The sequence below is a fragment of the Lathyrus oleraceus genome, chromosome 2 (assembly GCF_024323335.1).
Source record: "Lathyrus oleraceus cultivar Zhongwan6 chromosome 2, CAAS_Psat_ZW6_1.0, whole genome shotgun sequence".
In the NCBI taxonomy this organism is placed as follows: Eukaryota; Viridiplantae; Streptophyta; class Magnoliopsida; order Fabales; family Fabaceae; genus Lathyrus; species Lathyrus oleraceus.
In genome coordinates this window covers 358,746,549-358,818,637 of record NC_066580.1, presented here as the reverse complement: position 1 = coordinate 358,818,637, position 72,089 = coordinate 358,746,549, and the positions used below count along the sequence as shown (strand labels likewise).

The 72,089-nt window shown below is 37.7% G+C and overlaps 1 protein-coding gene, 1 long non-coding RNA gene, 1 other non-coding gene and 1 pseudogene across 3 annotated transcripts; 3 read left to right on the top strand and 1 right to left on the bottom strand.

The window, feature by feature from the left end:
• Nucleotides 1-6,586: 6,586 nt before the first annotated feature.
• LOC127124429 (uncharacterized) lies at nt 6,587-6,686 on the top strand (annotated as a pseudogene).
• Nucleotides 6,687-13,938: 7,252 nt separating this feature from the next.
• Nucleotides 13,939-16,112, top strand: LOC127119524 (uncharacterized). Its single transcript, XR_007802866.1, has 2 exons — nt 13,939-14,421; nt 15,793-16,112. It is a non-coding gene; the product is annotated as an uncharacterized LOC127119524 (long non-coding RNA).
• A 28,181-nt stretch (nt 16,113-44,293) lies between these two features.
• Nucleotides 44,294-48,209, bottom strand: LOC127119523 (probable methyltransferase PMT2). Its single transcript, XM_051049763.1, has 7 exons — nt 47,947-48,209; nt 46,891-47,542; nt 46,397-46,607; nt 45,959-46,253; nt 45,417-45,785; nt 45,160-45,237; nt 44,294-44,978 (listed from the first exon to the last, which is right to left on the bottom strand). The coding sequence occupies exons 2-7, from the start codon at nt 47,533-47,535 to the stop codon at nt 44,747-44,749; spliced, it is 1,830 nt and encodes a 609-aa protein (XP_050905720.1). The 5' UTR covers nt 47,536-47,542; nt 47,947-48,209; the 3' UTR covers nt 44,294-44,746.
• Nucleotides 48,210-68,802: 20,593 nt separating this feature from the next.
• LOC127124025 (small nucleolar RNA R71) lies at nt 68,803-68,909 on the top strand. Its single transcript, XR_007803669.1, has one exon. It is a non-coding gene; the product is annotated as a small nucleolar RNA R71 (small nucleolar RNA).
• Nucleotides 68,910-72,089: the final 3,180 nt, after the last annotated feature.

Here is a 72,089-nt window from a genome sequence, read left to right as displayed (position 1 = left end):
TGTTGGAAACGTTCGAATTGCTCTTGCTGATAGTTGTCATCTCCGGATCGGAAGATGATATTTCCGAAATTTTGATTTCCCGCCATTGTGATGAATTTTTTGAAGGGGTGATTTGGAAAGAAATGTATTTGATATGAGAGAATTGTTTTGTGGTGAATGAAGGAAGTTTTGGTAGGTATTTATAGGAGAAGGATTGGAAGATAAAAAGAAAAAGTGGTTGAAGAGTAATTAAGTGTGGTAAATGAAAAATGAATGGGGAATGTAAAAAAATTAAAGTGTAACGTTCGTCTCCAACGGCTCCCTAACGTTCACATGTCTGAGGGGCGTTACGCTCGTCACAAGGCTGTGACGCTCGTAACAGGCAATAGGCGTGCCGTCCGTTATGGGTAGTGTGACGCTCGTCACACATTTCTTTTTGGAAAGGCTTTCAACAGCGCCTCACAGAATTACTTTGGTAGGTATTTTAATGTTTCATTTTGCTTATGATCATTTTTAGTCTGCAGTTTTAATGTATTGTGCACGCTTACTTGCTTTGTATAATAATAATAATAGGTAACAACAGTAGAGCATAATAGCCATTGCATAATAAAATTAACTAAACAGCTTCAATAAGAATGATCATAATGTATTACAGGGAAGGAAAATAATGAAATGAAATGGAAATAAACATGAATTCAAACAACATTAATGAAAAATCTAGCTTAAAACTAAATAACTTAGAAAGAAAAATAACTAAATTCCATCTATCTTCGGATCTCTGGCCGGAGGGGCAAAAGAGTTAACATGATGCCGTAACATACGTAACTGACTTGCCATGCTGCTCATGTATTCTAGGATTTCAAGTCTCAAGTTATGGAAATCTTCCCTGAGGGCGTCTTGTTCTGACATCAAGGCTTCAATGACGGTTTTAATATCTGTTCCTGGCATATGATGTCGGAGATCAGGCATGACTGATTCTTCGGTCAGGGCAGGCTGAGGGGGAGGATCAATATCATAGTAGCCTGAAGGTGTCTGAGGGTCAGATTCAGCAAGAGAGATATGGTCAACATAGTGCTCATAGTCATCACAAATCTCATAATCCTGGATGGATTCAGTGGATCCAGCAGGAGTTGGGGTTTCATTCAGGTTATAGAGCCAGTTCCTTTGATTATGAACACTAGTTCTAGGATCGGGCATGGTGAATAGGCAGAGAACCTGGTTATCAATAATAAGCTCGAACTCATCAGACCCTATGTTTGCTATAAACATAGTGTTGAAGAGGAAGGGTATACTCATAGTGGTAATGCCACAAAAAGGGCTAAGGTCAAGCATAGGCTGACGTAATCCAATAGCATTACCTATCATAGTGATCAAACCGCCTATTCTAATGGGTGCTCGCTCATCCTGGATAAGGTGGTCCAAATTAGCTAACATAAAAGTAGCACCGTTTACTAGACGGTTCTGGGAAGCACAAAATATGATGAAGAGTTCATCACGTGAAACTGAAGTACTATTTGGCTTCTTCCCAAATAAAGTGTGGGTCAGGATCTTATGGAAATAGCGAAAAGCCGGGTTATGTATGTTTCCAGAGAGAAATCATGTTCTTCGGGCTCATCATTTCCAGTCAGCTTGCCCCAAAAGTGTTCAAGCTCTCTATATTCAAAAAGTTCTTCCTGGCTTACAGTGAATGTATCAAAGGAGGTAGGAAAACCCAAAAGGTTGGTGAAGTCTCTAATATTAAATTGGTACTCCATATTGAACATTCTGAACTGGATAAAACCTCTGCTAATTCCTTTTCCATGGTTGGGTAGATAGATTAATGAACTAAGGAATTCTAGTGTGAGTCTCCGGTAGGTGGTGAAATGTCTCAGGATAGGGGAGGTCTCCCATCCTATCTGATTCAGCAAAAACAGGACACTCTGTCTCAATCCAAGGGCAGTCATAGCCCAATCATCAGCATATAAACTAGGTAGCATCTCTCTAGCGGCTAGTTCTTCAAACTTTCGTTTCTGAGCCATTCCTCTGAACTTGATACCCATACGATCAGAATGTCCCATCTGGTTAGTGTTAGCTAGAGAAAAGAAACATGAGTTTAAGTCAGGATTTGGCCAAATGCCGAAAGAAGAAAAGAATTATTATTATTATATATATATATATATATATTTTTATTTTTTTTTATAAATCAATAATGAATACTAAATAGAAATTAAAAGAATAATTAAAGAGAAAAATAGGGAAATGATAATAATAATAGAATAATAAAATAACAAATTAATTTTGTGGGTTGTCTCCCACTAAGCGCTTTGTTTAAATGTCGCAAGCTCGACAAAGAAACTGTTAAATATAGTCTATGAGTCCTGAGGGCGTTTCGTCTAAGTGTAGAATTTGCGAATCCTCGTTGGTTTCCGCATAGTGATAATGTTTCAGACGTTGCCCGTTTACGGTGAACAGTTCTGTAGATTGTCCTTTTATTTCTACCGCTCCACTGGTTTGAGGGTGGTAAGGTGTTGCTATCCTATGTCTCACTCCATATTTAAGTAGTAGTTTTTCGAGTACCTTGGATATAAAGTGTGATCCACCATCACTGACTACTATTCTTGGGATGCCAAATCTCGGAAATATTATATTTTTAAAGAGTCTAGTTACTACTCGGGTGTCATTTGTTGGAGAAGCTATAGCTTCGATCCACTTTGATACGTAGTCAACTGCCACGAGTATGTATTTGTTACCGAAAGAGGATGGGAAAGGTCCCATGAAGTCTATCCCCCACACGTCAAAAATCTCTACTTCCAAAATACCTTTTTGTGGCATCTCGTCACGTCTAGATATGTTTCCCGTGCGTTGACATCTGTCACACTCCTTAATAGCCGCATGTACGTCCTTCCATATAGTCGGCCAATAAAAGCCGGCTTGTAGGATTTTTGAGCAGGTTTTGGATGTACTTGTGTGTCCGCCATAAGGCGCAGAGTGACAGTGTTGGATTATATTTTCTATCTCTTCTTCGGGTATACATCGACGGAAGATACCATCGGGGCCTCTTTTGAAAAGTAAGGGATCATCCCAGTAATAGTGTTTTATGTCGTGGAAGAATCGTTTCTTCTGCTGGTAAGATAAAGTAGGTGGAACTATTCCGGTAGCTAAATAATTGACTAGATCAGCGTACCATGGTGTGACAGATATAGCTAAGGTGGTTTCTACTTGCATGTCGGAGTTGTTCTCTTCCAAAGTAGCTATGAGTTTATCATACGAGAAATCATCATTAATGGATGTTCTTTCCGGTTCAAGGTTCTCAAGTCTAGAGAGATGGTCTGCTACTACGTTTTCAGTTCCTTTCTTGTCCTTGATTTCTAAGTCGAATTCTTGTAGTAACAAGATCCATCTTAGGAGTCTAGGTTTAGCATCTTTTTTTGTTAAAAGGTACCTGATAGCAGCGTGATCAGTGTAAACTATTATTTTGGCTCCTACCAGGTAAGAACGAAATTTATCTAGCGCAAATACCACTGCTAGGAGTTCTTTCTCGGTTGTGGCATAATTCATCTGTGCTTCATCCAGGGTTCTGCTAGCGTAATATATAACGTGAAGCTTTTTATCCTTTCTTTGTCCTAAAACAGCACCTACAGCATAATCACTGGCATCGCACATTATTTCGAATGGTTCATTCCAGTCTGGTGTCTGCATAATGGGTGCGGAGATCAATGCTTATTTAAGAGTTTGAAATGCTTTTAAACAGTTATCATCGAATATGAATTCAGCATCTTTCATCAACAGTCCAGTTAAGGGTTTAGTTATCTTAGAGAAGTCTTTGATGAATCGTCGGTAAAAACCGGCGTGTCCTAAAAAGCTTCGTACTTCTCTCACAGTTCTTGGGGGTTGAAGATTTTCGATTACCTCTATTTTGGCTTTGTCTACTTCAATTTCTCTGTTCGAGATGATGTGTCCTAAAACAATTCCTTCTTGTACCATAAAGTGGCACTTTTCCCAATTAAGTACTAAGTTTACTTTTACACATCGCTCAAGAACTCTTTCTAGGTTTTCAAGGCATTCTTCGAAACTTTGTCCGTATACAGAAAAGTCATCCATAAATACTTCCATGATGTTTTCGAGAAAGTCGGCGAAAATCGCCATCATGCATCTTTGAAAAGTTGCAGGGGCATTACACAGACCAAACGGCATTCGCCTATAAGCGAAGGTACCAAAAGGGCATGTGAATGTCGTCTTTTCTTGGTCATCAGGGTGAATTGGTATTTGAAAGAAGCCTGAATAACCGTCTAAATAACAGAAATGTGAATGTTTAGCTAATCGTTCTAACATCTGGTCAATGAATGGTAAAGGGAAATGATCTTTTCGGGTTGCTTTGTTTAGTTTCCTATAATCAATGCACATTCTCCATCCCGATTCGATTTGTTTAGTTATAGTTTCTCCTTTTTCGTTTTCAATAACGGTTATGCCTCCTTTCTTTGGTACAACGTGTACAGGACTAACCCATTTGCTATCAGATATAGGATATATAATACCTGCTTCTAATAACTTGGTTATTTCTTTCTTTACTACCTCACTTAGGATCGGATTCAGTCTTCTCTGGTGTTCCCTAGAGGTTTTACAGTCTTCTTCTAACATGATGCGGTGCATACAAATAGAAGGGTTTATTCCTTTGAGATCGGTGATGTGGTATCCTAGTGCGGTTGGATATTTTCTTAAGATATGTAGGAGTTTTTCTGTTTCGAGTCTTCCTAGATCTGCATTAACTATCACAGGTCGTTCAAGTTCTAAGTCTAGGAATTCATATCTCAGATTTTTGGGAAGTGTTTTCAAATCAGGGGTTGGTTTGTTAAGACACTGTGTAGGATCCGGTGTTATTGCTAAGCATTGTTTAGATTTGTCCTCTAAAAGATAGTCTGATGATTTGTCTTCTCCTGACTCTGCTTCTTTTATGCATTCATCGATGATATCCATGAAATAACATGTATCTTATATTGCAGGTGCTTTCAAGAATTGGGAAAGAATGAATTCAATTTTCTCTTCACCTACTTCGAAGGTGAGTCGTCCTCGTTTTACGTCTATGATTGCACCGGCAGTTGCTAAGAATGGTCTTCCTAGTATAATAGGTGTCGTATCATCTTCTCTAATGTCCATAATTGTGAAGTCAGTGGGAATGTAAAACTGACCTATGCGTACGGGAACGTTTTCAAGGATTCCTACAGGATATTTGATAGAACGATCTGCTAATTGCACAGACATTTTGGTCGGTCTTAATTCTCCCATTTCCAGTTTCTTACATATGGATAAAGGCATAACGCTAATTCCGGCTCCTAAATCGCATAAGGCTTTGTCGATGACAAATTTTCCTATGTGACAGGGTATAGAGAAACGACCCGGATCCTTGAGTTTAGGGGGCATGTTTTGGATTATAGCGCTACATTCGGCAGGGAGTGTAACGGTTTCGCTATCCTCAAGTTTCCTCTTATTAGAAAGAATTTCTTTTAAGAATTTAGCATATGAGGGCATCTGCGTAATAGCTTCGGTAAACGGAATTGTAACGTTTAATTGTTTAAGGAGATCAACAAATTTTCTAAATTGGCCTACATCTTTGGTTTTAACAAGCCTTTGAGGGTAAGGTATAGGTGGTTTGTAAGGTGGTGGAGGTACATAAGGTTCCTTCTTTTCTAGGGTTTCCTTATTACTCTCTTCCTTTTCCTTAGGTTCACTTTCCTCAGTAGATTTCTTAGGGTTTTGGTTTTCTATCCTTGGGTCAGACGGTCCTTCCACTTCCGTTCCACTTCTCAATATAATTGCATGAGCTTGGCTTCTCGGATTGGGTTGGGGCTGTCCAGGGAATGTACCAGTTGGTGCAGCAGTAGGTGCTTGTTGTTGAGCTACCTGAGATATTTGCGTTTCCAGCATTTTGTTATGGGTAGCCAGGGCATCTACTTTGCTTGCTAGTTGTTTAAGTTGTTCGCCAGTGTGTATGTTCTGGTTTAAGAAATCTTTATTGGTTTGTTGTTGGGAAGCTATAAAGTTTTCCATCATGATTTCCAAGTTGGATTTTCTAGGGGTATTATTGTTAGGATTCGGTTTCTGATATCCCGGAGGTATAGATGGGGCTTGATTTGGAGACTGTCCAGGTGCGTATAAAGCATTATTACTCTTATATGAGAAGTTTGGATGGTTCTTCCAATTTGGGTTATAGGTATTCGAATAGGGGCTTCCTTGAGCATAGTTTACTTGCTCTGCTTGGATTCCAGTCAAGAGTTGACATTCCGCAGGAGTGTGGCCTTGGATTCCACAGACCTCGCAATTCTGAGTTATAGCAACCACGGCTGCTGAAGGCGATACGTTTAAACTTTCAATCTTCTGGACCAAAGCATCCACTTTTGCATTAACGTGATCAAGGTTACTTATCTCGTACATGCCAGTTTTCGGTTGAGGTTTTTCCACATTCGTTCGTTCGGTTCCCCACTGATAGTGGTTTTGGGCCATGCTCTCGATAAGCTGGTAAGCATCAGCATAAGGTTTATTCATTAGTGCACCACCTGCAGCGGCGTCTATTGTTAACCTTGTGTTGTATAAGAGACCATTATAAAATGTGTGAATTACTAACCAGTCTTCCAAACCATGGTGTGGGCAAAGTCTCATCATGTCTTTGTATCTTTCCCATGCTTCGAAAAGAGACTCGTTGTCTTTCTGTTTAAATTCGTTTATCTGGGCTCTTAACATAGCTGTTTTGCTTGGCGGAAAATATCGGGCAAGAAAAACTTTCTTCAACTCGTTCCATGTGGTGACTGAGTTGGAAGGAAGAGATTGAAGCCATCTTCTAGCGCTATCTCTTAATGAGAAAGGAAAAAGACGAAGTCGAATTGCCTCTGAAGTGACACCATTAGCTTTAACAGTATCAGCGTATTGGACAAATACGGATAAATGAAGGTTTGGATCTTCGGTAAGATTTCCAGAGAATTGGTTCTGTTGCACAGCCTGCAACAACGAAGGTTTAAGTTCAAAGTTGTTTGCTTCGATTGCGGGCGGAGCAATACTTGAATGCGGTTCATCTTGCGATGGAGCGGCGTAATCTCTAAGAGCACGAGCTGGTTCTGCCATCTCGGTTAAAGAAGGAAAAATGTTTTTGAAATCAGGAAGGTTTATAGGAGGGAGATTGTTTTCAGCACGATATTCCCGAATTCGTCGTAAGACTCGGAGATATAGTTCGATATCGTTGATTCGTAAATAGAGTGGTTCGCCTTGAGAGCGAGTGCGTGGCATACAAATCAACGAAAGAAAGAAAATAGAAGAAAAAGAAACCTTAGTCTCTACAGCGTAACGGAAGAGTTACGATATCGATTGAATAAAAGTCCCCGGCAACGGCGCCAAAAACTTGATCGCTCGACTGGGTGAGTCGAGAATGGGATACAAACTGCAAGTGCACAGTTCTATCGCGTAGTTTTAAAAGATATCGATCCCACAGGGACTTATGAATCGATATACCGTTATCTAAGGTTACTACGTAAATCTAAGGTGAAAATGTTTGATTGTTTGGGAAAAACTAAGAGCTAAACTAATATCTAGATTAAATATTAATAAGACGGATATCGGTATGTAGTTCGTCAAAACTAGGGAATCAAGTCTTTGTCGGTTTCTTGGTTTTAAAATGAATCGTTTCGGTTAACTTTATTGGTTAAAGGTTCTATCTCAAACTCTCGCTCTGTTGAATAAACCATGATTTTATATTAATGTTGCTGTCACTTATAATTAAGTCAAAAACCATATTTTGAAAGCAATAAAGTTGCAGAAACTCTTTTTAAGAAAATACTGACCGTTTTAAACACCCTTATCTCAAACTCTCGCTCTGTTGACTTAGGTTATATAATTAAATCCAAATGCTTAACTCTCGTCCTCACATTCAATCTTTAAAAATACTTTTTGGAAAAGGTCAGAATTTAATTAACTCTAAAACTTGCTCTCGCCCTGATCTAGAATTAATGCCTAACTTACACTGTCCAGTTAAAATCTCAAACTCTCGCTCTATTGATTTTAACTTCTTTATGTCTTTTACTTTTGTAAAAAATCTTGTTATTAAACCTGTAAGTTGAGACCGTAAAAAGATTGATTTTGATTTTAAGTTTAGATAGACCGACTCAGTCTTGATCCCTTATTCTGCTTACTTTACATACCGATACCTAGGCAAATTAGCCAGACATGCTAAATAAATAAGAACTTATATCATGCATAAACAGACTCATTCCAGGCAGATAATATAGATAAATAATAAAACAAAATATTAAATAACGATTAAAGAACCTGAATGCGTAATACAATGGTCTTGAACACTCCACCACAAGCCGGTAGGATTTGTTCTTGGATTCTTCAATTAAACAGTAAATTAAATCAAGGAAATAAAACTGGAATATAACGTAAGGTTAAATCCAATATAAAGTTGCACAATAGTTTCCGGTGTAGAAACTATTATGCGAAAAATATCTAAAAGTTAAAATTGGAAAGGTAAATTTGCAAGGGAAAAAGAATGTAAAGCTTGCAAAAGAAATAAATAAAATAAACAATGCTAAGTGCTGGAAAGGAAAAAATAAGCAAAAGGCGTGAAAAGAAAATTTGGCAGAGCTTCGGCAATGTGAGCGTGGAAAAACCGGTCCTTTGAAACTTCCCAATTAGCTGCTATTTATACAGCTGCTGGTGTAACTACTTTTCAAGGGTTTCCGTGTGCGTGGTCTCGTTCCGAGGGTTAAGCGTGCGTGGAAGTAGGCTTCAACGTGGTCAGTTGAGTTCCTTGCGCCAAAAATATAGAGGACTGGTGTGACGTTCGTCACACCTTGTGTGACGCTCGTCACAGGAGTGCTTTTAGTGTGACGCTCGTCACAACCCTTGTGACGCCCGTCACAGTCATAACGTGCACTTTCTTTGGGCTGGGCTTGGTCTTTGTTATTTGTTTCCTTTTTATTCCTTTTTACACCTCCTTTTCTTCCCTTTTTCACTTTTGCTTCACAATGGATACCTGACATAAATAGCAAGGAAATACTGCATAATATCTGATAAAATGAGATAAACTAAAGTAAATGATAATATAATCTAATTGAATTAAGTCTTAAAATGTGATATAATTTCGTGTTATCAGTGTGAAGAATTTTTATGAATGATGCAAGAAGAAATTGAAATATCCATGATGGGTAAACATAATTATTTCCTTGGATTGCAAATCGAACAAGCAAAGAATGATATATTCATAAATAAATCCAAGTATTGCAAAGAACTTTTTAATAAGTTTGACATGGATAAATGCAAAGAAATTTCCACTCTAATGAGTTCAAGTACATATGTTAATCAAGATGAATCCTAAATTCCAATTGATATAACAAGGTATATAGGTATGATTGGTTCGTAACTTTATCTTACTGTTAGTAAACATGTCATAATGTTTAATGTTTATTTATGTGTCCATTATCAAGCTTGTTCAAAAGAATCGCATCTCTCTTATGTTAAAAGGATCATGAAACATCTTAAAGAAACCACAAATGTAGGTTTATGGTGTCCAAAAGGTAGTCTATGTTATTTGGTAGGATATTCATATTCTTATTATGTTGGATGAAAAATTGATAGAAACACACAAGTGGGACATGTCACATATTAGTTAATGCACTAGTTTCTTATTCATGTAAGAAGCAAGCATGTGTTGCCCTGTGTACCGCAGAAGTAGAGTATATTGTTGTTGAAAGTCGTTGTGCACAAGTACTTTAATTAAAACAACAATTATATGATTATGGTTTAAACCTATGATGAATTCCTCTAAGGTGTGACAACACGAGTGCCATAAATTTAATTAAAACCCAATAATGCATTTAAGAACAAAGCACATAGACATCAGACATCATTTTCTTAGAGATCATATTCTAAAATAAGATGTGGAAATCCTATTTGTGGATACTCATGATCAAGAAATGAAGATCATGTAGTATCATGCACAACATAAATCAAAATGATCAAGATTGAATGAACATTGGATCCAAGTGATGTTTAAGACAAGAAAGCATAAACTAAGGTACATGTTGCAATCCATTATATAACAAGTTTAATTGCTCGGAAAACTCATCTCTCACTTCATATAAACCTTTTTTGCATAATAATTCATGACCATACTTGAAGTTATACATTTAAAATGCAAATTTAAGCAAAATGGAAAAGTGGTAGTCGACTACCAAGAAGTGGTATTCGACTACCAGGTCAAAAAATGGAATATTTTCACTTCTGGAAGAGGTGGTAGTCGACTACCACATATTGGTAATAGACTACCCGTGTTTGAAATTTGGAATTTTGAACTTTGGACAAGTGGTAGTCAACTACCACATATTGGTATTCAACTGCCAAGTTGAAACAATGTCTTTTTCCATGTTAAAAATGATGTCACTTATTGCAATGTTTCATGGTTTGATTTTAAACTTATTTACCATTACAAAGGGGTGTCTTATGATGTATATAAGTGTCTATGCATCAAAAACACCAACTACCTCTTTCCAAAAATTTAATTTCATAACAATTCAAACTTTTCTAAGTGTTCATTATTTTTAATGTAGAAATTTTTGCATCAATTTCAAATTATTCATAGGTTTCTTCATACTTTCTAAGAACTAGAAATACATTAAGTTTGCATTGTAACATTATGAAAGATAATATCATGGGATTAAACTTGGATTCAAGCCAAGACCAAAATATTCAAAGTTATTCAAAGTGTTTGTTGTATCTTAATCACTAGGTTTATGGTGATAAATATTGTAAAGAAAGTATGGTTCTTTCTTATATTTGTGATTAGAAGATTGTAAGAAGATCTTGTTGAAGACTTGTACAAAGATCCAACCATAGTGGAAAATCCTTCAAGGAGTGGAAAGACTATATATACCATTGGTTTATAAGGGGAACTAGTATAAATCTAGTGTGTCTTTTACATTCTTGCTTTTAATTTGATGTCCTTTACATTCAAGTTCATGATAAACACTATCACACAATTCCAGAAAAATTAAAAGAGAAGAAACTTTGCATAAAAAATAGAAAATCAAACAAATCTAATTCAACCCCCCCCCCCCCCTCCTAGATTTCTTATCATACTTACATACCACCATGAGCATTTGATGCCAAATAATGTACATAGTGTTCCATCTCCTCGTACACGGAGTGTGAAATATAGTTACATCTAATGGTTTTATAGAGTGTCTCATCCTTACATAACACAAGATCCAAAAGAAGATCCTCCTAGGACAACTCATATGGAGTTACTATAAGAGGATAGGACAAGGGTGAACCATTTCGTGAATGTATTTCCTATATTTCCCCGTATTATTACTATTAGGAGAGAGGCCATATCTAGAGAAGAGTTTCAAGAAGGCACTCCTGAGAGGGTCACTTTACAAACAATCTTAGCAGAGACATTGTATACGTTGCAGTATATGAGATAGAGGAGGAACAGGGCGTTCGATATACATAGTAGTTGTATTATTATTTGTATTTTGTCAACATTTTAAAATTTTGTATAGTTAGACGTATTTTATGAATGACTGTTGTATGGTTTACGGGTGACTTGTAAAAATTTGATCTTAGTTATGACTGGCTGATGTGTATGATTTATTGTGTGAATAATGTATGGTTTTTAAATGATATAAAAATTTCTTCCTAGTTACAGTCAAGGGGTTCATAATATTGATCAGGGGTTTTTTTGGATTTTGAAATTCGAATCCACCCCATTATCCTAAAGTAAAGACTCAGACAATGTGTAAAATATTGTCTAGGGGGTGTGTTCGAATTTTGAACTTGAGATTCACCCCTTTGTTTAACACACACAAACAAAACCTATAGACAATATTATTCTAGGGAATAGTCCGAAAATTGAAATTCAAATATATTTTTACTTGAGTGGGGGTGAATTTATGATGAAGAGATTTAATGCATAATTGGTGTGTCCTAATATCAATCTCTAGAGTGTGCGAAAGATAATTTTTTCAATTTTCAAAAGGTTAGTGAATACTTTCATTGGGTATGGGATGTAGTGAACACCACCTATACGTTATAGCTTAATAGTGGCGCAAAAGTGGTGTACCAACCCTTATAATCATAACTAAAAATGATATTAGCTTAAAACCAGAGTATTAATAAAAACTGGTATTTATATTAGATTAAGAAGATCACACCAAATTTCACTTCAAATGTGATGTTAACTATAAAAAATATAAATTCTTGATTTTAACTAAACTAAAATTACATTAGGTTAAACAAATTATTATGTAAGCTTTCTTTCAAATGATTAAACACATCCAAACATATCATAGAGAATAGGATATAGTATTTGGCTTTGTCTCCTTGCGTGTTTCCCTAGCTTTAACTGCTAAAGGACCTCACATATGTGTCGCGCAGCGAAAAATACCCGAACGCATCGCACGCTCTAAATACAACAAAGTCGTCACTGAATTTTATTTATTTTGAGATAAAGGGACATATAAATAAAACCCAAAGGGAAGATAAAAAGGGTTAGAAAGTCAGTTATGCAAAGGGGTCGTTTCTTTGCGCTGATGGGTGTTATTATCTAAAGGTTACTTGCGATTAATTTTAATTAAAGGGAAAAATAAGTTTTTAATTAATGTGCTCGTCAAGGATTGAAACCCCCGTGCCTACGTATTCTCATAGTACAATGATAAAATCATAGCTCTGTAGTTCGTGGGGTCTTCCTAAGCATGAGTCTCACAAGGCAGACATGCATGAGAATATGGGGTTTTCCTAAGCCTGGGCCTCACAAGACAAACATGCATGAAAAGGGTTTTAACCATGAAGAGGTGATTAACCCAAAGAGAGGTGTATGATTCAGAGATGGGTGTTTAACCTAGAGAAGATGACTAACCCATGAAGGAGGTGATTAACCAAGAGAAGGTGATTAACCTCAATAGTTGTATGGGTCTCCAAAGCGTATTGTGTTTGGTCCAAAGAGAATGGTGTTAATGTGGATTGTTGAACTATTGTCTGAGGATTGGAAGTTAAAAGTTGTTTGATTTGAATTACACTAAAGTATATGAATGGAGGCAAATACTTTGAATAATTGGGGCATACGTCCCGTATTCAGAACAAGGGTAGGAATGCTCCTTCTCATTCTTCTCTGTTTCTTAAGGCTCATGGCGCATAACTCGCATCATAATTAACAGGTGTTTTGGAGTTAAAAATAGTTTTTTTTTCTTTTGAAAAGGGTGAGGCAAGGTATGCTTGAAAGGATGGAATGAAGCTCAGCATGATCAAGACTTCTTGTCCTCTTATCTCTAGGGTTTTCAATGTAAATGGACTAGAATTTGACTTAGTGGATCAAGTGTAGAGATCTAATTCAATCAAGTGATCAAGAGACTTATGATCACTTGAATGAATGGGAATCCTAAGGGGAGCATGAATTTTGTTTCATGAAATTCATACAACAAGTCATATTCACAAATGTAATTAATTGATCAATATAAATTTGATCAACTAATCAAATACTAAAATGATCAAGCTAAGAGTCATGGATCAACATATGGGATTATGAAGGAAAAACAAATGCATTAGGAATTGAATCAACATATTAAACCATAAATACCTAATATACAATTAATTGAAATTAAAAGGAAATTCTAGTAATTAATTCCAATTAAAACCTAACCTAATTAACTAATCTAATGAATTACATTTTGAAATAACTATAAAAATGTGTATTTTTAACATGTATTTAATGTGATACAAGAAAATATTAAAAGAAATCAAAATAATAAAAATTAAATAATTAATCAACACTCTGCCAGGGGGTGTGCTTGGTGAAAAGGTGTTTTGATAGCAAAGGGGGCGCTGGGCCCGGGGGTTAGAAGCCCAAGTTGATCTTTTATTTGAGCTTAGAGTGGAAGGGGTGAGTTAGTAAACCCATGTTGTAAGGGAGTAAAGCCCTTTGGGCTTAGCTTTATGAAGCCCAATGCGTGGGAAAAGGGATGGAAAGGAGCTCAGGTTCCCTCATTTAGTTTTCAACCCTAAGCAAATACGCTTTCTCCCTCTCTCACATCTCCCTTCGCTAAAAATTGCTTTGCCGCACCGGAGGCGCTGGGGCCAGCCAGAACCAAATATAACCACCACCAACGGACTTGTTTTTTCATCCTCCCTCTATTTCTCAACCTCTTATCGCCTAAAAGTAAATCCATATCCTTAATTTGAATTGCAACCTCAAGAACCGTAGAATACACAAACTAAAATTAAATGACCTGGAATGGGAATCAAAGCTAGAGACTTTGGGGCTTTGATTCCCCACTACAATGTCCTTATCCTAGTAACAAAATTGATGCGAAATAAGGAAGAATTGAAAGAACAATCCTACCTAAAGGGCGGAGAAGTGCCCTGGGAAGTGTTGAATGCTTGAAGAAGGAGATGAAGACAAGAATACCAGAGGATGCGAACCAAGTAAACACTTCAAATCTTCACTTCTTGCAATTTTTCTTCCTTCTTCTTCTATGATTATTCTATAGGAACTAGTTGGTTGTATAAGGAGAGAGTTGAGGGTTTAGCTCGGTTGAAGCAAAACTTTAATGTGAAGTTTTTCTTAACAGTGGTGATTGAGCTCTGAGTGTGTTTGTAGGTTGTTAGAAGAGAATTGTAGAGAATTTGCAGAGAGATGGTGAGTGAATTATGATCAGAGTGAGGTGTTGTTATGGATTATAGAAGGAGAGTGGTTTAAATAGAGGAGTAGAATATTGAATTTGGAGGGAGGATTGTAACTGAATTGGGCAGCTTTAGGGCAAGGTGATTAAAGGTTAGGGCAGCTGCGAAAGTTAGTTACTTCAATGAGAAAATTAGTTAGTGAGTTAACAGTGTTAGTTTAACTATTAATGAGTTGATGAGAAATTAGTTAGTTATGTTAACTGATCAGTTAATAGTTAGTTGATGTTTTTTAGTTGGGGATTTGAAATGTTAGGGTGATCTGTTAGTATTAGAGATTAGAGGTGAATGAATCGATTGTTAGAATTTAGTAATTTGTGTGTTAGTTTGGTTAATAATTTGAAAGACCGTTTTCGTTAATTGTTAGAATCTAACTTTTATTTAGTGTTTAAAATGGAAGTGTTAGTTGCCTCGGAAATTTTAGTGGTTAAAAAATCGTTAGGGTATTGTAAACTATTAGTTGTTGTTTGACAGTTAGAAGTGTTGATGGTTAGATATGTTAGTAATTGGAAGTTAGAAGTGAATTGAATTAGGTATAGGAAAACAGTTGGTTTGAATTAGTGTTAGTAACTGTTAGTTAAATCAGTTAGGAGTTAGATGATGTTATGAGTTAGTAAAATCAATTAGGTTAAACAAATAAAAGAGGAAATGTTATTTTAGGTTATTCTGAATTGTGATAGTTGGTGAGCTAAGTTAATTAGAATTTGGTTAGAAATTATATTAGTTTGAATTATTATGCTAATGAACAAATCTTGCTAAAATTGGTAATGTCAATTAGAATTAACAACTGAAATTGGAATTTAAAGTTAGATGTTAGTGGGAGATGGAGGTACTAAGTGGCCTCTAATTTGGTTAGGAAATGTTAATGTTAATAGGAAATTGGTGGTTTGAATTGGTTATTTACTTGGTTGTTGGTTTGTGTACTACAAGTGATTAAATGATGAATCACATTGCATGTCTTGAACTTGTGTGCTTATGGTATTCCTGCTAAATTTTTAGAATGTGCATTATATGTATTGAATGTCATGTCTAGACTTGTAAGTGTACATGAAATGCAGGCTATGGCATAGCATGTTTTATTGTGAATATGATGCTAACTTGTTCTCCTTGATGTAGGGTTGGTTGTAAGGTTGGGTAGGGTGAACCAATCTTGGTTTGGCATGGCATAATCAAGGTTTGGCATCATGGTGGAGGCTTGGTATGGAAATGAATCATGAAGAGATTTTGGAGCACTTGAAGAACTTGGAGGTACAAAAATGGAAGACCTTGAGGATGAAGAGAAAAGCATTAGGGCTTAGGATAAGTTTGACTTTGGTCAATTGTTTGACTAAAAGTCAACCTTAGGTCAAAAAAGTGTTTTTTTGTGTAATTTGTAATTTTGGATTTTGTAATGTGATTTTATGATTTTGTAATGTAATCTTGGCCCTTGAATGGTAGTTGTAACTTGTTTTCAAAGCTAAGTATTTTTCCCTCCAATTTTCAATTTTGAATGTTGAATCTTGAATCTTAAATCCTTGAACTGAGTTGCAATGCCTTGATCAATGGCCAACCATACTAACATGTAAGAAAAGTCTCATAAGAAAATTTGGTCAATAAAAAGTCAACCTTCCATGGTTGAATTTATTGACAAAAGTCAAACTTGCACATGACTTCTAATTTCATAACCAAAATGGCTTGATCAAAATTGGGGGATTTCAAATACTTAGGCCTAAGAGAAATGAAACATCCCAAGGTTAATTGTGCCCCAAAGTCAAAATAGTATAATGAGTCCACAAGCTTATTTCTCAAATGCACCATAGAAACCCTAGTTCATGAAGTTTATTAGCCTCCTCGGACCATAAATAATAAGAACATTCTAAATCAATGATGTTACTTGTGAAATGCAAGTGCATATGAATGTCTTATGATAGGTGATTAGGGTAAAAGTATGCAGATGGATCATGAGCCATGGGCTAGACAAAAATGAGAAAAAGGTAGGGCAAATTTTGGGGTATGACAATATGCACACACCAAGTGCAACTCTCAAATGTTCAAAATGGACAGCATCTAAAGGTTTAGCTAGTTTTTTTTCAGTTGCAATATGCTCAAAATTGACCACTTTATCCTCCACAAGATCCCTAATGAAATGATGGCGTATGTTAATATGCTTTGTTCTACTGTGTTGGACAAGATTCTTTGAGATATTGATGGCGATCATGTTGTCACGGTATAATGTCATGACATCTTATTCGACATTGTATTCTTTTAGCATCTATTTCATCCAGAGAAATTGAGTATAGTTGCTTCCAACAGCAATGTATTCAACTTCAACAGTAGATAGAGAGACACAATTATGCTTCTTGTTGAACTAAGAAATCAGATTGTTCTAAAAAAAAAAACATCCACCTGAAGTACTAGAATAGGATTTGTATCATGAGAGTACAATATGACAAAGTCATAAGTCCCGCCGATGTACATCAGGGTCCTCTTTACTTGAGTGAGATGGCTAGCCTTAGGATTAGCTTGGTACCTAGCGCATACACCTGCAACATATGTAATATCATATCTTCTACCTGTGAGATATAACGTACTTCCTATCATGCTTCTATAGAGACTTTAATCTACATTCATTACACTTTCATCCTTAGAGAGCTTCAAGTGATTTGCAATAGGATTTCTCTTATGACTTGCATTGTCAAGATCAAACTCATTTACTATATTCTTAGCATACTTGCTTTGAGTCACAAAAATATTGTCCTCCATTTGCTTAACTTGTATACCAAGGAAATAAGTGAATTCTCCTACAAGACTCATTTCAAACTCTGAATGCATTTCTTAAATAAAATGTTGTATCATCGTGTCAGACATCCCACCGAACATTATGTCATCCACGTAGATTTGGGCTATCATTAGCTTCCCTCTATCATTCTTCACGAATAGAGTTTTGTCTATTCCTCCTCTATTACATCCATTGTTGATCAGGAACTCAGTTAGTCATTCATACCATGCTCTTGAAGCTTACTTCAATCCATAGAGGGCTTTCTTTAGTTTGAACACATGGTCTGGAAAGTTGGGATCAGTGAACCCCTTAGGTTGATCCACATAGACCTCTTCGTAAAGATACCCGTTTAAATATGCACTTTTAACATCCATTTGAAACAGTCTGAACTTCAACATGTAACATATTCCAAGTAAAATTATTATAAATTCTAGTCTGGCTACTGGGACAAATGTTTCATCAAAGTCTACTCCTTCTAATCGAGCGTACCCTTGAGCAACTAACCTTGCTTTATTTCTTGTCACATTACCACTTTCATCATATTTGTTCTTATAAATCCACTTGGTACCAATGACATCCACATCTTCATGTCTAGGAACTAGCTCTCATACAATATTTATTTCAAACTGGCATAGTTCTTCTGCATAGCATTGATCCTGAATTCATCAGTCAATTCTTCCTTGATGTTTTTAGGCTCAACTTTGGAGATAAAGCATGAGTTGGTAACGTTTTCTCTGGATCTTGTAACCACTCCTTCATTCAGATTTCCTATAATATTCTCTTGGGGATAATATTTCTGAACTTTGATTGATGGTCCCTTGTTGATTTGGAGATAAACAGAATTAGTGATCTTGGGCACAATGTCAGACTCCTTTGTTGGGACATCGACTGGTACATTAGTTTGTTGAGGAGGAACTTCATCTACTTATTCTTCTTCCATATCTTCGGGAGTGTCATAAATAACTACATTAATGGATTCCATCATAACCTTGGAGAGCTTGTTATACACTCGATACACTCTGTTGTTTGTGGAGTAACCAAGGAATATACCTTCCTCACTCTTGGGGTCTATTTCTCTCCTTTGTTTTCTATATGCCAAAATGTAGCACTTACTTCCAAATACATGGAAATACTTGACATTTGGATTTCTCCCTTTCCATAACTCATACAAGGTTTCTTTGGTTCTAGATCTGATGGTTACTTTATTGTGAGTGTGGCAAGCTTTGTTCATAACTTCAGCCCATAAGTAATATGGATGTTCTTTTCGCATGTAACATAACTATGGTTGTCTCTTGCAGACTTTTGTTCTTCCTCTCTACCACCCCATTTTGCTGAGTTGTGATTAGGAAAGAGAACTCATGGCTAATATTTTATGAAGCACAAAATTTAGAGAATTTTGAATTTTCAAACTCAGTACCATGGTCACTGATCGGTCACAATTTCCATTGAATTCCCACCTTTTATCCGGCATATTTTCATCACTTTGGTAAGATTTGTGGTTGTTTCTAGTTGTTTTAAAGTCATTTAACATGTTTCGTTAGTTTATTATTGCATTGCATTTTGTTACATGTTTGTGTCAAAAAGTCTCTTTTATGCTTCGATTTGGTAGTGTTAGTGTTGCAGGTTGTTGCATAGGTTAAAAAGGACTAATAGCTGAGTGTTGGATGCACCGGAAGGCCAAAATATGAAGATTCAGAAGGTCAACACGGGCTCCCGTGTACATTAACACGGCGTGTGTTGTTTTCCAGGAAGGAGCACTCAAAGAGATAAAACAGGAGGTTAACACGGGCACCCGTGTACATCAACACGGCCCGTGTTGATGCCTCTGTAGCTTGCTTTAAAAAACACAACTTTTGAGGAGCAACACGGGCACCCGTGTGAATCCACACGGCCCGTGTTGATGGGCGCGATTGAGAAATTTTACTTTTTGTTGTGTGGATCTGCCCTGTTCATGAAGGGTATTTTGGACTTCTTGCTGGGAGAAAAAAAACCATCTGAGGCTATTAGAAGACTTTGGAGAGAAAGAGAAGGGGACTTTTTTGACGTACGAGGGAAAAACATTGCACTGGAGAATATAGCTACTACGGAGGATTTGAAGACGGCGAGATTCAAGGGCATCAACCATTGAAGATCAAAATCTCCTAATTCTTTGTAATGTTTAATTTCCACACTATGATTTCTTTGAATACTATGAGAGGCTAAACCCCCCAATGCTAGGGGGTGGTCCTGATTTGATCTGATGTTATGAATTCTAACCGTGAATTTTCTTATTACTATGTTACGTATTTCAATTCAATTGTGTGATGTTATTATGCTTTTGTATCGGACAAATACAATTAGATCTATGACTATCAATAATAGGATTGTGATTGTTAGGGTTTTCACACAAGTGGGTTTATAATTGCATCACCTAGGACTAGGAACTTTTGTAAATCACCATAAACCTTGATATTGTTTATGATTAAAACCAATGATTAGTTGAATGGGCATTTGAGTAAGAATTGGTAGTTTAATAGTTTCTTCATTAAGGACTTAAGGAAGAACATTCTGAGGTTAGGTAATTGAATGTTTCATGTGTATTGAGGAAATCTTGACTTGAATTCATAACTAGTTAAATCAACCACTCACCCTAGCATGTTTCATCTTAATCAATTATTCTTTACTATCTTTTTGTGTTTATTGTTATAAATTCCCAAAACCAACCAAACCATTGTGTTTTTGTTCAAATAGAATCAAGATTAAAATAAGTATTTCCTACGCAATCCCTGAGATCGATACTTGGGAATAAAACTCCTTATTACTACATCGGTGAAAATAATACACTTACTATTTTTCCGATCAAGTTTTTGGCGCCGTTGCCGAGGATTGCCAAAATACATATTTTAATTTTTATTCTATTGAAATTTTGTTGCTCGTCAACCAAAATTTTATCTGTGACAATCTTGTTATTCAATCCTAATATTTGTCTAACTTGTTTATGCGAGGTAAGGCCTCATCGGATTTTTCTTTTGACGCAGATCCAGAAAGAACTCTTCACGCTAGACTGAGACAAGCTAAGTGAGAAAAACTGGAAATAGCAGAAAAAGCGGAGGAGAATGTTGTTTCAGTGCACTCAGAGAATTCAGATTCAGACACAGAAACAATTCCTGAGGTCATGGCTACAGATCCACCACCACTAGAGAGACTTCTCGGTGACTATGGTGGAAACAACACTCCGGGTGGTCGTATGACAATTGTAAACCAACTGGTAAATGTAGAACAATTTCAGCTGCATCCCAGCATAATTAATCAACTCAAAAGGCGGTCCTTTTTTGGAAGAGTGAATGAAGATGCCAACAAGCATCTCCAAAGGTTTTTAACTATGAGCACAACGCTTAAAATTCCTGGACATAACGAAGAAGCAATAAGGCTTCGTATGTTCCCATTCACTTTAGCAGATGAAGCCGAAGAGTGGTTCTATTCCTTACCTGCTGGCAGTATCACTACATGGGAGGAGATGGAAACATCATTCTTGCACGAATAATTTCCTGCATCAGTGTCACTGAGAAAAAGATACGAGATTCTAAATTTCAAGCAGAAGGAGGGTGAGTCACTAGGAGATGCCTATAAAAGATTCAAGAGAATTCTAGTGGCTTGTCCTACTCACAACATGGATGAAATTGAGCAAATGCAAATGTTTGTTAATGGTCTTCGAATTCAAACGAGACAAATCCTTGACTTAGCAGCTGGTGGCTCAGCTAACTTTGCAACAGCCATCGGTATGAAGAAGATAATTGAAGCAAATTCCTCAAATGAGCATCTGGAGTTGTATGATAGGGTGTCAAGCAAATCTGCAGTAATTGATTTGAAGCTTGAAACAAACAAACAGGTAAAAATTGAAGAAGCAGTTGCTGCAGAGGTGGAGAAAAGGTTGAAGGCACTAAACATAGGTGCTCAGAAAGTGGCTCAAGTGCAAAAGGCACCAAACGATGTGTGTGACATTTGTAATGGACCACACAATACTGTTCATTGCTTTGCAACACCACAACAGATAGAAGATATCAAGTTTTTAAAGCAAAACAATCCCTACTCCAACACATACAATCTGGGGTGGAAGAATCATCCCAACTTTGCATGGAGAGATCAGAAAGGGAATGTGCAACAGCAAGTACAAGGCCAATATCAAAACCAATATCAGCAACAGCAACAACAAGTCCCAAAGAAGGCAGACTGGGAGATTGCAATTGAAAAGATGGCAGCTCACAACATCCAGTTCCAAGAGGAGACTCGAAATAATCAGAAGAACACTACAACATCCATAAAAAGTCTTGAAATTCAGATGGGTCAAAGAACTCAACAGTTAGCTTCCAGTTCCCAGGTACCTGGCACGCTTCCTAGTGGAACAGTTGTGAATCCACGTGATCAAAGTCACATCAAAGCAGTGGTCACAAGAAAAGGAAAAGCTAATGAAAAAAAAAGTTGAGGAACAGGTCGAAGAAGATGGGTTGTTGGAAGTTGATTTAGAGATTAGAGAAGAGCCAAAACAAGCTGAAGAAGTGGTGGTGAAACCGGCAAGCCAGCAAGAGAAACAAAACCCAAAGATCAGTCTTCCTTTCCCTACGAGAACAAAGAAGAAAGATCTCAATGAAAAAAATTTGAGAAGTTCTTAGAGTTATTCAAGAAGCTCGAGATCAACATACCTTTTGCTGAAGCTTTAGAACAAATGCCGATATATGCCAAATTCATGAAAGACATCATATCGAAGAAGAGGTCGATTGAGGGCGAGCCGGTTATGCTAACTGAAACTTGTAGTGCTATTTTGCAGGGCCTAAAAATTCCGGTGAAGAAAAAAGATAGAGGTGTTGTCACTATTCCTTGCACCATTGGAGATAGATCATTCAAGAAGGCACTAATCGATTTGGGAGTAAGTGTTAGTCTAATGCCCCTTTCGATTTACAAAAAACTGGAGTTAGGAGAAGTGCAAGACACTCGCATGACACTGCAGTTTGCTGATCAGTTAATGAAGAGACCCTATGGTATAACAATAGATGTTCTGGTGAAGATTGATAAGTTTGTTTTCCCGGTGGATTTTGTGGTACTCGAGATGTCGGAAGACGAGGAAATCCCTCTCAATTTGGGAAGACCTTTTCTTGAAACTGGAAGATGCATGATAGATATCGAGGAAGGAACTATGACCCTCAAAGTCTATGACGAAAAGCTAAAAATTGATGTGAGAGATACTATGAAATTCAAGGATGACGAAGGTGCAAGTAAAAATATTGAAGTTCTGGATACAGTGTTTGCTCAATCTATGCAGATCACAACACCCAAGCTTCCCTTAGAAAGAGTTTTAAACTTATCTATCATTGAGGATACTGAAGGAATAGATGAGAAAGAATCTGAAGTGGTGTCTATGTTGAAGGCACAACCTCCTTGGATTCATTCTCGACCACAACGGTGGGAAGAGCTTCGACCTAAAGTATCTCCAGAAGAAAAGAAAGATATAAAAAAGGGGATTGAGTTGAAACAATTACCAGAACATCTCAAATATGTATTTTTAGACAATGAAGAGAAATGTCCAGCAATCATCAATTCAGGTTTGAGAGAGATTCAAGAAGAAGAGCTAATCAAAGTACTCAAGAAATACAAGGGTGTTATTGGTTGGGCGATGAAGATTTGAAAGGAAACAGCCCAACACTGAGTATGCACAAGATTTTTATGGAGGATGATCAGAAACCAGTTGTTCAACCTCAACGGAGACTTAACCCAGCTATGAAAGAAGTCGTTCGCAAGGAGGTTGTTAAACTTTTAGATGCGGGATTGATTTACCCAATATCTGATAGTTCGTGGGTAAGTCCAGTTCATGTGGTACCGAAGAAGGGAGGAACAACTGTGATAAAAAATGAGAAAAATGAGTTGATCCCCACTCGGACAGTAACAGGTTGGAGAGTCTGCATTGACTATAGGAGACTGAACACCGCAACCAGGAAGGACCATTTTCCCTTACCTTTTATTGATCAGATGTTGGAAAGATTGGCAGGTCATGATTTCTATTTTTTTCTGGACGGGTATTCAGGATACAACCAAATTGCGGTGGCACCTGAAGATCAAGAGAAAACGGCGTTCACATGTCTGTATGGAATCTTTACTTATAGAAAAATGTCGTTTGGATTGTGTAATGCACCAGCAACATTTCAGAGGTGCATGACATCAATATTTGCCGATATGCTTGAGAAACACATGGAGGTATTTATGGATGATTTTTCTGTATTCGGATCTTCTTTTGAAAATGGTCTGTATAATCGGTCACTTGTGCTGGAAAGATGTCAACAAACCAATATGATCCTGAATTGGGAGAAGTGTAATTTCATGGTGAGAGAAGGTGTAACACCCCGATTAAAATAAGAGAATTATTTAATTGAGTTAATATTATTTTATTAATTTAATTAAATAAAGTTGAATTATTGGATTATTATTATTATTATTATAGATATTATTTATTTTAATAATAATTAAATAAATAAAATAATTGGAATATGAAGAGTGGAAGGGTAAAAGTGGAAATTGGATAAAAGAGGCCAAAGTGAGAATTCAGTTTTTCACGTGTTTTGTCTCAGAGTCAGAGAAAGGGGAGAAACGCTGAAGAGAAAGAGAAGGAAGAGGAGGAGGCCAAAGATTGCTCAGAGTTTCCTTCAATCCAAAGAGGTAAGGGGTCTGAACCTTATTAAACAATAATATGCTGAAAATGGTAAAATATTGTGTGAACGAAATTGGGATTTTAGTCGAAGGAATTCGTAGAAATTATATGCAATGATGTTAGGATTGTGAAATCGAATAGGAGACTAATCGTACTAGATGATATGAGTGATTGTGTGCGAAATTTGGACTGTGGAAGGATGAATTTGGATAGATCTCGTAGTAGAGAAAGCCATGGCAGATCTGGAGATCTGGTTTCTGGTCATACGCGTATGGCACTAGGCAATACGCGTATGAGATGGCCTGGTACGCGTATGGCACTAGGCAATACGCGTATGGATGAAGAAGATGGAATTTTGAACGTGAAATGGTCTCTGGTGGTACGCGTATGGGGAAGTGATACGCGTAGCATACGCGTATGGGAATGGCCAATACGCGTATGGATTTGGTCAGACATGGGCAATACGCGTATGAGCATAGGCAATACGCGTATGGGCAGACTTGTGGTCTTTCCTGGCTGTTGTTGTGCAGTTTCGGTTGTTTAGGCTGAGCGAGGTAACTTAGCTGATGCATAGTATACGAGGGATCAATTCCCGTTGCTTTGAGTGGTATAGATATTAGTAGAGTGCGATAATACTGTGTTTGATTATGTGGCAGGATGTGATATGCTTTTATGATAGAATGTGTTAATGATGATGATAACATGACTATATGATGCTTTGTTGCTATGTTGATTATGATGAATGCTTGGTGTGCATGCATTCATGAAAGGCCGATGCCTAGTGATGAACGGACTGAGTTCCAATGATGTTGTTGACTCCGGGCTTGTTGAGAGACTTGGTTCCTTACGGGGAACTCGGATTCTATGGTGATGAATCTGGGAGTGGTGATCCTGTAGTTGGTCACAAAATGGGTATACCGAGTCGTGTTGAGTCATGCATGGGTGTGTGCATTGCATTGATATGTTGTTTTGTTAATGTTCATGAGTATGTTGATTATGATGATTATGATGAGCTGTGTTGGTATAGGTGAAATGTATTTATGTTTATATTTCTGTCGTTATATTATTGTTTAATAATGTAATTCTCACCCCTTCTGCATGTGTTTATGTTCATCTATGATGAGCAATGTGCAGATAAAGCGGAGTAGATATTGTTGAGGTTCCAGGAATAAGTGTAGAGTTATTCTACAGAGTCGAGTCAAATGCTCTGGTCATGTGACACCGGGATTATGGGATTCGATAGATAATATATTATTATTTACGTTGTTTATGATGACTAATATTGAGATGTTTGTTGAGATAATGTTGAAACATTATTATGAATTGTTATATGATGAATTATAATAATTGTGTTGTTGTCCGCTGCGAAGTTTTAAATATTAAATAATATATGTTATGTTGAAATGAAATAAGTGTTATGTTGTAAGGAATGTAAACTCTTCTACATGTTGTACTCTGATAATATAATTAAATATGTCGTTCGGGTAGAAGGGTGTTACGTTAGTGGTATCAGAGCATGGTCAGTCCAGTCGAGTCATAATGTGAGGTTTTCCCTGTTGGTCGATTAGTGTAAATGACACTGTCGATATTTAACGGTTGTGGTTGTGTTGTGCAGAGTATGGCTGGAGAAAATGACCGTGCAATTGCTGAAGCTTTGACTGCTATGGCGCAGGCTATGCAGGCGCAGCAGAATCCGCCGGTCGACGAGTTTAGGAATTTGGGAAGGTTTCTGAAGAATAACCCTCCTACATTCAAAGGGCGCTATGATCCAGATGGTGCTCAGATTTGGCTGAAGGAAATTGAGAAGATTTTCCGGGTGATGACGTGTACTGAAGCACAGAAGGTGCAGTTTGGTACGCATATGTTATCTGAAGAGGCTGAAAACTGGTGGGATAACACTCGCCAGAGGATTGAAGTACCAGGTGCTGAGATGACTTGGGAAAGGTTCAAGACGGCCTTTCTGGAGAAATATTTTCCTGCTGATGTGCGATGTAAGAAGGAGATGGAATTTCTGGGACTGAAGCAGGGTAACATGTCTGTTGCTGATTACGCTTCGAAGTTTGAGGAGCTGGTGCAGTATTGTCCTCATTATAATAATGCTGATGCTGAGGAATCCAAGTGTGTCAAGTTTGAGAACGGGTTGCGTCCCGAGATCAAACAAGGCATTGGTTACCAGGAGATTCGTAGGTTTCCTACACTGGTTAATAAGTGCAGGATATTTGACGAAGATAGCAAGGCTAGGACTGCTCACTACAAGAGTCTTAGTGAGAAGAAGAATAAGGATCGTGGTAGTCCTTATGCATCTCCGAATGGTAAAGGTAAGCAGAAAGTGGTAGATGAGAAGAAGCCAAGTGGGGGAGGATCTCCCATAGCTGGTAAATGTTTCAAGTGTGGCGAGCCAGGCCACCGTGCTGATAGCTGTACCAGGAAAGTGCTGAGATGTTTCCGATGCGGTCAGGCTGGTCATAGAGTTACTGAATGTAAGGATGCTGGTCCGACATGTTTTAATTGTGGCGAGAAAGGCCATATCAGTTCGCAGTGCTCGAAACCGAAGAAGGCGGCTACTGCAGCTCATACTACTGGTAGGGTGTTTGCTCTGAGTGGGACTGAAACTCCTAAAGAAGATAATCTGATTAAAGGTACTTGCTTGATTAATAATGTTGAATTGCTTGCTATTGTTGACACTGGTGCTACTCATTCGTTTATTTCGTATGAGTGTGCGACCAGGATTGGTGTGATTATGTCGTCCCTAGGCGGAAGTATGGTGATAGATACTCCTGCTAATGGTTCTGTGAAGACTTCGGTTGTCTGTCGAGGTTGTCGTTTGACGATCTTTGAGAGAGAGTTCGTAGTTGATTTGGTGTGCTTACCCTTGCACCAGATTGATATTATTCTGGGAATGAATTGGCTAGAATTCTATGGCGTGTTTATCAACTGCTATAGTAAGACGGTGCGGTTTTCTGAAGTTGGTGAAAATGATGAGGCAAGATTTCTATCTGCTAAGCAGGTGGGGGATTTTGTGAAAAATGAAGCTCAGATATTCGCTTTATTTGCGTCTCTGCAATCGGATAAGAAAGTGGTGAGTGTAGATTTGCCTGTTGTCTGTGAATTTCAGGATGTGTTCCCAGAAGATGTAAGTGAATTACCTCCAGAACGGGAAGTCGAATTTGCCATTGACTTAGTACCAGGTACGAGTCCAGTGTCGATGTCTCCTTATAGAATGTCGGCAACTGAATTAGTTGAATTGAAGAAGCAACTTGAAGAATTGCTTGAGAAGAAGTTTGTGCGTCCAAGTGTTTCTCCTTGGGGTGCACCAGTATTGTTAGTAAAGAAGAAGGAAGGTACGATGAGGTTGTGTGTCGATTATCGGCAGTTGAATAAGGTGACTATCAAGAATCGGTATCCATTGCCGAGGATTGATGATTTGATGGACCAGTTGGTTGGAGCGCATGTTTTCAGTAAGATTGATTTGCGGTCGGGTTATCATCAGATCCGAGTGAAGTCAGATGATATTGCGAAGACTGCTTTCCGTACAAGGTATGGTCATTATGAATACACTGTGATGCCGTTCGGTGTGTCTAATGCTCCAGGTGTGTTTATGGAATATATGAATCGTATATTTCATCCGTACCTTGATAATTTTGTTGTGGTGTTCATAGATGATATATTGATATATTCTAAGACGGAAGAAGAGCATGCAGGACATCTGAGAATTGTTTTGCAGGTGTTAAGAGAAAAGAAATTATATGCGAAGTTATCTAAATGTGAGTTCTGGTTGAAGGAAGTGAGTTTCCTTGGCCATGTGATTTCGAGTGGTGGGATTTCTGTTGATCCTGCTAAAGTTGATGCTGTATTACAGTGGGAGACTCCGAAGTCTGCTACTGAGATACGCAGCTTTCTAGGGTTAGCTGGTTATTATCGCAGATTTATTGAGGGCTTCTCTAAGTTGGCATTGCCGTTGACGCAGTTGACTAAGAAGGGTCAAGTGTATGTGTGGGATACAGCTTGTGAAGCGAGTTTTGTTGAGTTGAAGAGGCGGTTGACCAGTGCCCCAGTGTTGATCTTGCCTAATCCTGGTGAGTCCTTCGTTGTTTATTGTGATGCTTCTTTGATGGGTCTTGGTGGTGTTTTGATGCAGAATGGTAAAGTTGTAGCTTATGCTTCTAGACAGTTGAAAGTTCATGAGAGGAATTATCCTACGCATGATCTAGAACTTGCAGCTGTTGTATTTGTGTTGAAAATGTGGAGGCATTATCTGTATGGTTCCAGATTCGAAGTGTTCAGTGATCACAAGAGTCTGAAGTATCTGTTTGATCAGAAAGAGTTAAATATGAGGCAGAGAAGGTGGTTAGAATTACTAAAGGATTTTGACTTTGAATTGAGTTATCATCCCGGTAAGGCTAATGTAGTTGCAGATGCGCTGAGTAGAAAGTCTCTACATATGTCTATGATGATGGTTCGGGAGCTTGAGTTAATTGAACAGTTCCGTGATATGAGTTTAGGTTGTGAAGTTTCCGCCAATAGTGTAAAGTTGGGTATGCTGAAGTTGACTAGTGGAATTCTGGAAGATATTCGGAATGGCCAGCAAGTTGATGTCGCTCTAGTCGATCATATTACTATGGTTAACCAGGGTAATGGTGGTAATTTTGAGATTGATGGGAATGGCATCCTGCGATTTAAAGGTAGAGTTTGTGTTCTTGAGGTGTCTGAATTGAAAAAGAGTATTCTTGAAGAGGGCCATAGGAGTGGATTGAGCATCCATCCAGGTGCAACTAAAATGTATCAAGACTTGAAGAAGTTGTTTTGGTGGGCTGGTATGAAAAGAGATGTTGCTAAGTTTGTGTATGCCTGTTTGACTTGTCAGAAGTCAAAGATTGAACATCAGAAACCGGCAGGTATGATGCAACCTTTGAAGATTCCTGAATGGAAGTGGGATAGCATTTCCATGGATTTTGTGACGGGATTGCCGAGGACGACGAAAGGTAATGATTCTATTTGGGTGATTGTGGATCGATTGACTAAGTCGGCGCATTTCTTGCCGATGAAGATTAATCACTCTTTAGAGAAGTTGGCAGAGTTGTATATTGAGGAGATAGTGAGGCTGCATGGTATTCCATCCAGTATTGTGTCTGATAGAGATCCCAGATTTACTTCTAGATTTTGGGAAAGTTTGCAGAAAGCGTTGGGGACTAAGTTGAGGTTGAGTTCAGCTTATCATCCTCAGACTGATGGCCAGACTGAAAGAACTATCCAATCCTTGGAGGATTTGTTGAGAGCTTGTGTGTTGGAGCAGAGTGGTTCTTGGGATAGTTATTTGCCGTTGGTGGAGTTTACTTATAATAATAGTTTTCATGCTAGTATCGGTATGGCTCCATATGAAGCATTGTATGGTAGGAGGTGTAGAACTCCATTGTGTTGGTATGAATCAGGTGAGAGTGTTGTACTCGGACCTGAGATTGTGCAGCAGACGACTGAAAGGGTTAAGATGATTCAGGAGAAAATGAAGATTTCTCAGAGTCGTCAGAAGAGTTATCATGATAACAGGAGAAAGGCACTTGAGTTCCAAGAGGGAGATCATGTGTTCTTGAGAGTTACTCCGACGACGGGTGTGGGTAGAGCTTTAAAGTCTAAAAAGCTTACTCCGAGGTTTGTGGGTCCGTATCAGATTTTGAAGAGGGTTGGGGAAGTGGCGTATCGGATAGCTTTACCGCCGTCGCTTTCTAATCTGCATGATGTGTTTCATGTATCTCAGTTAAGAAAGTATATTGCGGATCCTTCGCATGTTGTTCAGTTGGATGATATCCAGGTGAGGGATAATTTGACCGTAGAGGTGTTGCCAATTCGGATAGATGACCGAGAAGAGAAGACCCTGAGAGGTAAGAAGATTGCTCTAGTGAAAGTTGTTTGGGGAGGTCCAGCTGGTGAGAGCTTGACTTGGGAGCGTGAAGATCAGATGAAGGAGTCATATCCGGCTTTATTTGCTTGAGGTATGTTTTCGAGGACGAAAACTCTTTTAGTGGGGGAGAGTTGTAACACCCCGATTAAAATAAGAGAATTATTTAATTGAGTTAATATTATTTTATTAATTTAATTAAATAAAGTTGAATTATTGGATTATTATTATTATTATTATAGATATTATTTATTTTAATAATAATTAAATAAATAAAATAATTGGAATATGAAGAGTGGAAGGGTAAAAGTGGAAATTGGATAAAAGAGGCCAAAGTGAGAATTCAGTTTTTCACGTGTTTTGTCTCAGAGTCAGAGAAAGGGGAGAAACGCTGAAGAGAAAGAGAAGGAAGAGGAGGAGGCCAAAGATTGCTCAGAGTTTCCTTCAATCCAAAGAGGTAAGGGGTCTGAACCTTATTAAACAATAATATGCTGAAAATGGTAAAATATTGTGTGAACGAAATTGGGATTTTAGTCGAAGGAATTCGTAGAAATTATATGCAATGATGTTAGGATTGTGAAATCGAATAGGAGACTAATCGTACTAGATGATATGAGTGATTGTGTGCGAAATTTGGACTGTGGAAGGATGAATTTGGATAGATCTCGTAGTAGAGAAAGCCATGGCAGATCTGGAGATCTGGTTTCTGGTCATACGCGTATGGCACTAGGCAATACGCGTATGAGATGGCCTGGTACGCGTATGGCACTAGGCAATACGCGTATGGATGAAGAAGATGGAATTTTGAACGTGAAATGGTCTCTGGTGGTACGCGTATGGGGAAGTGATACGCGTAGCATACGCGTATGGGAATGGCCAATACGCGTATGGATTTGGTCAGGCATGGGCAATACGCGTATGAGCATAGGCAATACGCGTATGGGCAGACTTGTGGTCTTTCCTGGCTGTTGTTGTGCAGTTTCGGTTGTTTAGGCTGAGCGAGGTAACTTAGCTGATGCATAGTATACGAGGGATCAATTCCCGTTGCTTTGAGTGGTATAGATATTAGTAGAGTGCGATAATACTGTGTTTGATTATGTGGCAGGATGTGATATGCTTTTATGATAGAATGTGTTAATGATGATGATAACATGACTATATGATGCTTTGTTGCTATGTTGATTATGATGAATGCTTGGTGTGCATGCATTCATGAAAGGCCGATGCCTAGTGATGAACGGACTGAGTTCCAATGATGTTGTTGACTCCGGGCTTGTTGAGAGACTTGGTTCCTTACGGGGAACTCGGATTCTATGGTGATGAATCTGGGAGTGGTGATCCTGTAGTTGGTCACAAAATGGGTATACCGAGTCGTGTTGAGTCATGCATGGGTGTGTGCATTGCATTGATATGTTGTTTTGTTAATGTTCATGAGTATGTTGATTATGATGATTATGATGAGCTGTGTTGGTATAGGTGAAATGTATTTATGTTTATATTTCTGTCGTTATATTATTGTTTAATAATGTAATTCTCACCCCTTCTGCATGTGTTTATGTTCATCTATGATGAGCAATGTGCAGATAAAGCGGAGTAGATATTGTTGAGGTTCCAGGAATAAGTGTAGAGTTATTCTACAGAGTCGAGTCAAATGCTCTGGTCATGTGACACCGGGATTATGGGATTCGATAGATAATATATTATTATTTACGTTGTTTATGATGACTAATATTGAGATGTTTGTTGAGATAATGTTGAAACATTATTATGAATTGTTATATGATGAATTATAATAATTGTGTTGTTGTCCGCTGCGAAGTTTTAAATATTAAATAATATATGTTATGTTGAAATGAAATAAGTGTTATGTTGTAAGGAATGTAAACTCTTCTACATGTTGTACTCTGATAATATAATTAAATATGTCGTTCGGGTAGAAGGGTGTTACAGAAGGGATAGTGCTAGGCCATAAAATATCCCATAAAGGAATTGAAGTTGACAAGGCAAAAGTAGAGGTGATAGTCAATCTCCCTCCTCCAGTTAATGAGAAAGGTATACGGAGTTTCTTGGGACATGCGGGATTCTACCGTAGGTTCATCAAAGATTTCTCCAAGATCGCCAAACCATTAAATAGTCTGCTTGTGAAGGATACTCTGTTTCTGTTTGACAAAAAGTGCAATGAAGCCTTCGATACTCTGAAGCATAAATTGGTGTCTGCTCCTATAGTGATCTCGCCTGACTGGTCTTTACCCTTTGAGATCATGTGCGATGCGAGTGATATAGCAGTAGGGGCAGTCTTGGGGCAAAGAAGAGACAAACTCCTGCACGTGTGTAATACCCCAAAATTTACCCTTCATTTTTCCTGGAAACATACGCTTTACACCTCATTCATGCATTCAGTTTTAGGTCATCTAACATTTGCATTTCATCATGGCAATCGGAATCGGATCCAAGAAGCTTGAACATCACCCAGAATGCTAATCTTGAAGGAGCAAAAATCTGCTGCTGAGCTGTCATGCTCGCTAGGCGAGCAGCATGGTTCGGTAGGCGAACTGCACTGTCATGCTCGCTAGGCGAAGGGTACGCGTTTTCAGAATATAACAGAGAGTTTTGGGCTTCAGCTGACCTATTTTGAGCCCACAAGTCACCAATATTAGTCTATAAATACAAAAGTTTCAGTAGAGAAAAAACACTGGAGTTTCACTGGAGAAAGAGCTTGAGAGAAGGAGACCTAGGAACTACTTTGCGGCAACCTTCAGACAGCTTTGAGAAGTTCACTCCGACTCACACACTTTTTACCTCCATCTCCCGCAAACCCTAATAGTGCTTTGCAAACCCAGTCGTGCCCTTTGATTTTAAACGATCTCTCCCATCAGGTATGCCTTTGTTCCTATTACTCTATGCTTTGAATTTGAATACTCTGAATGTATGAGGTAACATCAGGTTTTGCCCACGGGTTTATATTTGTGTATGAATATGTGAATAATACCTTGAATATTTTAATCGTTTTCGTTTATGAGATGGATACCACGGGGATTCGGATTATGGAAATCAAATTGTTATCAAGGAAGAATCCAAAACCCGCAGGCCTTCGCTAGCCGCTTCGCTAGGTGAGCCTGTAGCGAAGCTTCGCTAAGCCTTCGCTAGGCGAAGCAATCGCGAACGTGATAGTATTTGCTTTTTTTGTTCTGCTTTGTTCTAACCTGTCTTATGTTTCCATGGCATTGTTTTCTCTTGATTTCATCCTGTTACTCTAACCTTTTGTCGAGTTTTTGTGAGGACTCACATACTCTTGCAGGGATACCATCTGGAGGTTTATTCCGATTACCCGTACTGACTGACTTTCTTTGATGGTGTTAGCTTGAGAGGATCTTAGGGTTGCTTACCCTTTAATTGCTGTAACTTCGGATCTTTATCCGTGTGGTACTTTTACCTCTTTCCCGTATTTTACCGCTTTCTTAGCTGGAAGACCTCGATAGGAGGCAATGTTTGAGCCCCTTGGTGGCATTTTACTTTAAGATACATGTTTTGTATGGTGTGATCGTTTCCCCATAGGATGTGAGGCTTCGTACAGTCTCCCGTTTGCATGCCAATTAAGGTAGCACTGTTCCTTCGTCTAGGACTTCCTTTTTGCATGAGCATCCCTAAAACCCTAACCCTTCATTGATTTTTCTTCTCCTAAACACACGTTTACTCCTTCTACTACAGACGAGTAAGTCTCCAAAGGTCGAGCATCCGGTAGATTGCGTAGTAACGTCGTCCCCCCCAAAACACATAACCCTTAACCCGTAGTTAGCCGAACTACGGCTTGCTTTGATTCTCATTCCAGATGAGATACATAGGCATAAGACGCGATGTCTTAGCGAGCACACATCCCCCTAACCCCTAAGTAGTCGAGCTACGAAGACTCTGATTCTCATATTCAGATGAGATACGTATGCAATGGATGCGACATCCGTGCGAGTCATTTTCTTTTGACCCTTTTTTAGTAAACAGCACAAGATAAACTCACCCCCTTTAGACAAGAACTACAAATGTGGATCCCGTAGAGTACTACGGATGCGTGGGGTGCTAATACCTTCCCTTCGCATAACCGGCCCCGAACCCAAGATTTGGTTGCGAGACCTTGTCTTTTCCTTTCCTTTTTTCAGGTTTACTTCGAGCGTTTCCTTTCCCCCCCTTTGGGATAAATAACACACGGTGGCGACTCTTCTGTCATCTCTTTCCTCGTCAGGTGTTTTTTTTTGCACACTGTATTTTTCAGGTTGCGACAACGTGATCTATGCCATCCATGTGTTGAATCCAGCTCAGATGAATTATGCAACCACAAAGAAGGAGCTACTGGCTGTGGTGTATGCCTTTGACAAATTCAGGTCATACTTATTGGGAACAAAGGTAATTGTTTATACTGACCATGCTGCTTTGAAATATCTTTTTTCTAAACAGGACTTGAAGCCAAGGCTACTCAGGTGGATTTTGTTGTTGCAAGAATTTGATCTAGAAATTCGAGACAAAAAGGGGTGTGAAAACACAGTTGCTGACCACCTATCTCGAATGTCCCCGATAGAAGAGACTGAAGAAGAACACCCGGTCAAGGATGAGTTTATTGATGAACAAATCCTCGCTGTGGTGGGTGTTCCATGGTTTGCCGATTACGTAAACTATCTGGTAGGTGGCATAATTCCTGAAGACTATGATTATAACAAAAAGGAAAAGTTTCTTCATGATTGCAGGTTCTATTTGTGGGACGAACCATTCTTGTATAAGAAAGGGGTAGACGGACTGGTTCGTCGATGTGTCCCGGAAGAAGAACAAAATGAAGTCTTAAAAGCGTGTCATGATTCAGATTATGGGGGATATTTTAGTGGAGATAGGACAGCCGCAAAAGTCCTCCAGTCGGGGTTGTACTGGCCTACTTTGTTTAAAGATGCCCAAGTCATAGTGAAGGAATGTGACAGATGCCAAAGGACAGGGAATATTTCTAGGAGAAATCATATGCCCCAAAAGGGTATGCTTGAAGTGGAATTATTTGATGTTTGAGGGATTGACTTTATGGGGCCGTTTCCACCCTCATTCGGGAAGAATTATATTCTGGTAGTTGTGGACTACGTCTCAAAATGGGTGGAAGTTGATGCCCTCCCTACTAATGATGCGAGAGTAGTGGTAAAATTTCTCAAGTAAAACATCTTCGCAAGGTTTGGTGTGCCAAGGGCACTTATCAGTGATGAAGGGACACATTTCTTAAATAAGCTCATGGAGAACTTATTGAAGAAGTATAATGTGAAGCACAAGATTGCCACTCCGTATCATCCTCAAACGAGTAGGCAAGTTGAAGGATCCAATAGACAAATAAAACAAATTTTGGAAAAGACAGTGAGTGCTTCAAGGAAAGATTGGGCGATCAAATTAGATGACGCACTATGGGCGTATAGAACCGCCTTCAAAACCCCAATCGGTATGTCTCCTTATCAACTGATTTATGGTAAGGCATGTCATCTCCCTCTGGAATTAGAGCACAAAGCCTTTTGGGCATCCAAGTTCTTGAATTGTGATCTTGCAAAAGCCGGTGAATCCCGAATTCTTCAACTTCACGAGTTAGAAGAATTTCGTAATCAGGCATATGAGAATGCGAAGATGTACAAGGAGCAAACAAGGAAGTGGCATGATCATAGAATCATTAAGAAAGACTTCTGGGAAGGACAACTGGTGTTGTTGTTCAATTCTAGGCTCAAGTTGTTTCCTGGCAAATTGAAATCAAGATGGTCCGGGTCATTTGTTGTGCATAAGGTATCTCCCCACGGAGCGATAGAAATCAAGAATCAAACCAATGGGGGTATATTCAAGGTAAATGGCTAGAGATTAAAGCCCTATCACATAGGACAAGAATATGGATTGATTGACCATGTGCGTCTCACCTAATGAGGTGGACGACCGTCGAGCCATGCGACGTTAAACGAAGCGCTTCGTGGGAGGTAACCCACGTGTTTGATTTCTAATTTATTTCGTTTTTCTTTTTCTTTGTGTGTGCTAAAAAAATTTTATAGGGGAGGAGGAGAATTAGAAGGGCAAAGTCACAAACACCTCAAAATGGAAGGAAACCACACAAGTGCAGTAAAACAACAAAACAATTTTCAAATGTTGAGGGAGCTAGATCACTAACACGAGCGCCCGTGTTGAACAACACGGCCCGTGTTGATTACCCTGAACCAAAGAAGTGGGCGTGTGCAAAGAGGAGGAAAACAGATCACCAACACGGGCACCCGTGTAGATGCACACGGCCCGTGTTGTTTTGTACGAGGTGGATTTTTGAAATTTTTGAATTTTTTTTTTGTTTTAAGTGGTGGGACCCACTTGACTTATAACTCATATCCACCACTTATCCTTCATTATTCTGGTTTTACAAGACTCTCATTCTCTCTTCCTCCATTGTTAACCTAGCCTCCACCACCAAAAGCTTCACTTTTCACCACTATCAACTCCATAAAACCACATCTTCCTTTCACAAAAATTGTTCTACTCTCCGCCCTCTACGTAGTGACGGTGACCGTTTTTACTAATTCTTTATTTGGGTTTTGAGATACTTTGTAGGTACCCATTATGCCCCCGAAGAGAGCAAGCAAAGGAAAGGCTGTGGCCACATCTTCCAGGCCAAAGCAACATGCGAGACGCAACCCGAATGCACATGGCATCCTGTTTGAGGAACCGGATCACCATGAAAGGTATGCGATACTTGCTCAACGAAGACTCATTCCTATCAGATATATGTGTGATGCAACACTAGATGAGCTAGGATTAAAGGAAGAAGTGCATCGAATGTTTCACAATATAGGTATGCTAGAATTTATGCAATTTGAAGCACCGACTTTTGCACGCATCACTCTTGAATTTTTTAGCACTGTTGAGTTTAAGATGAGACGCAGGTGAACTGGTTCCGAAATGGAGTTTTATGGTCAGTTGTCTTTCATATTGTTTGATGAGGACCATGAGTTGTCTGTGGAGGAACTTGGGGGGATTCTGAGACTTCCAGTATCTGGACCCGGAGCACCCCCAAACACTTTTTCAGTGGTTGATTTCTGGAGGGCCATTACTGGTAAAAATGGTTACAACCCGAGTTCTGGCAAGGCTTCTGGGATTCATAACCCTTGTTTCAGGTATGCACAGAAGGGGTTAGCTTACACCTTGTTTGGACGGGGTGATAGCACCGGTGTGGCCGCAAAGAGAGAGTTGTTTTTCTTACATTGCATGGCCAACAATGAGAGAGTCAATGCAACCGCTTTTGCTGCTAATCATTTGAAATAAGTTGGCTATGCAAGTACAGGTGATATTTCTGTGGGTGGCATGATCACTCAGATTGCATACCACTTTGGTTATGGTCGGCTCTTGATGGAAGAATCAGTAGTGGCAGGTAAGACAAAGATCGACATGAACACTCTTGTCAATCAACAAATGATTGTAATCATGCCGAACTATTATTCTCTGGTAATTCATAATATGGAAGTACTTGCGTTACCAGCACCTGATTCTATTAGTATTGCAAATATTGCTGACTGGCTTTATGCAGCTTTTGCCCCATCTGTAGGGGACAATGTTCAGAATGACCAGAATTTTTCAGGTGATGAGATGGAGGAAGATGATAGACCAGAGGAGAAATTTGTGTCACCCCCACAAGATTCGAACCGACAAGGTGAAGGGTCCTCTTCTATGTCTCAGGACCAATGAGGTTGGATATAAACTGAGATGGGTGTCCTCCGCACCGAGCAAACTAGACAAGGTACGGTTATGGATGACATGCAAGCTATGATGCAACGTCTGATGTTGCATTTCCCGCATGATCTTCCACCTCCTCCACAACAGTAGTCGCTGTGAGTCCCCTTTGTATCTGGATTTAAACATTGAGGTCAATGTTTAGTTCAGGTGTGGGGGGAGGGGGTTTCCTTTCATGTTTTATTTCGTTTTCATTTTGTTCATGTTTTCCTTCATCGTTTTTGGATTTTGTTTTTGCTTCTCTTGTCGTAGTATTTTGTTTTTATTGTTTACCTGTGTGTACAGAGTGATGAGAAATTGTTGGACGAATCCGGGATCGATTGTAGTGGATGAAAGGCACTCCCCATACTTGTTCTGTTAAGGTACCCAGGAAGTTGATGCAACCATGAGAAAGTAAAAGTCGGACACAATTTGGTGACACTGGACCGAGAGAGCGGTATGGTATAACCGAATCGGAAAAGAAACCACATGACACTAGGAGGCTTCAGAGCTTGTAAGTTTAACCAACATGGTGAGAACACAAAAGCCAAACACTAAATATCATCATGAGAGTTCAGCCAGGTATGACTCTATCACTCTGACTTTGCGTATGTTCTTTTGACACTTCACAGCATGACAACACACACTGAGGCAAGTTGTTTGTTTAGCCCAGAGCCTTTCTAGCCATCCCTATTTGTATGTTTACCCTTCGTGAACCTCATTGAGCCTTAGCCTTTTTGTTCGTAATAAACCCCATATTAACCATTAATCATTCATTTCTTCCATTAATCGGCATGATTGTTGTAAGTTACAAAATATGCAAAAAGCTAAGTTTGGGGTGGTAATCTTTAAAGAAAGGGCAAGTGCATAAGAAGAGATCTAAAAGTAATGCAAAAAGAAGAGACGTGTGTATGTCCTAAAAGAAAAAAGAAAAAAAATGCACTTGCCGAGACTTAAGACTCTAACACATGTAAAATGGTCACAGAGAATTGAGTTAAAAAGAGTCAAAAGTGAATAAACCCCCAGAGTTATGAGTTAAGCACGAAAAAAAAAATCAAACAACATGAATGTCAAGTTCAAAACCATTTGTTATCCATTTCTGTGTCTATCCTACCGTACCCGATCCCCGTTACAACCGAAAAGACCTCATAAAGTGTGTGGAATCTGTTGTTGTAGTGAAATTAGAATTTATTCAAATTTAAGAGTTTGGTATTGCATGTTGTGCTGTGAGTGTAAACACCCTAACCATGAGAGATATTGTGAGTATGTGAAAAAGCTTGCAGGTAACGAGGCCTCTGATGTGGAAATGTGGTGAACAGTTTGAGTCGGGAAAACCGGAAACTTGATTGGAAAGGAAGAACACAAGTTGTGAAGGACAAGGTTGCATTGTGGAAAGTGAATTCGTGGGTGGCCTTTGTTTGGACTCAATACATCACTTGAGGACAAGCAATTAGACAAGTTTGGGGTTGTGATCGGTCACCATTTCCATTGAATTCTCACCTTTTATCCGGCATATTTTCATCACTTTGGTAAGATTTGTGGTTGTTTTTAGTTGTTTTAAAATCATTTAACATGTTTCGTTAGTTTATTATTGCATTGCATTTTGTTACATGTTTGTGTCAAAAAGTCTCTTTTATGCTTCGATTTGGTAGTGTTAGTGTTGCAGGTTGTTGCATAGGTTAAAAAGGACTAATAGCTGAGTGTTGGATGCTCCGGAAGGCCAAAATATGAAGATTCAGAAGGTCAACACGGGCTCCTGTGTACATCAACACGGCCCGTGTTATTTTCCAGGAAGGAGCACTCAAAGAGGTAAAATAGGAGGTTAACACGGGCACCCGTGTACATCAACACGGCCCGTGTTGATGCGTCTGTAGCTTGCTTTAAAAAACACAACTTTTGAAGAGCAACACGGGCACCCGTGTGAATCCACACGGCTCGTGTTGATGGGCGCGGCTGAGAAATTTTACTTTTTGTTGTGTGGATCTGCCCTGTTCATGAAGGGTATTTTGGACTTCTTGCTGGGAGAAAAAAACCATCTGAGGCTATTAGAAGACTTTGGAGAGAAAGAGAAGGGGACTTTTTTGACGTACGAGGGAAAAACATTGCACTGGAGAATATAGCTACTACGGAGGATTTGAAGACGGAGAGATTCAAGGGCATCAACCATTGAAGATCAAAATCTCCTAATTCTTTGTAATGTTTAATTTCCACACTATGATTTCTTTGAATACTATGAGAGGCTAAACCCCTCAATGCTAGAGGGTGCTCCTGATTTGATCTGATGTTATGAATTCTAACCATGGATTTTCTTATTACTATGTTACGTATTTCAATTCAATTGTGTGATGTTATTATGCTTTTGTATCAGACAAATACAATTAGATCTATGACTATCAATAACAGGATTGTGATTGTTAGGGTTTTCATACAAGTGGGTTTATAATTGCATCACCTAGGACTAGGAACTTTTGTAAATCACCATAAACCTTGATATTGTTTATGATTAAAACCAATGATTAGTTGAATGGACATTTGAGTAAGAATTGGTAGTTTAATAGTTTCTTCATTAAGGACTTAAGGAAGAACATTCTGAGGTTAGGTAATTGAATGTTTCATGTGTATTGAGGAAATCTTGACTTGAATTCATAACTAGTTAAATCAACCACTCACCCTAGCATGTTTCATCTTAATCAATTATTCTTTACTATCTTTTTGTGTTTATTGTTATAAATTCCCAAAACCAACCAAACCATTGTGTTTTTGTTCAAATAGAATCAGAAGTAAAATAAGTATTTCCTACGCAATCCCTGAGATCGATACTTGGGAATAAAACTCCTTATTACTACATCAGTGAAAATAGTACACTTGCTATTTTTCCGATCAGTCACTTCTAATTTTAACAATTCCAATCGATTTCTCTCTTTGCAGGAAGCTCTTTGAAAAACTCAAATGTGTTATATTTTTCTCTAATGAATTTAACCCAAGTGTACCTTGAGAAGTCATCCACACATACAAAGACATACCTTTTACCTCCAATACTTTCTACTTGCATAGGCCCCATTAAGTCCATGTACAATAGTTCAAAAACTTTTACAGTGGCGAGATGACGAAGCTTCTTGTGGGGCATCTTAGTCTGCTCGCCTATTTGGCATTCTCCACACACTTTTCCTTCTTCAATCTTGAGTTTAGGCAGTCCTTCACAACTTCATCTGAAACAATCTTCTTCATGCTCTTGAGATTGAGGTGACCAAGTTTTTGGTGCCAAAGCTTGGTTTCATCAACTTTTGTTATCATACAAGTTAAGGGATCCTCTTTGTTCAGAGATATCCATAGATAACAATTATCCTTGGACCTTGAGCCTTTCATAACCAGTCTTTGATCTTGGCTGGAAACGACACATTCTAATTTGTTGAAGCTAACCTTGAGGCCTTGATCATATAGTTGACTTATACTGATTAATTAGGCAGTCATACCTTCCACCGGCAACACATTATCAAGGCATGGTAGACCATAATATACTAGTTTGCCTATTCCTTATATTCTACCTTTTGCACCATCACCAAAGGTGACATAGCTGTTAGAGTAAGGTTGTAGCTCTTCAAGATACGACACTTCCCATGTCATGTATCTGGAACATCCACTATCAAAATATCAATCTTCTATAGAGGATACTCTAAGAGAAGTATGAGTTATAAGACTTGTGATTGTTTCCACACATTCTTCACTTGAACCTTCTCTTCTTTCCTTTTGAACCTTGTCTTCCCATGGTGTTATGGAAGACCATATAGTCTGTAACAATTTGGCCTTATGTATCCATATTTTCTATAATGATGGCATCTTCTATCATATTTCTTATAACCTTTACGATGGGGGTGCGCATGTCAAGCTCGATGTTGGAACGTGTGATCCTTTTTATTCACATGACTATAGTCAAATCCTATGGCTATAGAGTTTCTTGGCTTCTTCTCTTCCAATTGTATATATTTTAGCAATTCAACATCATTTCTTGACTTCTCCCCATCTTCCATAACTATATCTGACATGTCTTGAGCTCTATTCAATATCCTTACAAACCTTGCTAACTCCTCCAGCTTGGATGTTAGAACAGAAATATCTTCACCCTGACTAGTGACTGTAGTAGAAATGGTGTTTCTAATGAGGCTTCACGAGCAGACTTGAGAATCTCTCGTGCTTCTTTAGCTTTTGAACATGTATTTATTAATCTTAACATGTTTTTATCAACCCCTTTGAGAATAGCATTCAGAGCCTTGGAGTTTCCAAGGGCTTCATCATCTTCAAATTTGGTCTAATCAGCTTTGGTTTTAGGCTAGTTGTGTTGTCTTTAGAAGTAACAACTGGATGTTTCCATCCTATTATCACATCTTTCCAAGTTTTATTTCCCAAGGATTTGAGAAACGCAACAATCATCACCTTCCAATAGTCATAGTTTGTTTCATCCAAAACAGGTGGTTTGTTAACTGATCCTCCATCTTTCATTGTCTCCATTTGAGCAAAATTTATCTTCCCTGAAGCTCATCCAATAGGCTAGGGTGTGTGCTATGATGCCAATTGAAATTTTATTCCTCAGGGGATAGATGTCGAACTCGATATTTTGATAATATGTTTGACAAGATACACCAGAACCACTACACTAATAAGTAATAGATGATGGAGAAGAAAAGCAATAAATAACACAATCAATTGTTTATCCAGTTCGATGAAACTACACCTACGTCTGGGGGGATGAGTCAACAACCCAAAAAAGGAAATGCATTATTAGTAGTTTAGTACAATTAGACTTACAAGGAATAACAAATCATATGGTGTTCAATGCCTCTTCCTAACACTACCCAATGACAAAATAACCACAAAACCCTAGTGATCAACTTCAATCTTCATAGGATGAAAGAATGTTGAATATTACAACTCAAATAGAAAAACCTTTTACGTCAAGTTACTGAAACATAAAGGTGTACATAAACAATGTTGATTACAATTCAACTAGACAAACCTTTTATACCAAGTTACTGAAACATAGAGGTGTACATAAACAATTCTACATTGATTCTATTAGGGCATTAGCGTGGAATACACTGCACAAAACCCAACACTATAAGATCTTCAACGGGAGTGCTTGTTTTCCAATATAGGTTTGAGCTTCTTATATAGCAAAGTAACTCTGGGTCTTTCTCCTTGGACAATATCTTTGAATTCGTCAAGAATTAATGCAGAATTTGTTGGATATTTAATTTTCTCATTGAATATCTCCAACAAGATATGATTTGTTTTAATTTAAATTCAAATTTAAATCTTCATTTAAATCCAAATTAAATTTCATTCAGCTGTCAAACAAATCACCTAATCATATTTTTAAATCAATAATAATAAAATCTTTAACAAGTCTTTTGCATAACATACTCCAAAACACAGCATTTTGGCGCCTATTGCACAAGACCCAGATGTCTTACCAACATGTTGGAGCATCGCGTCCAGCATATGTTCTTTATGCAACTTCATACAGCTTTAACAAGCTTGATCAATCTTGAATACTTTGACACTTCTCCAGGTTGTTGTTTTGTTAAAATGCAGTCAATTCAAAGGGGCAATCCAATAGGAATAACACTATGTTTTTGGAAGTTTGTGTTAATCTTGTCACCAATAGGCTTAAAAAAACCTTTGTTGTTGGAAATTTGTGTTAAACTTACAAAAGATGATGATATGGTTGCTAGTAGATGAGAAATCCACAAAATAGGGGAGCAATATATGTGAATGGATGAGAAAGTGAAGAAAAATATGAATAGACTGAGAGGAATGTGGAATAATGGATGAGAAGGATGGATGTTTGCCGATTTGAGAAGAAGAATGGATGAGAAAGATGAATGCTTCCTAATTTGAGAAGACTGTGGAAGAAGAAAATTTGCAAAGAGAGAACAGTAAATTTTTAGATCAAAAGATTCCCTGCTTGATGATTTGAGTGAAAAGAGAGCCTAAAGCATCACTATCACTAGCAACTTTTAGATTAGTTAAATAAAAGGGAAAAATATCAATTTGCCCTAAAAAAAAACTTATAATATTACCCTTATTTTCACAATGGTGGTATATAAATAAAATCGCTATTGTGCCGCTACGAACCCACAAATAGCAGCCGCTATTTCCTACTATACTATGCCGCTATAGCATGCTATCGACAACTAGATCACACCAATTTCACTTCAAATGTGTTTTTAACTATAAAAAATATAAATTCTTGATTTTAACTAAACTAAAATTACATTAGGTTAAACAAATTATTATTCAACCTTTCTTTCAAATGTTTAAACACATCCAAACATATCACTTCAAACTCATCCTTTTCAAAAAACATTACTTCAAACTCTTAATTAAATTAATTTAATCAAAAACCATTATTGATCACAAACTCTGAGAGAATGGTTTCAAACTTGCACCCATTTTCACAAGATCAAAACCTTTAGGAATATCTGACTCAAAGAGCAATTCAATTTTAATCTGACTTGCAAGCAATGAAGGAATTCTAGGCAGGAAGATATAACCATAAACATTGTAACTTGTAAGATTACAAAACATGGACAAGTACATAGATCAGTAAAGAGGCTTCAACTTTAAAAGCCAGTGTTTGCTTTACTTTTGAATGTAACAACATCCTATAACAAGATAAATAAATTGTGAGGGGAAAAGGACAGTTGAGCATAACATATCAGCCCCGATAAAGCACTAACACAGACGCACGACATGAGACGTGACACCGACACATGAACACCATTGAATATAAATGCATGTGCAGTGTCGAACACCAATCATGCTTTCAATATAAGACGTTGGTGCTACATAGATCAGCCCTCGTTGTATAACAGGTGTGACGATACTCAAGATACTCAAGCCAACGCACGCTCATATGATTAAACTATATGAACTCTATTAGGATTGTTTTGAGAAAGGCACTAGTAACCTTAGGACAAGCCTTCGATTTTTGTCTGAGTGGTTACTGTGTTGATGTGGCATTTGTATCAGCAACCCAATACTGCTTAACAGCAACTAGTATCTTTTCTGGAACAAGTGGACCATCCTCATGGTCAACCAATTTAGTATCCCATCTCATTCCTCCGACAATTTTCTTTACCTTGATTAAGATATCGACTTCATCGCGGAATATTACAGCACCTTCTGGTCGTAAAATCCGGTCCATCTCCAGAAGAATGTCTTCTATGTTACATCTGTGCATTTTAAACTCGTTATCTAGAAATCATTTTAATACCATCTAAACAACAATCTACATCGCACTATACGCAAGGGCTAAACTAGTGACTGAGATTTGCTATCAAGTTCAATTCAAATTAAGAGTTAAAAACAACTGAAGGACAATTGAATAACCATGTAACCGAAGAAAATACTCACTTGTCTTTGTACAGACTAAAAAGACCATTGCTATGAATGAGGTCGTACGTCCTCGGATATGTAGAGAAAGCTTCACACCTAGATCATAGAGAAACAATACAAGACAGTGCCGACATTTTCATGTTATTAATCAAGAAAAAGAAATAAAATTGTACAAGATTAGTATCATCTGAGATTCAAATAAGCATTTCAACTTACGTATAAACAATCACGAAATACTGTGAAGATAATAGAAGGAGGAAGTTAGAAAACTGTACCAATCATGATAAATGCCTATGAGTCCTCGTTGATATATAACACCCAGAGTATGTTTGTCAGCTATAGTAGGAACAACGTTCATGACCCAGAGCTTAGGAGATTGAATCGCAGCAGCAAAACTACCCAAACCAGCATTCATATCCATGATATTGCGATACCTTCCAGAGTCCAAGAGTTTATTTATTTTCTTGTAAGCAGTTACATGTTTTTTCCACTTTTTGCTATCATCTTGATACGTCTCAGCAGAAATTCCAGGAACAGAGCCACTGGCAATTTTAGGAGGGACGGCATAAAGTCTCTGTGGAAAAGGCTTGAGATCTCCGTGGACTTTAGGATTACGAGTAACACATGCCTCCATTTTCTTATTCCTGCAACAACAATAAAATACTAAGTTTTCCTCTTCATTATCACAACGTTGTGAACAATTTTTTCTTAGATTTATCTATGCTGGATTAACTTAACAGTTAGTGGAAATAAATTGAATACCTATAATGGATGTTAAAGTGTGTAAAACAAATTGACACTGAAAGAAAGTGCATACCAAGCATCATTGGCATCAGTTGATTCACAGAATTTTACACCAGAATCTTCTTGTCTGCTTCGACATGTTTCAGAGTCAATAGTTTTCTGCCAGACAGCAATTTCATGTTCCTCGGTTTTCTTCTCCCAGCAAAGGAGTTTAGCAACCTCTTCAATCTTTCTTTGTTCTTCCTCGAGATCCTCCTTAGGTCTTTGCCAAGCTTTGTAATGAACCTTCCAATGGATTGGAGGCCCCGAAAGCACCCAATAACCACCAGGTCTCAGAACTCGGTCAACTTCCATCATATAAATTCCACCTGCCAATCACAACCCAAAATACACTTTTAAATAGCTTTTATCACAAGTCGTGTGATATATGGTGCCAAATCAAACAGAATAAGAATGCAAAGATAAGCATTTCATACAAAATAGGTTAAAGATCTTAATGTAAATTTCTCACCATTTGATCCCCAAGGAATTAAGCAACGAGAACAATGCGCCATATCAAAGGCTGCAGAGGGATAAGGCAGTTTTATGGTTCCTAGGACACCAATAATGGCAGGTACACCCCTTTCAAGGGCAAATTGTACTTGTGCTTCATGAGAGTCTCTTGGTGCAAATGACATGGCAATAACATTTCTGCTCCAAAGATATGCCCCCCAACTGGCAACCTGTTTGAAAAACCCATACATCATTATGGATACATAGCTAAAACAAACTAACTTAATGCTATAGTGCCGTTATAACCACTATTTGACAACACTTCATACTAAATGGTGTATTGAAGAACAATGGCAACTTGTTCAAATTCTGCAATGCTATGACGGCATAGCGCGGCTATAGCCACTCTTTGACAACCCTGAACTCTAACTACGACGCTAATCAAATTAACAGGAACAAAATCGACAAAAGAATTTCATACAAGCTCTAAGGAATTTGCAATGACAAACGTACCCCACAACCAGTGTCCAATGCTGTCCTGACTGTTCCATTCTCTATAGGTATCACAGAAGCAATTTGATCAATATATTTGTCAGCCCCTTGAGGAAACTGGGTTCCACCACCAGGGAACCTAAACACGTTTCCCTCATATTGGATCCAGTTCTGAATAGCCTTCTCAACCGTAAGACTCTTGTAAGGTGCATTCGCATACGGAACATAATCACGGCTCTTCGGCCATGGAAATGGTGTTACATACCCTTTCGGTGCAGGGATCAAACAATGTAACTTCTCTTCCTCACGAGGGCAATGCCTCTCTCGATAAATCATGTTATCTCTAGAAAAACTCATTGCCCGCTTTTGATCATGGCAGGGCGTGTAATCAGTATATCGAGCTTTACAAGGTTTAAATACCTTAGGTTTTGAATCAACCCCATCAATTTTGCTAACTTCTCCACCATGGTGAGAATCAAAACTTAAATTCGGAACTATATCACACTCAACACCTTTCTTAGTAACCTCCAAAGCTAAACCATCTCCCTTTCCAAAACCACTTTGCTGCCACGAACCCAATACGTAGAAGAAACAACACAGACCAGCTACTATAAAGATCTGCACAGATCTTCTAGTCCTACTATCAGCTAAACTTGGTTTTGCCATAAAGAATCTGAAAAAGAACAATTCCTAATAAGAATCACATAAACCAGAAGATTAACAAATTCCAAAAATTAACTTTAACTTCTACACTATCCACTCAAGATTGTGCAATAGTCATGAGTGAATCAAATAGGATCCAGCTACACTACTTGCAATGCAAGATGCACACTAATGAACAAATCCAGAACAATAAATGAAGAAGACCCACCAAATCATACTAAACATAAATTACAATTGAAACAAAATTGACCTAAAAAACTCAAATTTATCAGTACCCATTTCGAAAAAAATCATTTTTTTAATACCCATTTCGAAAAAAAAAATCATTTTTTTATAAAATAAGCAAGATGGGGAGAAGAAAAAGAGAGAAAGAGGGGGAGAAAATGTTTATGAGGGGAGAGATGTTAGTTTTACCGATCACATGAAGGTGGAGGCAGCAATGGTAGGAGAAGATCTGGGATTTGTTTTCAAGTTATAAAAGGAATGAGAAACAAATCAGGTTTTTGTTTTCGAGTTTGATGCTGTGAGAAAAGCTAGAAGAGTCAATGGAAAGTCTCTATCTAAAACCCTACAATTCAACGGCATCAGTCATGTTCAGATGAACAACGTAGGAAAGAGGAAAAAGGGAAAGGTTGAAAGAATTTAGAAGAAAAAAAAATGGAAATTCTATAAAAAATTTAATGAGTTAGGTGTTCTTTTTACTTAATTTAAGATTCTATTTTTATTTTTTATTAATAAATGTTATTTTTTAATTTTTTTTCCAAAACAATTATGTTAGTCAATTTGATCTTATTTTCCCTTGAACTTTGATTTAAAACATTAACTTATGTTGATGTGACAAGTTTTATAGAGTGAATGAATGTCATCTTTTCTTCCAAACTATTTTGCTCATTCTTAGTGGAAAATTTATTGGGTTCCTTAAAAGAAATTCAAAATCATTCATCTTTAACTTTTTTTTTCAAGTTATCTTCTTTTTGAGTTTCATCATTACAAGTCATGATTTTCTTCAATTTGTTTTAAGAAATGTTCTTACGTAGACTCTTTTATATTTTTAATTTATAAAATGCTAAAGATTTTAATTAGAAGTTCGAAGTCAAACAATTAAAGTTTTAGTTGCGTCGAATTTGTACTAAGAAGACGTAAGAGAAGATAATGTCATTATCAAGAGGAATGTGTTCTTCCTACTTTACTTTGAAAAAACATTACTGTATGGATAATGATCGTAATTTTTTCAAATGCTTAAATGATGAAATTGTTAATGAAAGGGATTTGAAGATTGAAAGAAAAAGAAAAAAAAAATCAAATTTAAGAATGGTCTTCTTAACACAAAGAGGATGGTTAAAGATATAAATGGTGTTTGAGTTTTTTTTATTTATGGTTTGATTTTTTTTCTGGGGCTGACAATGAATACTCTAGCATGAAGCATACGTCAACCATTCGTTTATTTGAGGAGTATAAAGATGTGCATCTCCCATTTCTTTTTCGTCTAAGTTTGAAGTTTTGAAAAATTTTGGCAGAAGACGAATATTCGCAGCAGCGAGAGGTGTGTCTTCCAGTTGCTTATTCGATGAGCATAAGGATGTGCATCCCCCATTCTTTTTTCATCCACATTCGATTAGAGTATTTTATTCGGAAGAGGAAAGTTTGAGCAATATGGCGTGCGTCAACCACTCACTTGTTCGAGGAGCGGAAGGATGTCATTCCTCATTCTCCTTTCAATCGATTTTATTGAGAAAAAGATTTATTTCAAGTTAATGAGATAAATTTGATTTTTCATGTTAATAATAATTTAATTTTGATTACTTATTAAAAATAATAAGAATTTTTTATTAAAAATGATGAATTAGTCATCTTCATAAATCTTGTTTGACAAATAAATGCAATGAATATATTTATCATTCACAAAAGAAAATAATTAAAAATAATTAATAATAAAAAGCACATGGTGCAGTTAGCACTAACAATGGAGTGTAAACAAGAATGGACTTTGTTTGAGTGATTTGAGATCGCCAAGCATGCTTGGCTCCTTAACCCTAGGGTTGAGACTTGTTTGAGTGATTTGAGATCACCAAGCATGCTTGTATTGTATGTTATTGCTTTTCTTATTTGATTACTAACCAAAAGCACAAAAATATGTCACTAACTCTTTTTGTTTTGAAGCTCAAGTGATCATGTGCTCCACAATACTCCTAGGAGGCTCCTAAGCCCAATGTAATGGCTAGATGAAGATGAGAAAAAGCATGACAATGGTCCACAAAGTTCCTAATCATCATATATGTCTCCCAAGTATCTCAATTTTCCAATTTGATTAAGATAACCCAAAGGGCTTGAAGATTGTTTCCCAAGGAAACCCTAATTTCACTATGCTTTGACTGTGCCTTGCCCATGAAGCAATCTCAATCTATGATCAAATTCAATCAAGGGAAGTTCTTTCATTTATCATTTTATGCATATATGAGCCTATTTGAGACCCCTCAATCATTTATTCATCAAGATTGGAAGTTTGACTTTGAAAAGTTGACCAGTCAAGTCATCTAACTAAGCCGAGGTTCAATAAGCTATAACCTTTGATATGTTTGTCAAATGAAGATTACCCCAAAACCAAAACTGTTCCTAAGAACCATATGAAAAACTTTCATGTTCATCAAAAATCCATTTGAAGCTTGGAAGGTCATCATTCATTTCAAAACATTATAGGTCATTTTGGCCGAAACCCTAATTTTTGGTCAACTTGCCAAGGGCATAACTTTCTCAATTTTTATGACTTTGAGGTGGGACCAAAGGAATTGGAAATCTTGATATGTCTACTTAAAATGTTATGTTGGATAAAATTTCATAATCATAAAGGAAATACATGTTCCATTGCAAAACATTATAGGTCATCTTTGACCTAATTCATTGAATTTGAAAAAGTACCCAACTTCAAATGCCCATAACTTTGTCATATAAATTCCAAATGATTCACACTTTGAGTCTAAATTGAATATCTTTAAAAGATATACAACGTTTATATTGGCAATTTTTTCATTTGAAGCTTTTATCATGAGGTCAGAGGGGTTTGACCAAGCTTACTTTTGGTTGACTTTTTCAAAGTGATTTGAACATGTTTTACACTTGAACTTTCCAAGCCAATTTTGATCAATTTTCACATGTTAAATGTCTTTTTATCCAACATGACTTTTATTTCTTATTTCAAGAGCTTTCCAACCATTACTCACAATAGTCATTTGGATCTACCATTTGAGAGATTCGAATTTTTCTTCATGTATGTGTATTTTTGACATTTTATGTTAAAACTTGAGATGCAAGCCTTTTCCATACCATGTGCACGACCACATGCTTTCCATATGAGTTCAGCAAGTCCCTTCAACCATTCATGGGCCTCTCACACGTCCACAAAGGCCCATGCATTCAAAATTGCAATTCCCATGCACATGAGCAAAGTGTGATGATCAGATGCATTTACCTATAAATTCCTCTCCTTCATTTCAAAAAACCCTTTTGGAGATCCCACATGTTGCTGAATTGAAACCACAACCCTCACCAAAGGAATCACTCACCATTTTTTTCAATATTTTCGAGCTTGAAATTCAGCAACATTAGTTGAGTTTCAAAGCTAGATTCCTTAGCCAATCATCTTCCCTATATTCAGAGATCAAAAAGGGGCAAAAAGCTTAAAGGATTCGTGGCCAAAAACTCACCATTTTTGAAGGTATAAGCTCAAACTGTTTGGATTTGAAACTCATGATTCAATGTAGTATTCTTATGTTTTTGTTGTTCTCTGAAGTCCTCATACTTGAGGCAAACTTTTTGTGCATTTAATTTTCCATTTCAAGATCAATCCGTGTGGACACCATGATTTTCTCCTTCATTTTTCTCTCAATATAGGAAAAATGAGAGGAATCTAATGGTACAGTGATGATCAATATCACATAAGCTTCATTTACATGCCCTTGTTTTTTTATTTTTGATGAGATTCATTTTCCTGCAATTTCTGGTCGGATTCTGCTTGGTTGATCGGAGAAGGTGGTGGTTTCCACCACCACCACCACGTGTACTGATCACAGCCATTGGATCTCTCCCTCACGATCTAATCTCGTGCATCCTTTCTAATTACTTTTTTAATTCATTGTGTTTCGCTGCTGACTTGAGTACACCATGCACCCTCGGATCCAGGCTGTGTAACACGCCACGCCATTTAATGAGACGGATCCGATGGCTCAGCTTTTTTCGCTTTATTTCATTTTCTCTTTATTTTCTTTTAATTCATTCTATTTTCAATAATTCATAAAAAATTCATATGAGGTCAAAAAAATATGAGACCAACTTTAAAAATTTTCTTGAAAAATCTAGTTTCATCTTATGATTTTTAATTATTTTTGTGACCTCATTTGATATTGTTTCATGAATTATTTGGTTTTTAATGATTTTAATTCATTTTAAAATGCTTTCTGACTTTAGAAAAATACAAAAATATTTTCATAACATCTATGGATCATGATAAGTCAATGAAAAATAGTCTCAACAATTTCTTGTTTGTTTTGAGATTATTTGAGATTGTAATTCATATTATTCTATTTTTGGTTGTTTTTAATTGATTTTAATTGCTTTATGGCTTTAAAAATTTGTGAGAAAATTAGTCAAAGTTTGTTTGACTATGTTGAACCTATGAAAATTTAATTGGACTTATTGAAGTTGTTTTGAATTGAATTTGAGGTTCAACTTTGTTTGTTTGTTTTTTATTTGTATTTTCTTTTAATTCAAAAATTACCAAAAAAATATTATTGACTTCTTGACTTGTTATATTCATTCCTATTCTGTTTCGTGTTGATCAAGGTTGAATTGATTCAACTTTGATCAAATTCATTGGATCTTGTGGTTTGAGAATCCTCAAGGATCATCACCTAGAGAGATGAATGAATTTGATCAAGGATGAATTATACCTTGATCAATTGGGATTGATTTTTGTCTTCTTACCCCCTCCCACTCATCTTCATCTTTTTCTTTCCCTCAATGGCCAATGAGTTAAAGTCTTGAGGTTGGTCTTAACAAATAAAAGTTTAATCTTCTTTGATCCAAACCAAACTCAACTTGATCCATGATCAAGTGAGTTATTTTGTGTCAAAGATAGGTTACTTCTTGGTCAAGCAAATAACCAAAAGTCAATACAAGGCCCTTCCCCTCTTGTTTGGCATGACAAGTTTATGGAGCTTGGCTTACTAGTCATGACCTCTAACTTGTGTTCTTTGCCTATATTCTTATTGACCGGCCTCAGATAGGTATGGCTACTATATTAGTCCACTTACAATTGCTTAACATAGCGCTACATTGTCTTTTGACAAGCTAACATAACTCTACTAACTACTAAGTTTAATTTGAGCTTTTAAATTCTTATCATTTACTTTTAATGTTATTTATTTCTTGCTCATTATTCATCTTGATTTTCATTTTGCTCACTTGAGCACATATTTTATGTTTAAGTCATTTTTCTTTTACTCATTTGAGCCCATTATTGTATATAAATATATTACTATTTTGTGTTGTTTTGTGTTTATTTTGATGTGAACCAAAATACAAAAGGAGAAAGGACTTAGAATTAGGATTCACCCATGCTTAAAGGAGTTCAAGAGCAACTAGACCTCATGCCTTTAGAATGCAAAATGTGTTGAAGAGCAACTGCCTCATGCCTTTAGAATGCTAAAATTCAAAGTTGACCTCAAAGGACTTCTCCTCAAACTTATTCTTTGTCCATTCCCTTTATTATGTTGTGAGATTTTTAATGTGTGCTTTTGTGTGATAGGAATCTCATATTAAGATTGGGAAAAGAGGACCATTGTCATGAGTAGCCAAGTTAAGAGTCAAGCCAAATGGAGATCCTAGGAGCTTGAATTCAAATTATTGATTGCTTGCTTTGTGTGCTAAATCCAAAGGAAATGAGCATCTTGAGTCATCTATATGACTCCAAGAAAAGGAACTCCAAGGGTTATCTCTCCCCTCTTATCTTTGTATGCTTTAGGAATAGCCCTTCTCTCCTCTCCCCCCTATAACCAAGCCAAAAATCATTTTTAAAACTTTGACTTTATTTCAAATTAGAAACTAGGCCTTAGGCCTTTGACTTTTCAAAACCATTCTCATAAATACTCATTGTAAATAAACTTTAATCCAACTTTGACCTCATCTTGTAAATAAATTCAACTTGTAAATATAACCCATTTCAAGTTGTTTTGTGCTTCCAATGGCCACTTGTTAAACTCTTTTCAAAAACATTAGTCATAGATTTGAGTTATCATAGTGGTTGATGTAAATCTCACCCCATCCTTAGTGTTGGATTATAAGTCTTCCATGCTTATTATAGGGTTAACCCCTCACTAGCATGTTGAAGCCTTCCTCGCATGGTGGATTGTTGGTTTAGGTTGAGTTTTCTCCCTTTGATAACAAAAGACCTTAAGGCTTTTGATTAAAATCAATTTACCAGTCTTTGAAATTTTTACCATGAACTACGAGGTTTTGATCCTCCTTTGTGATGGTACGTAGGCAATGGGTTCATCCATTCAAACAATAAAATTTGTAAATATAATCTATTCTCTTCTCATCCCTCCAATCTTTTGCACAAATCTTTTCACAAATACCAACCTACAACACATATTTGCAAAAAGGGTTCCCTTAGAGTACTAAGGATGTTTTGGGTGCGTAAAACCTTCCCATTTCATAACGAACCCCCTTACCTAGATCTCTGACATTTTTATTAGTTTTTGATTTGAAAAACTTCTTACTTGGCTTTTCTTCGCTTTTTAGCCTCTCCTTTGGATAAATAAAAGTGCGGTGGCGACTCGAATTGTATGTTGACTTTTGGTTTAGTCAATAAACCTAAAGATAACGAAAACCCCGCTACAGAAAAGTGGCGACTTTGCTGGGGATCCAAACCCCGTGGGTTTAGCCTACTTTTTGCTTGTATGTGTTGTATGTTTATATTTATTTGTGGCATATTTTTATGCAAATTTGGGATGAATGTATTGTTTGTAATGTATGAATTGCTTGATATATTAATTGCTTGTATGCTTGGTGGTTTCTTGTGAGATGAGTTTTATACCCGAACTCGAGTGCACTAATGATAAGAGAATGGCATAGTCTTGTTGACTTATGTGGAGTTAGTCCTTAACAAGTTAACTTGCAAGTCCATTCACTTGGTGGAGGTCTTATTGGGATCACTAATATCACACGAGTAGTCGTGGTTAGGCATTACTCTTTCCAATATGAACCCTAGAAACCAAGGACCTTAGATACCTAGCCCATCTTGGCCTATTTTAGGATGTAGTGTGAAGGTCGTTCAAGTGTAAGACTTGATGCGATTGTTACGCGATACTACACTCATAAGAGTCCCTTGATCGCGACTTTATGAGTCTATTGGGGTATTAACTGCAAGTGCACAGTCTAATCGCGTAGTTTTAAAAGATATCGATCCCACAGGGACTTAATGAATCGATATACCGTTTTTCTAGGGTTACTTCGTAAAGCTAAGGCGGATGATACTTTGATGATTAGGGGGAAAAGTAAAACTAAAATTGGATCTAGATTAAATATCAAATAACGCGGATATCGGTATGTAGTTCATCGTAATTAGGGAATCAAATCTTTGTTGGTTTCTTAGTTTTAAAATAAGTCATTTCATTAAACACTATTGATTAAAAGCCTTTTCTCAAACTCTCGCTCTGTTGAATAGACTATGATTTTACCTTAACGTACGCTCTCACTATTTAGTTAAAACTAAAATCACTTTTTGAAAACAATAGAATCTATAAAAACTCTTTTTATTAAAATACTAACCGTTTAAACACCCTCGTCTCAAACTCTCGCTCTGTTGACTTAGATTATATGATTAAACTTAAATGCTTAACTCTCGTCCTCACATTTAACCTTTAAAAATACTTTTTGAAAATGATTAGAATTTAATTAACTCTAAAAATTGCTTTCTCCCTGATTTAAACTTAATGTCCAATTTACACTGTCCAGTTAAAAGCTTAAACGGTCGTTCTATTGATTTTAACTTGTTTATGTCTTTTACTCTCGTACAAAAACTTTGGTATTAACTCTGTAAATTAAGACCATAAAAAGAGTGACTATATTTTTAAATAAATTTAAACCGACTCAGTTTTGATTCCTTTATTCCGCTTACTTTACATACCGATATCTAAATTAATTAGCCGGACATGCTAAACAGGCCTAAACAATTATTATGCTTAAATACAGCCATATCAGACAAACAATATAGATAAACAGCAACACAGAGCATATATAAGTTAAAACAATAAATTAATGAACCTGTAAAATTAATAGAAATCTTGGTTGTTCCCTAGCTTCGACGCTTGAACACTCCACCACAAACCGGTTGGATTTGTTCTTCACAACTCTTGAGCAGACAGGAAAATAAAAACAAAGAAGTAAAATACTATGATCTAACGTAAGGTTAGATCCAGTAAAAGTTACACAATAGTTTCCGGTGTAGAAACTATTGTGAGAAAATTAATTGAATGCCTAAAAAATTAAGCTAACAAAGAAAAAGGAAGTAAAAATGCTAAGGTAATAAACTGCTGAAGAAAATATGGAATGCTGAGAAAAAAATATAATGCTGTAAAAATAATGCACGGCGTGGAAATCTGGAAAGGAGAGAGAGAACGTCAGGGCACCACTTAAGATCTATTTATAATAATCCATCATGTAACCGTTTCCCCAAAATTCCTTCAGTAGGTTTCCTCGTGTGTCAACGAGTCAAGCGAAGAAAAAGGGCGAACGTGCTTCTGTTACGCGTCAAAGCCAAAAAAATAGGAATGGGGGTGTGACGTCCGTCACACCCTGTGTTACGCTCGTAACACTGAGCCGATGGGCGTGACGCTCGTCACGCCTTGTGTGGCGGTCGTCACAGCATCACAGCGCTTCTCCTTTGTAGTTGTGGGTTGGGCTTTAGTGGAATGCTTCTTTTTGGAGAATCCTCTTTTTGCACCCCTTTTCTTTCCTTTTCACATATGCTTCAGTTTATGTTACCTGAAATAAATAGAAGGAAAATACCAAGTAATATCGAATAATATAAAATAAATCGAATCAAATAATAATATAATTTAATTAAATCGAGTCCAAAAATGTGATATTATTTGATGTTATCATCCCTCTCGAGAATATTTTTGGAGGACGAGTAGTCGTTTTATCCGATAATATCCGAAAGATGGGATGATGACTATGGGAACCTTTTAGAACATGATTGTCAGGTTTAACCGTAGTACACTCCCGTTGGGTGGTTCTTAACCGAGACTCCATGCTCGTGACTCACAACAAACCTGTGATTCGCGGTCGATCCGTTCTCGTATATCCTCAAAATCAATGGATCTTGGGTGTTGATATGGTGTAAAATCTAATCCACCAAGATAGATGATTGATATTGACGATGACTTGAGCCATCCCATGACCTTTGTGTTGTGTGACTTGCTTTATCCTTGAGTGTGTTTGTTGCATCCATGCATCCATCCATTCATCCGCATTCATGTCATCGACAATAAGATTTTTGCAACGAACTTAAAAGGTCTATTTGCAAATTTTCAGACATGGATAAGCAAAGAAGGAATACGAAGAAGTACAGTTTCAGACAACCCGACTTGAGAGAGTTAAGGCGTCTGACATCTTATGTATTAGAGCCCTTGGAGTTCAAAGCTCACCATGGGAAGCTTCTAGCTATTCTCTCTACCAAGGTGGATGAGGGTCTGATGAGTGTGTTGGTGCAGTTCTACGATCCTCTGTATCGGTGCTTCACTTTTATGGATTTCCAACTTTTGCCTACATTGGAGGAGTACGCTTATCATGTGGGTATACCTATTCTTGACCGATTGTTATTCAGTGGTTTGGAGAAGATTCCATCTTTTCAAGAGATTGCCGACATGTTTCACGTGGAGGTATCCGACATTGTTGCCAATATGACTACCAAGGGTGGAATTCAAGGTCTCCCGTCTGATTTTATGATTACCAAAGCTACCTTGTTTGGGAAGGCCATGAGTAAGGAAGCTTTTGAAGCCATATTTGTACTCCTCATCTATGGGCTAGTGTTATTTCCCAACATCGACAACTTCGTGGATGTGAACGCTATTAGGCTTTTCTCTTCTCTTAATCCCATTCCGACTCTGTTGGGTGACACTTATTTCTCTTTGCATATGAGGAATGCAAAGGGTGGTGGTTCCATTGTATGTTATCTGCCTCTATTGTACAAGTGGTTTATTTCGCACTTGCCTCAGACGCTTGCCTTCAAGGAGAACAAGGGATGTCTACGGTGGTCCACGAGACTTATGTCTCTCACTAATGATGATATCTCTTGGTATAATCATGTTTATGATGGAATTAAGATTATTGATTCTTGTGGTGAGTTCTCCAATGTTACCTCTTCTTGGTACATGTGGTGGAATTAACTACAACCCTGCTTTGGCTCGCCGTCAGCTTGGGTTCCCCTTAAAGGATAAAACTAACAACACTTTGTTGGAAGACTTATTCTTTCAAGAGGGTAAATATCCCCAAAACCTGAAGGATAGGATGGTCCACGCCTGGCGCAAGGTTCATAGGAAAGGGAGGAATGAGCTTGGTCTGAGGAACTGTGTTGCTTTGGAGCCTTACACCTCTTGGGTAAGGAAGAGAGCCCTCGAGTACCGCATGCTGTATGAGTATCCGAGACCTACCCCTATGGTTATGGTTGGGCCTTCAACCCTCCCTAATCAAGGAGTAGAGGAGTTGAGAGACGAAGATTGTTCTCGTGCTTATGTTCGTGAGCGTGAGGAGCTTCTTCAGCAACTCAAGGATAAGGATGCATTGATCGAGTTTCTAGAGCATCAGGTTATTGATGAGCCCGATGATGTGGTTACTTCTCTCCTGCCTCACTCGTTTAGATTTTGGAAGAAGAGATATGATCAGCTCACCAAGGAGAAGGCCGACATGGAAGCAGCTTATGAGAGAGAGGTGAAGAAGCTTCGTGCGAAGTGTTGATTCTAAGTGTTGGCAGCAATTTTGGTAAAACAAAGAGTGTTCACAAGATGTCATGTGTGATGTCTTAACATAAGATATCCTATGTACCTGCTGGAGTTAAAGAACATGTGCAAGCAGGATTGTTTCAGAATGCCATATACAATGACAAGGCTTCTGATATTAGTTGTACCTGCTGGAGCTTAAATGGAAGACATGTTCAAGCAGGATTGTTTCAGATGACATACACAATGTTATGATATCTGATATGGATGTACCTGCTATAAAAAGAAATATGGATTATGCAGGATTTTTCCAGATGTCAGACCCGATGTCATGACATCCTGTACACAGAACATTCAGTATGAATGTCTGGTGTTTTGTGATTGCACAATTAATGGCAATCATTGGTTGATTGAAGATATGGCTAGCTGGCGCATTCTTTCAGGGATTTCAACCAGATTTACTTATTTTCCAGGGAGATCTATACAACTGTTATAAAAAGATTTGATTGGAAAATAGATTTAGGGTTTTCAAGATGTCCAATGTTTCTATAAAAGGGGACTCAGAAAACCTGTTTGTACACACAACCAAGACTGAGCGAAATTTAGAGAGAGAGCTAGGGTTTGTGTCTGCAGGTCATTCAAGTCATCCGTTGATGATTGAATTGGACTGATTTGTCTTCTTGATCAAAGCTTTGAAGCAAGACCAAGAGTGTATCTTCTTGATTGAAACTGTGAAGTAAAATCAAGAGTTTGTAATTGAAAAGTATTTTCTTTTCATAAGGGATTGTTGTTTAAAATCACGGGTGTGTGATTGTAAGGGAAGTGAGTGGGTTCTCATATCTAAGAGTGCTTAGGTAGAAATTGCACGGGTAGAGATTAGGTGAGAAAGACTGTAACTTGGTGAAGTGTACGGATAGTCTTTGAACTAATTCTATTATAGTGAATTTCCTTCCTGGTTTGGTAGCCCCCATAGTGGAGTAACCGGTTAGTGATTCTGATCCCCTTTTAGCTAGAAGCTCTGGTACATAAGTTGGATAACTTCGTTATTAAGTCCATTGCAAATTGCGAGGAATCAGACCGTAGTCCTCCCTACCAAGTTCAACACTAGATACCTACTGAACCAACTCATAATGGATCTTTCATATTATGCTTTTGTAGGGTCCGCAACCTTTGGATTAAATGATCTGGTAAGGATCACCTAACTTAATTAGTGCATTTCCTTATATATATATATATATATATATATATATATATATATATATATATATATATATATATATATATATATATATATATATATATATATATATATATATATATATATATATATATATATATATATATATATATATATATATATATATATATATATATTTTATGTTGTTTTGGGAATCATTCACTTATATTCATCGGCTCTCCACGTAGTTTGCTATTAAGATGGTGCCGACTTCTCGTATAAACTACTCGGGGTTACTATAAGACTAAAAGTGCAAGGAATTGGTATAATAGGTACTTATTCTGATCTAACATGTTGAGGTTTTTAGAGCGTTGAGGTGGTAATAATTTTGTCTTGATTTCACTCAAGTTTTATAAAATGAGAAACCTTTATACTTATCGAGTGTGTTAAGTGTTAAATTTTTTTGTTATGGCTCAAGAAAATTGAGGGGAATAGATAATACAAAATTTTCACACTAGGGTCTCGACTTAAAATAAATATATTATATATATATATATATATATATATATATATATATATATATATATTATATATATATATATATATATATATATATATATATATATATATATATATATTTTTTTTTTTTATAAGTTAATAAAGGGAAATAACAATGAAAGGGAAATAACATACTTGAAAGAGGAATGTTGGAAGAGAAATAATCATAACGGAAACAAAGTTTTCCCCCCCCACTTAAATGAAACATTGTCCCCAATGTTTAAAGAAAAGCGAAAAGAAAGGAAAAATAAATAAATATGCTCAATTCTGCCTGCGTCCTCTTGTTCTCGGACCCGGTGAGCGTTGACGTACTTCCAAGTCATCAAACCTGTCGAGCAAGTCAGTGAACCGCTGGTCGGTTATTGCATTCCTCGCTTCTTGTTGTTGTTGCATCTAGCGCATCAGTTGCATCACTTCGTTATTCTGCGCCTGCATGGCATCGATAGCATCCATGATGTCTTCGTTTGTTGCGGGCCTTCTTCTTCGACGATGTTGGGAGGATTGACCAGCCACAGTATCGGAAGGATTAAGCGGGGTTGATTGTTGTTCAGGACCCTGATCACCTTGCGCCATTTGCTCAAACTCGTCCGGGGGCGGGTTTGCTTGTGTAGGCTCGGTAGGTTCGGGAGCATTCAGATCGTAGATGAATCGGTTGGGGTTGGTGACATTTGTGAGGGCAATGTTGGGCAAAACAACGCTTGGGACTTCTTGGTTATTCACCATAAGATAATAATTTCCGCCTACCCTATTTTTGATTAAGCGGCTGGAGCGACAGTAGCTTATATCCATAAATAGGGGTGGCAGAGATTGCAAATTTTGAAGTCGGTCCCCTAGATTCAGACCAAGTGCTATGGTGAAATAAGAAAGAGGCGGCGTTTACCTTTGTATCCATTTCAAAAACGTAGTGGAGGAAGAATAATTCCTTCGCGTTGACTTTGCTGTTGTTGGGTCGACCAAAAATGGTGTTTTGCAGAATATGGATAAAATACCGGATAGTGGGGTTGTGTATGTGTGAAGCAAGTAGTACATCCCAATTATTGGTTTCCACACCGGATATTTTTCTAAAGAGGTCAAAGGCGTTTATGTGCCACTGTGAGTTCGGAGGGATTCTTGGGTGGACTTGGCCTCCTACAGGGAACTGTAGCATGGCACTCAACTGATCCTGGGATAGTGAGTACTTGATGTTGAACATGCGGAAAGTTGCGGTACCGGTTAAGTACTCGTCTTCACCGGTTGGAGTGGTGTATGAATAAGAACTTAAAAATTCTAAGGTGAGTGATGGGTATGTAGGGTTATTTTGTGTGCAAAGAAAGGTTAAATCAGAAAGCTGAAGCATCCATTGCACACCTTGAAGTAATCCTAATTCTTGTAAACAATTTAAATCAGGATACCTGGTAGATACGACACCTCGTTGTTGGAACCGGTCGAACTGCTCCCGTTGATAATTATCATCTTCAGATCGGAAGATAATATTTCCGAATTGTTGGTTCTCCGCCATATTGATAGGTAGGTTGAAAGAAGGAAAGGGAATGAAAATGTATTTGTATAGAATGGTTTGTTGGAATGATGTGGTGTAGGAAGAAAGGTGTTGTAGGTATTTATAGGAAAAGTTTGGGAGTTGGGAAGAGGAGTGGGTGAGAGAAAAATAAATGTGGATGAATGTGAGTGTAATGGTGTAAAGAGGTGGGTTAATGGGGAAAATAAAAAGGTGGGGGGGGGGGGGGGGGTTAACGGTCGTGTCCCCAACGGTCAGCAACGGTTTACGAGCATTCACGTTGTCACGCTCGTGACAGAAGGTGTTACGGACGTCATGGGTTACGTGGCGACCGTGATGGCTTGTGTGACGCTCGTCACACAGGTGATTGCAACGGTCACTGGCGCTCTGCTTACGTGGGTGCTTCATAAATTGTTTTTATTATTATTATTATTATTTTGTTTATTTTTAGTTTATGTTTATTTTAATTGCTATTGTAATATTTTTGAATTGCGATGCATGCTATTCTATTACACACCATAGTGTATATATATATTTTTTTTCTCTAATAGGCAGTGTAAGTAGTAGCATAGTATATATCATCATTGGAAATTTTAGGTGATGCATAAATCAAAATAACATTTAATTTAACCAATAATTCCAATAGCTCCATAAAAATAAACATAATGTAATATATGAAAATAAAATAAAGCATGCGGAAAATAAATCCTAAAATTAAAAATAATGTCAAACAAAACTATAAATCCTAAGACTAAAACTAACTAACTCCAATTCTTCTAGCCAATTGTAGGAACTTTCGCTGGAGGGGCAAATGAATTGACACGGCGGTTCAACTCGAGAAAATGATTTGTCATAGTGCTCATGTATTGCAGAATTTCATGTCCCATCATATTTAACTCTTCTCTCATGGCAGCTTGTTCTGACATCAAAGCTTGAATAGCGGTATTATAATCATTTCCGGGCATATGATGTCTAAGATCAGATATTGCTGATTCTGCGGACGGGATAGGATGAGGTGGAGAGGCAGCATCATGGTAACCAGTTGGTGTCTGCGGATCAGACTCGGCATAAGGAATCTGGTTGCCAAGAATCTCATAATCTTGGATGGTTTCAACAGATCTAACAGGAGAAGGTATTCCATCCAGGTTGTAAAGCCAATTGTTTCGATCATGGACACTAGTCATCAGACTAGGCATTGTGAATAGGTAAATAACTCGGTTATTAATTACTAATTCGAACTCTTCAGGTCCTAGATTTTTGATAAACAAAGTGTTGAAAAGGAAATGTATGTTCATAGACTCAATGCCACAAAAAGGGTTCAAAGCAAGCATGGGTTGGCGCAATCCAATAGCATTAGCAATCATAGTTATCAACCCTCCTATTTGAATCGGTGCACGGTCATCTTGAATAAGGAGGTCAAAACTCGCCAGCATATAAGTGGCACCATTCACTGGATGGTTCTGGGAAGCACAGAATATTATGAAGAGTTCATCACGTGATACTGTGGTAATGTTTGATCTCTTTCCAAAAAGAGTGTGTGCTAGGATTTTGTGGAAATAGCGAAAAGCCGGATTATGTATGTTTCCAGAGAGAAACTCATGTTCCTCAGGGTCGTCATTTCCCGTTAAACTTCCCCAAAAATGCTCAAGCTCTCTATATTCAAAAAGGTCTTCTTGGCTCATGGTGAATGTATCAAAAGAAGTGGGGAACCCTAAAAGGTTAGTAAACTCTTGAATGTTAAACTGATACTCCATATTGAACATCCTGAATTGAATGAAACCTCGGTTTATTCCTTTTCCATGGTTTGGTAAATAGATCAGGGAGCTAAGGAATTCTAGAGTTAGCCTTCGGTAAGTAACAAATTGTCTGCGAATAGGAGTGGTTTCCCACCCTATTTGATTCAACAGATACAGGACACTATCTCTTAGCCCAAGTACGATCATTGCATCTTCATCAGCATAGAAGGTTGGGTGCATCTCTCTCTCTCAGAAAGTTCTTCAAATTTTTGTCTCTGAGCTCTCCCTCTGAATTTTATACCCATGCGGTCAATATGTGCCATCAGGTTAGAGTTAACTAAAGAAAAGAAAAACAAGAGTTTTAGTCAGGATTTGGCCAAATGCCGAAAGAAGAAAAGAAGAAAAATTTAATTAAAATAAAGAATACGGAGAATGAAAACTAAATAAAATAAAAAAAAAGGGAATAATCAAAGAAGAAATAAAAATAAAAATTTGTGGGTTGTCTCCCACGAAGCGCTTTGTTTAATGTCGCAAGCTCGACATAAAACTATTAAATGTTAATCTATAAATTCTGAAGACATTACGTCTAAGTGCAGGACTTGCGAGTCTTCATTGTTCTTAGCATAATGGTAATGTTTTAGACGCTGTCCGTTTACGATAAATGGTTCAATAGATTTTCCTTTAATTTCTACAGCTCCACTAGGAAAGACATTGGTGATTTGGAAAGGGCCTGACCATCTAGATCGTAGCTTTCCTGGGAATAACTTAAGTCTAGAGTTAAACAATTGGACTACATCGCCTTGTTTGAAAGTTTTTCTTGATATACGTTTATCATGCCATTTTTTCGTTCTTTCCTTGTAGATTCTGACATTCTCGTAGGCGTCTTGTCTAAGTTCCTCTAATTCGTTTATATCAAGAATTCGCTTTTCACCGGCAGCCTTATAGTTTAAATTTAAATTTTTAATAGCCCAATAGGCCTTATGTTCTAATTCTACCGGGAGGTGGCAAGATTTTCCGTAAATAAGCTTAAATGGGGTTGTTCCTATGGGAGTTTTGTAAGCGGTTCGATAAGCCCATAAAGCTTTAGGTAATTTTGATGACCAGTCTTTTCTTGACGTAGAGATTGTTTTTTCCAATATCTGTTTAATTTCTTTATTAGACACTTCCACTTGTCCACTAGTTTGAGGATGGTAAGGTGTTGCTACTCGATATTTTACACCATACTTAAACAATAATTTTTCGAGTATCCTAGATATGAAATGCGATCCACCGTCACTGACGACTATTCTTGGGACACCAAATCTTGGAAAGATTATATTTTTAAAGAGTCTAATTACTACTCGTGTGTCATTTGTTGGAGAAGCTATAACTTCAATCCATTTTGATACGTAGTCAACTGCTACGAGTATGTACTTGTTACCAAAAGAAGGTGGGAAAGGTCCCATGAAATCTATTCCCCACACATAGAAAATTTCTACTTCCAAAATGCCTTTTTGTGGCATTTCGTCACGTCTAGATATGTTTCCTGTGCGTTGACACCTATCGCATTTCTTGACAGCGGTATGTACATCCTTCCATATGTTTGGCCAATAAAGACCGGCCTGTAGGATTTTAGAGCAGGTCTTGGATGTACTTGCGTGTCCACCATAAGGAACGGAATGACAATGTTGGATTATACTTTCTACCTCTTCTTCAGGTATACACCGACGGAAAATACCATCGGGGCCTCTTTTGAAAAGTAAAGGGTCGTCCCAATAATAATGTTTTATGTCATGGAAGAATCGTTTCTTTTGTTGGTAGGATAAATCAAGTGGAACCACTCCGGCAGCTAGATAATTGACGAAATCAGTGTACCATGGTGTAACGCATATAGCTAAGGTGGTCTCTACCTGTTCATCAACTCTATTTTCTTCCAAATTAGCTATAAGTTTATCGTACGAGAAATCATCGTTGATCGATGTTCTTTCCGGTTCCAGGTTTTCAAGTCTAGAGAGGTGATCTTCTACTATGTTTTCAGTTCCTTTTTTATCTTTGATTTCTAAATCAAATTCTTGTAGCAACAAAATCCACCTTAGGAGTCTAGGTTTAGCGTCCTTTTTTGTTAAGAGGTACTTAATGGCAGCGTGATCAGTGTAAATGATTATTTTAGCTCCGACCAAGTAGGAACGAAATTTATCTAGTGCAAATACTACTGCTAAAAGTTCTTTCTCGGTCGTGGCGTAATTCATTTGCGCTTCATCTAGAGTTCTACTCGCGTAATATATGACGTGAAGTTTTTTATCCTTTCTTTGTCCTAAAACAGCGCCTACGGCGTAGTCACTTGCGTCACACATTATTTCGAAAGGTTCATTCCAATCCGGGGTCTGCATTATGGGCGCGGAGGTCAATGCTTGTTTAAGTGTTTGAAATGCTTCTAAGCATTTATTGTCGAAGATGAATTCAACATCTTTCATTAATAGTCTGGTTAAAGGTTTAGTTATTTTAGAGAAATCTTTAATGAATCGTCGGTAAAAACCGGCATGTCCTAAGAAGCTTCGTACTTCTCTCACAGTTTTCGGAGGTTGAAGGTTTTCGATTACTTCTATTTTGGATTTGTCTACTTCAATTCCTCTATTTGATATGATGTGTCCTAAAACAATTCCTTCTTGTACCATAAAGTGACATTTTTCCCAATTAAGTACTAGGTTTACTTTTACACATCGTTCTAGAACTCTTTCTAGGTTTTCAAGGCATTCTTCAAAACTTTGTCCGCATACGGTAAAGTCATCCATAAAGACTTCCATGATGTTTTCGAGAAAATCGGCGAATATTGCCATCATGCACCTTTGGAAGGTTGCAGGAGCATTGCACAAGCCAAACGGCATTCGTCGATAAGCGAAGGTACCAAAAGGACATGTGAACGTTGTCTTTTCTTGGTCATCAGGGTGAATTGGTATTTGAAAGAAGCCTGAGTAACCGTCTAGATAGCAGAAATGAGAATGCTTGGCTAATCGTTCTAACATCTGGTCTATGAATGGTAAAGGAAAATGATCTTTTCGGGTTGCTTTGTTTAGCTTTCTATAATCAATGCACATTCTCCATCTCGATTCAATTCGTTTGGTTATAGTTTCTCATTTTTCATTTTCGATCACTGTTATACCTCCTTTCTTTGGTACTACGTGTACAGGGCTAACCCATTTGCTATCGGATATAGGATATATGATACCTGCCTCTAATAACTTCGTTACTTCCTTCTTCACTACCTCACTCAGGATCGGGTTTAGTCTCCTCTGATGTTCCCTAGAAGTTTTACAGTCTTCTTCTAGCATGATGCGGTGCATACAAATAGAAGGACTTATTCCTTTGAGATCGGTGATGTTGTATCCTAGTGCGGTTGGATATTTTCTTAAGATATGTAGGAGTTTTTCGATTTCGAGTTTTCCTAGGTCTGCATTGACTATCACTGGTCGTTCAAGTTCTGAGTCTAGGAATTCATATCTCAGATTTTTAGGAAGTGTTTTCAGGTCGAGGGTTGGTTTCTTAAGGCATTGCGTAGGATCCGATGTTATTGCTAAACATTGGTTCAGTCTGTCTTCTACACGACAGTCAGACAATTCGTCATTTTCTAATTCTGTTTCTTTTATGCATTCATCGATGATATCCATGAAGTAACATGTGTCATCTATTGCAGGTGCTTTCAAAAATTTGGAAAGAATGAACTCAATTTTCTCTTCTCCTACTTCGAAAGTGAGTCGTCCTCGTTTTACGTCTATGATGGCACCGGCGGTTGCTAAGAATGGTCTTCCCAGTATAATGGGTGTAACTTCATCTTCTCTTATGTCCATAATTATAAAATCGGTGGGAATGTAGAATTGACCTATGCGCACGGGAACGTTTTCAAGAATTCCTACGGGATATCTAACGGAACGATTTGCTAATTGCACAGACATTTTGGTTGGTCTTAATTCTCCCATTTCAAGTCTCTTGCATATGGACAAGGGCATAACACTGATACCGGCTCCTAAATCGCATAGAGCTTTGTCTATGACAAATTTTCCTATGTGACAGGGTATAGAGAAACTACCAGGATCTTTAAGTTTAGGAGGCATATTTTGGATTATTGCGCTACACTCAGCAGTGAGTGTAACGGTTTCGCTCTCTTCAAGTTTCCTTTTATTAGAAAGAATTTCTTTTAAGAACTTAGCATATGAGGGCATCTGTGTAATAGCTTCTGTAAAAGGAATGGTGACGTTTAATTGTTTCAGTAGGTCAACAAATTTTTTAAATTGGCCCGCGTCTTTGGTTTTAATTAGCCTCTGAGGATAAGGGATGGGTGGTTTGTAAGGCGGTGGAGGTACATAAGGTTCTTTGTTTTCTGCGGTATCCTTATTACACTCTTCCTTTTCCTTAGGTTTACTTTCTTCCTCAATTGACTTTTTAGAGTTTTGGTTCTCAATCCTTGGGTCAGACGGTCCTTCTACCTCTGTTCCACTTCTTAATATAATTGCATGAGCGTGGCTTTTCGGATTAGGTTGGGGCTGTCCAGGAAATGTACCAGTTGGGGCAGCAGTAGGCGCTTGTTGTTGAGCTACTTGCGAGATTTGTGTTTCCAGCATTTTGTTATGGGTAGCCAGGGCATCTACTTTACTTGCTAGTTGTTTAATTTGTTCGTTAGTGTGTACATTCTGGTTTAAGAAATCTTTATTGGTTTGCTGTTGAGAAGCTATGAAGTTCTCCATCATGATTTCCAAATTGGATTTTCTAGGAACGTTATTGTTAGGTGTAGATGGGGTCGGCTTTTGATATCCAGGAGGTATAGTTGGGGCTTGATTGGGAGCTTGTCCTGGTGCGTATAAAGCGTTGTTACTCTTATATGAAAAATTAGGATGGTTCTTCCAGTTTTAGTTATAGGTATGCGAGTAAGGATTTCCTTGAGCATAGTTCACCTGCTCTGCTTGGATTCCTGTTAGGAGTTGACAATCTGTAGGAGTGTGACCTTGAATTCCACAGACTTCACAATTTTGAGTTACGGCAACCACGGTGGCTGGAGGTGATACATTTAAACTTTCAATTTTCTGGGCAAGAGCATCCACTTTTGCATTAACATGATCAAGGCTACTTATCTCGTACATGCCAGTTTTCGTTTGAGGTTTTTCTACCATTGTTCAGTCGCTTCCCCACTGATAATGGTTTTGGGCCATGCTTTCGATAAGTTGATAAGCGTCAGCGTAAGGTTTATCCATAAGCGCACCACCTGCGGCGGCGTCTATTGTTAATCTTGTGTTGTACAAGAGACCATTATAGAAGGTACGAATTACTAACCAGTCCTCTAAACCATGGTGTGGACAAAGTCTCATCATGTCTTTGTATCTTTCCCATGCTTCGAAGAGAGACTCGCTATCTTTCTGCTTAAACCCATTTATCTGGGCTCTTAACATAGCTATTTTGCTTGGAGGAAAATATCGGGCAAGAAAGACTTTCTTCAACTCATTCCATGTGGTGACTGAGTTGGAGGGAAGAGACTGAAGCCATCTTCTAGCTTTATCTCTTAACGAGAAAGGAAAAAGACGAAGTCGAATTGCCTCTGAAGTGACACCATTAGCTTTAACAGTATCAACGTATTGAATAAATACGGATAAATGAAGGTTTGGATCCTCGGTAGGATTTCCAGAAAATTGGTTCTGTTGCACTGCCTGCAACAGTGAAGGTTTAAGTTCGAAGTTGTTTGCTTCAATTGCGGTTGTAGAAATACTCGAATGCGGCTCATCTTACGATGGAGCAGCGTAATCTCGAAGAGCACGAGCTGGTTCTGCCATCTCGGGTATACGCAAAGGAAGAAGATTTTTGAGATCAGGAATTTCGATTGGAGGAAGATTGTTTGCGGCATGATACTCCCGAATTCGTCGTAAGACTCGGAGATATCGTTCAACGTCGTTGATTCGTAAGTAATACGGTTCGCCTTGTGAGCGAGTGTGTGGCATACAAATCAACGAAAGACAAAAGGAAAAATAAAAATTGCCTTAGTCTCTACAGCGTAACAGAAGAGTTACGATATCGACTAAATAAAAGTCCCCGGCAACGGCGCCAAAAACTTGATCCGACTTTATGAGTCTATTGGGGTATTAACTGCAAGTGCACAGTCTAATCGCGTAGTTTTAAAAGATATCGATCCCACAGGGACTTAATGAATCGATATACCGTTTTTCTAGGGTTACTTCGTAAAGCTAAGGCGGATGATACTTTGATGATTAGGGGGAAAAGTAAAACTAAAATTGGATCTAGATTAAATATCAAATAACGCGGATATCGGTATGTAGTTCATCGTAATTAGGGAATCAAATCTTTGTTGGTTTCTTAGTTTTAAAATAAGTCCTTTCATTAGACACTATTGATTAAAAGCCTTTTCTCAAACTCTCGCTTTGTTGAATAGACTATGATTTTACCTTAACGTACGCTCTAACTATTTAGTTAAAACTAAAATCACTTTTTGAAAACAATAGAATCTATAGAAACTCTTTTTATTAAAATACTAATCGTTTAAACACCCTCGTCTCAAACTCTCGCTCTGTTGACTTAGATTATATGATTAAACTTAAATGCTTAACTCTCGTCCTCACATTTAACCTTTAAAAATACTTTTTGAAAATGATTAGAATTTAATTAACTCTAAAAATTGCTTTCGCCCTGATTTAAAGTTAATGTCCAATTTACACTGTCCAGTTAAAAGCTCAAACTGTCGTTCTATTGATTTTAACTTCTTTATGTCTTTTACTCTCGTACAAAAACTTTGGTATTAACTCTGTAAATTGAGACCATAAAAAGAGTGACTATATTTTTAAATAAATTTAAACCGACTCAGTTTTGATTCCTTTATTCCGCTTACTTTACATACTGATATCTAAATTAATTAGCCGGACATGCTAAACAGGCCTAAACAATTATTATGCTTAAATACAGCCATATCAGACAAACAATATAGATAAACAGCAGCACAGAGCATATATAAGTTAAAACAATAAATTAATGAACCTGTAAAATTAATAGAAATCTTGGTTGTTCCCTAGCTTCGACGCTTGAACACTCCACCACAAACCGGTTGGATTTGTTCTTCACAACTCTTGAGCAGACAGGAAAATAAAAACAAAGAAGTAAAATACTATGATCTAACGTAAGGTTAGATCCAGTAAAAGTTACACAATAGTTTCCGGTGTAGAAACTATTGTGAGAAAATTAATTGAATGCCTAAAAAATTAAGCTAACAAAGAAAAAGGAAGTAAAAATGCTAAGGTAATAAACTGCTGAAGAAAATATGGAATGCTGAGAAAAAAATATAATGCTGTAAAAATAATGCACGGCGTGGAAATTTGGAAAGGAGAGAGAGAACGTCAGGGCACCACTTAAGATCTATTTATATTAATCCATCATGTAACCGTTTCCCCAAAATTCCTTCAGTAGGTTTCCTCGTGTGTCAACGAGTCAAGCGAAGAAAAAGGGCGAACGTGCTTCTGTTACGCGTCAAAGCCAAAAAAAAATAGGAATGGGGGTGTGACGTCCGTCACACCCTGTGTTACGCTCGTAACACTGAGCAGAGGGGCGTGACGCTCGTCACGCCTTGTGTGGCGGTCGTCACAGCATCACAGCGCTTCTCCTTTGTAGTTGTGGGTTGGGCTTTAGTGGAATGCTTCTTTTTGGAGAATCCTCTTTTTGCACCCCTTTTCTTTCCTTTTCACACATGCTTCAGTTTATGTTACCTGAAATAAATAGAAGGAAAATACCAAGTAATATCGAATAATATAAAATAAATCGAATCAAATAATAATATAATTTAATTAAATCGAGTCCAAAAATGTGATATTATTTGATGTTATCATCCCTCTCGAGAATATTTTTGGAGGACGAGTAGTCATTTTATCCGATAATATCCGAAAGATGGGATGATGACTATGGGAACCTTTTAGAACATGATTGTCAGGTTTAACCGTAGTACACTCCCGTTGGGTGGTTCTTAACCGAGACTCCATGCTCGTGACTCACAACAAACCCGTAATTCGCGGTCGATCCGTTCTCGTATATCCTCAAAATCAATGGATCTTGGGTGTTGATATGGTGTAAAATCTAATCCACCAAGATAGATGATTGATATTGACGATGAATTGAGCCATCCCATGACCTTTGTGTTGTGTGACTTGCTTTATCCTTAAGTGTGTTTGTTGTATCCATGCATCCATCCATTCATCCGCATTCATGTCATTGATAATAAATTTTTTGCAACGAACTTAAAAGGTCTATTTGCAAATTTTCAGACATGGATAAGCAAAGAAGGAATACGAAGAAGTACAGTTTCAGACAACCCGACTTGAGAGAGTTAAGGCGTCTGACATCTTATGTATTAGAGCCCTTGGAGTTCAAAGCTCACCATGGGAAGCTTCTAGCTATTCTCTCTACCAAGGTGGATGAGGGTCTGATGAGTGTGTTGGTGCAGTTCTACGATCCTCTGTATCGGTGCTTCACTTTTATGGATTTCCAGCTTTTGCCTACATTGGAGGAGTACGCTTATCATGTGGGTATACCTATTCTTGACCGATTGTTATTCAGTTGTTTGGAGAAGATTCCATCTC

Coding starts and splice junctions, on each gene's coding strand:
- LOC127119523 (XM_051049763.1), bottom strand. CDS start 47,535: ATGGCAAAACCAAGTTTAGCTGATAGTAGGACTAGAAGATCTGTGCAG. Junction 45,238..45,416: donor ATAGGCATTTATCATGATTG/GTACAGTTTTCT, acceptor TCTATGATCTAG/GTGTGAAGCTTTCTCTACAT. Junction 44,979..45,159: donor TTTAGTCTGTACAAAGACAA/GTGAGTATTTTC, acceptor TAAAATGCACAG/ATGTAACATAGAAGACATTC.